Genomic DNA, 60,948 nt, shown 5'->3' with positions numbered 1-60,948 from the left:
GGGCTCAGCCATGTCCCTTAGAGATGCTGTAGAAGGTCACCAAAGGTTGGAAGGGCAGCTGAGATGCCCTCTCCTTTTGTATCCCCTGCCCTGCTTGCTATTATATACAAATAAATTTCCTTAGAGAAGGACTGTTTGACCTGTGTGGGTAACAGTGGTGGTGGAAAGCAATTTCTAAAGAGAACAAATAATAGTTTCTGCCTGGATTAAAACAAATACCTAATTTGCTTTCTTCCTTTTCGTGTATGAAGAGTCCTCGCTTTACAGTGCAAGTAGCTTGGATCAGATAGGAGGCAGGAATCGGGTCTGGGTGCTGTTCCTGGGTGCTCTGTGGTCTCACATTGGTCATTTGGTCTCTATGTACCTACTGAGCTCCCAAGCACCATGAGGCACAGTGACTTTCCTTTTGGTGTCCGAGCAGGACAGAGCCCCATAGGTGCCTGTACTTGGCCCTACCATACTCAACTATATTGCGCCTACGATGATTTAAGCATCAAAGACTCAGCTATATCTTTCTTGCGCAGTGCCTGACAGTGCTTGGTGAAGACATGAAATGGATAGTCAGAAGGGGATTGAACTTGTTTTAATTTCTGAAAATACAGTTTATATTCACGTCCATACTTACATTCAGAACCAATACATATACACAACAGCTTTCCAGGACTTCACAATCATCGTCACTTACATAATAATAAAGTGGTTACATTACATTTTATATGCAGTTTGGTTTAGAATGTGAAAGTATTATGAATACATTGAATCCTTTCAACAATGTTTTCCTACTCTTGTTTTTATTCTTTCTTATTGTGTTTGAAAGATTTCTGAATACTATGAATCTCTTCCATGGGTTAATGACAGTAAAACAATGTAAATGGACTACACAGCACTCTAGAACCATGGCTCATACACAATTTTAAGATCAGTGCTGTGGCCTCTTTTGTATGAGACTTCCTCTTAAGAAATAGTGTTTTTCTTTTAAGAGATCCCCTTGAAGACTTCCAAAGATATTATCTGAGCTGTTTTCTGCTTTGAGCTGATCCCAACAGTGCAAAGCAGCCATAAACTCAGCTTAACAAGGTAGTTAAAACAGGTTTAGTGTTGTTTTGCATCACTAGAGCAGTACAAAGCTGGCAGTGTGTACCAGTAAATCAGTTCTCTAGAGTACAGAAAGTGGTAACACACGTCTGACTCAGCTAAAACACTGTAAGAGCTTACACAGCCCAGTATAGCCCATAACACTTTTAGCTGGGAAAGGGAGGGGGGTGAAGAGAAGTCTATGTACATTTATTTGAGCTTGTGGGTCTCCAGATTTTAGCTTTACTATGAACCCCTCTCTCCTTTAAGTCCTCAAGTTCTCCAGGTCTACAAGTGCTTTGCAGTACCAAACCATGCCCTTAGACCTTGCTAGTTTGCATATGTCCATTGAATTCAATATTTCTCTGGGTTAGCATCGATTCCTGCAAGCGGCTGCTGTTCTCTTGCCTGTGTTCAATGGGGTCACCATCCTCTACACCATTGCCCTTTCGGAGGCAAAGGACTTTCTGAAAACTCTGCTTGAAGTTGTCAGAAAGAAATCCATAAAGAATGGGGTTGGCACAGCTGTTTGCATAGGACAGGACCACCACAAAGAAGTACACCCCTACCAACACAGGGTCTTCCGGCAGTATAAATATCAAATTCACAATGTTCATCATGTAAAACGGGAGCCAGCAAAACACAAAGACCACCACAATGATCACCACCATCCTGGTCACCTTCCTCTCTGATCTCCTGCGCCTCGTAGACCCAACTCGGATCCCTGAAGATTTGACTTTAATCACGATCAGCAAGTAGCAGAGACAGATCACCAACAAAGGACCAAAAAAACCAAGGACCGATGTGTAAATGATGAATGCTGCTGACCAGATGTTGACGGGCTCTGGCCAGTTCATGTTGCAGGTGTGAAAGTCTTCCTGCACATCTGAAAAGATGATGACTGGAAGCACCACCAAGAACGAGAATGTCCAGACAGTCACGCTGATGAGCTTGGCCACCCTGGGACGTCTCCACTTGGTTGATTTAATGGGATGAACTACTGCCAGGTAGCGGTCCATGCTCATCACAGTCAAACAAAAAATACTAGTGAATTGGTTAATACCGTCTACAGTCATAACCAGCCTGCACAAAAAGGAGCCAAAAGGCCAATAGGAGATGGCATTCTGGGTGGCCAGGAAGGGCAGGCCCAGCATGAAGAGTACATCGGCAACAGCTAAATTCAAGATGTATATGTTGGTGACGGTTTTCATCTTGGCATAGCGCAAAACCACATAAATGACCAATGTGTTGCCGCTGAGTCCAACCGCACATACAAGGAGGTAACAGATGGGAATCAGGACTTTGTGGATGTATTTGAATGAGGGCTGCTCTGAGAGCGTCCCATTCTCTGTCACATTTGTCAGCAGTGAGGAATTCACGTCGCTGGAACTAGCTTCTGTGCTAAATGTGTTGGAAAAGTATAAAGGATCCATAACTTTTACTCCTCAGTTTTTCTTTTAAGGCTAAGAGAAATTAAACTTCATGGGCATCTTGTTCCTAGAAAGAAAAAAGAAAAAAGGAAGAAAAAGAGAGAAAGAAAGAGTGAATTCAAAGTAGACTAATTTTTGCACATCATTTAATTTTCCACCTATAGTCAGAATTTGTGTTTGAATTATGCAGTTAGCACATGTGAGAAGATCAAGGCCTGACCAAAGGAATTGCACAATGACAGAGCGCAAGTGCTCACCCCAGTACATGGTGGTCTCTCTTTAATTTTCACAGGCTCCATGCAGTGGGGTCAGGGCTGGATGTAACTGTGAAGATGGGAGGCTGCACGGCAGTAACACGGCATGCATCCCACCGGGACATGCAAGCGAGAGGAGAGAGGGTGATGGCCATCACGCTTCATAGTCAGAGCAGAAGCTTTCCTGCAGCAAAGGAGTCTGAATGTCCCGATAATACCCTCTACTTCCCAACTTGCACAAAAATACACAAATCCAGAACCCACCCTTCCTCCTAGCTTTCTGCCTAAAAACTGATACGGAAAATGTTAAAAGATAATTTTGAAAGACTCTGACAGAACAGCGCGTACAAATCAGACTGAAAGCAGAGCCCTGGCATTAGTGCCGAAAGCTTTAAAGTCTAATTTGGGGCAATTCTGTGGTTGCTTAGCAGAGAGTGCCTGGAGAGGCTCAGGGACTGACTCAGCCCCACCTCACTCCCATACAAGCTCTGGATGCCTTCAGAATCCAGAACAAAAGATAGTTCCCGGCTCTTCGTATTGGGTTGTTTCACAGGTCTCCCTGTTTGCATAGAAACAGTCTCAGTTTGATGTATTCAAATGCCACTTACTCCCCGGCAGAACCAGTTGAGAACCCCCAGGGAGCATCGGCAGCTGTGTAGGTGGGGAAACACAACCATCCATAACAACCGACAAAACCCTAGAAAAATAATCAATGAACTCCAAGATGGAAAGGACCATGTCTGAGAACACTTTTCCATCGGCTCAGGTCATGTGCATGCAGATGTGAAGATTGCAATGGAAAGGAACAAGCTGTTTCTTTTCCATCTCTCAAGACTATTCTTCTGTTAGTGCTTCTGAATCCCTCTCTTCTCACCCTGAAGTGTGCTTTTTGTTTAAGAAACACCTTTCTTCTGCAAGAAATCCAAACTGCAGTGGGCACCTTCAGGACACAGGCAGCTGAATAGATTTGGTGATAGAATACATTTTATTAGACAATCTGAAAAGGGTTGAAAATTTCCAACCCTCTGTTTCTGCCACATGCTTGATTCACATGAATATTTTTTCGTTCTTTGTCTGAACATGGTCTAAGTGGGTGTTTATAAAGCTTTCCACTATAAAAAAGTTAAAGTATCTGCTATAAAAGAGTGGAGATTCAAAACCCCAATTTGGCCCAAGATCTCTCCCACGTCTGGCCAGCAGACAGTGGTGAAGGTGCTCAAGAAGGATGTGCCCAGCAACATTTGTTCCCATCACCTGATGGTTGGGTTTCCATAATAATCTGGGGGCATGAGCCTGGATTGCCCACATTGCACCCATGCCTTTCAAGCAAAAGCAAAATTCAGTATCATGTAAGGATGCAAGAGACTTCTCGTCTCCAAGAGGAATGCAAACACCTCCACAGACTGGTTACTGTGCTTTCACTTTGGGTGAGAAAAACTGCAGTGGGTGAGAGTAGAAGTCCCTCCAGCTACCAGTAGTAATCATAAATATGCTGTTCGGATTTGGAAATGTGCAGATGGGAAGTAGGTGTCTCACATGTAACTCTGCGGCTGGGAGGAGATGTACCAGAGAAATCAGAAATCCAGGGTGGCTGGGGTGGTAAAGCTGAGAGAACTGCCAAAGCTCAAACAAATGCTGGCTTGTAGCTGGAGATGAGAAAGGAGCAGGGAGGATCTGCAGGTTCTGAATAAGCTACCGTGGTGTTTGGGGTTTAGGTAGGTATTGCAGCCATGGGCTCCCTGCAAGAGTCACGGCAGTCCCTGACAGCACACTGGAGGGAGAGGTCAGCTGAGACCATGCTCCTCGTGAATTAAATAGGACTAAACTTACTGCTTACATAAGAAAAAGCAAACTCCAGTTCTGGCCACAGAATGGACTTTTGAATTCTGCTCTGACACTAATTTTAAATTAGCAACTTATATTAAAACTCAGATTATTTGTGGGAGAAATCTGGGAGAAGCCAAAGCAGCACCACGCTCCTCTTGGGCTGTGAGGGTTTTGATCTTTGGAAGACTGCATTTTCTTGCAACCCAAATGCTGTGCAACCCAGCTGGTTAGCCAGTATCTTTGAAGGGAAGAATATAAAGGAAATGGGTGGTGGGATAGGGCAGTTGGTGTTTATAAACTCATATTCATGGAACCACATCTTTGGGACTGAGTATGGTGCTGAGATTGGGAAGGCACTTCTGCCCAAGAGCAGTCCAGACTAGCTCAGCAACATCCAGTCTGGGCCAAAAAGCAAAATTTTTGTTCTGGGACTGCAGAAGTAGGAGGACAGTGGAAAGAACCAGTGCTGCCGCTCCGTAGGGGAAGGTCAGGAAATGCAGTCATGTGTAGCTCTCATCCTAGCGCTATAAAAAATGAGGATGGACATCTTTCTTCTTCTCCTGTAACGGTCTCCTCCTACTGCTATGCAGGAGTCAGTGACACCTCAGCAGCTTCTCAGTCTGCTTCTGTAGTATTTTGGGGCTTTTCTCTTGATTTTGTGTGAACGTTAATCTTTACTCTCAGGGTTTTTGTTCCGTTTGATGTATTTTGCACCTTTCCCTTCAACAGCAGGTGGATTCAGAAGGAAATGCATTTGCTAAGGCTCTCATGAAAAGTCTTTAGTCTCTTAATTTGGTGGCAGCCTGCAGGTTGGCAGCACCAGCAAGAAGCTGCCGTCACCTGAACATTCCCTATGCACTGGCTGGGGGTGTGATGTGCTTAGAGTCATCCAGATCTGAAAACTGAGCCCAGATCTCCAGAGTCCCCATTCAGTGCTTTATCCACTAAGCCATTGAAACCTTATTGCCTTTGCCGTGTAGCCACTGGTATTTGGGGATTCATTATGGCATGGCAACAACAAAAACCCCCGAACAGCTGCAAAAGCATGTTTTGCTGGCTGTCTTTGATGAGCATAGACGATTTTTCCCTCTGTCTAGCTGACAGCTTGCCCCTCAACAGCACAATTTTGCCACTACAGCAGTTAATGACCCTGAACCTTAACAAAGGATGACTAAATATAATTAAGGCATGCCAACTGATATCCTATACACTTGTTCTGGTATTCTTAATTAATGGATTAATAAAAAACCACACCTCTAGGGTACTTTCTCTCGTCCAGAGTTTTTCCCCTTCAGTATTTAATCTCCAAGACATCATACTGGTATACTCCATAAATTATGTGCTTTCTGCTTAAACCACACAAACCAGAAAGGACAAATAAGGAGCTAAGAACATAGATCCAGAGTAATCACTAGTACAATTCCAAGTTCTCCTTTTACAGAGCAGTACCCTGAAAAAAAATAGGCATCCACTGCAGCTGAACATACCTGACTGACTGCCTGTGTCCCTGCCCAAGAAAACTGAGAGAAGAAATAGCAGAGATGTTATGGCACAGACCATTCTGCTCAGAAGAAGGTGTTTAGCCTGTGTGAAAACTTCTCTAGCAGGTACCCTAAACAAACATGCTTTTGCTGGGCACAAGAGCAGGTATCCACCTAACAGCACAGAGCAGCCCATTCAGTGACTGAAGCATCATCACAACACAAGGAAAACCAAACCTTAAAACTGTCCAGGCAGATCAAGGTTGAAATTCTTCCTGGCTTTGGTTACAATAACAAAGCAAAAATAACTCTACGAAGTGCATTGCATCAGCGTATAGCTGGGTATAACTGGGATCAAGAAGGAATTCCACAAAGAAACCTAATTTTATGAGTCAAGATTTGATCTCGCTGCCTATTTACCACTGGAATCATAACTCTCTCATATGCAGCATCAAACATAATAGGTGCGAAGAGGATTATGACAACAGAATGGCAGATTACTGCGTCCAGGTGCAGAATAACTAGCAGGAACAGACAAAATGGTAATCCGGGCAGATATGCTTTTAAAACAGATGGCCTTGGTAGTAATGGGAAGCACCTGGGTAAGTATCCAAGAAGTATCTAATAGCAGCAGAACTTGCGGTTTTTTTCCCCTGTCCCATGGAGTTGGCTGCAACATGTCAGTGGAGCAATTTGCTGTAACAAAGGGAAGAAAAATTCTCCTGGTCCTCCAGTAAATTTGCCCTTTTGGGGATAAGTGTTCATCACATGCTTCTCCAGATACCACCCATGGGGCCTCATGCTTTGTATTTGTATGGATGGAGCAGGCAGAGCCAAGGGTTGCTGCTGCAGGAGGGAGAACGAGCTGCTGGTGGAAGGGGAAAGGAGGGAGGTGGTGGTGTGAGAGTTGGTGTTACCTGGCAGAGCAGCTCTGAAATAACACAAACACCCAGGCAAGGCTCTGCATGAGGAGGAGGGAAATGCAGCATCATGCCAAGACCCGCTTCAACTTCTTACAGTTATAATAATGTTCTTATACTAAACCAGTAGCTCCCTGGGAGCATAGAAATCTCATCATTTCTCGTACGAAATTCTTGGTTTTCCCCACTCCCTGCCCTGTTCCACCACCTGGGGCAAAAAAGCAAAAGGATTCAGTTCAGATGGGAACTTTCTCCTTGTTAAAATCTGACATTTGATATTTCTCAGGATGTGTTTCTCACCCCCAAAAACTGGAGCGATTGATTTTTCTCTACGGAAGACCTAACAAAACAACTTTCTTGCAGTAAATTGGTTTTCTGTTTTGACTAGCTGTATTGGTACTAAACACTGATCAACTGAAGTCAAAGTTAGATAATGTCTTGCCACTTTTAGCACTATCAAAATCTTTAAGAACTATATTTTCATGCTGGCAACACTTTGTTACCACCCTGCTCAGACCAGCCCAGTGTTTCCTAGAGCACTCTGCAGATACATGACCTGATAACTTGGTCCTATTTTTAGTTTGCAAACAAACAGTCCATAAAACACTTCTGCTTTTGCCAAATATTTGCTAAATTCTTTTTTCCCCAAACACACTTCAGGCTCTGTTATGCTCAGAGATTACTCACTTTGGCTGAGCCGGTCCTGTCACACAAACAGTCGTGTAAACCGCATGCTTCTGGTTTTGCTCCCAGATCAGTTAAGTAACTTCAGCCAGAGGAAAGTGTGGAGCCCGACATCTCCGTGCTCACACCCGGGCAGGTGTGGCTGGGGCTAAACTCCAACAACTGCACCGCCGCATCGCTGCAACCAGGGCTTTTAACAAAAATGTTTCTCTTCTGCCCCTCTCTCCTCTGCAATCCATTGACATCAAGCGATATCAGGGGTGTGACAGATTCAAAGACAAGTTCAGTTGAGGAGCATTTAACTATAGGTTGTGTCTGCTCCCAGGCTGAGGGAGACCTGAAACGCCCACAGATCCCTTTGGCTGAGGGAACCCTTCCAGGAGAGCCCCAGGTTGGAAGGAGCTCAGCTTCTCTTGCTGCAAGAAGTGGAGCAGCTCCAGGAGAGGAGCCTCGGAGAGGGGACAGGACCTCCCAAGGTGCGAGGTCTCTGGCTCGGGCGCACCCCACAAGCAGAGCAGATCCACTCTGGCCACCGAGCCCTGGTGACAGGGTCCCCCAGGAGCTGGGATTCCCAACACCAGGACTAACAGACTCATCCCAGCACCCTAAGTACTGGCTGCCTGGTGTAACCTGCATGTCTCCTCCCCCACGGAACTATAAAAAGTCTCTCATTTACTCCAGCGCAAGCCTGCAAGTTCAAAACACCTGAGCCGGGTTGTTCTTTCCCTGCTCTTCAGTGCAAAGGTCTGGGCAGAGGGAACAAGCTGTGCCCGGTTCTGCGGATACTGGGAGCTGCTTTAAACCAGCAAGGCCCACGGACACACGGGGCTAATCCCAGTCCAGCCTGACGGTGACTCCCAGGACTCCGCTTTGACCTTGACCATCCACTTCTTGCTGACCACCCGGGAGCACATTCCACCCCCCCCCCCGGCACATCCCTCCCGTGTTTTAGCAAAAAAGAGCATCGGGCGCTCAGCTCTGCCTCCCCCACGGCTTTCTGTGCCCCCCTCCACGGCTTTCTGTGCCCCCGTCCCACCACACTGGGCAGCACTGGGGGCTCTGCCCCCTTTTCGGTGGGACTCCAGCAGCTCGGGGCTGGTGGCGTGTCGGGCTGTGCCTGCGCATCCCTCCCGGGGGTGCCTTTCTCCTCCCTTTCAAGCGATGCTAAGGATTGTCCTGCTTTAAACACCGCATCCTCCGCGGGGGGGTCCTCTCCCCGTCACCCCCCCGGCCAGGACGGGGTCACTCCGCTTTCCAGCAGCAACCCCCCCCTAAGAAGGACAAACTCGGGGTAGCCGCTTGCTTCGGGGGACCCGCAAACGGGACCGAGCGTTCCGGTGCCTTCATTCAACCCAGACAGCCCCCCCTCCCCCCAAAAGCGGACTGCGCTTCGCCAAGCCCCAACCTGCCCCGTCCCCATCCCTCCTGCCTCCTCGCTCCATTTATCCCTTTAGGCTCCCCCAGCCCCGCTCGCTCTTCCCATCTCCCCCGACAACGCTTACCTCCAGCTCCAGGGACTCCTCTTCGTCGGATGAAGGCATGAACAACCCCGCTCCCCCCTGGGTTGCAGCGCTGCTCCGGCTTCAGCCCACGGACCCCCCCCCCCGTCCCCCGGTCCGCCCCGGAGCCGGGAGCGCACCCCGCCGCTTCCCTGCGGCTGCGGGCGGGGACGGCGGCCGTTCCCCCCCCCCCCGGGGGGAGGAGAGACGGGGCTCTCCCGGTCGGGGCTGCCTCCGGTGAGGGGATGGGGGGGGGGGGGGGATGCCGCAGCCCGGGGCCACCCATTCTGCAAAAAGTTGGGCTGGATGTCGGGAGCCGTCGGTGCCGGAGGAAGCAGCCCTCCGCCGGGATGCTCTGCTCTCCCCTCCCGCCCCCGGCATGCCTGTGCCCCCCCTCCCCAAGGTCAGGGACACCCTTACCTGGCTCTGTCACCCCGCTGTGCTGCCGGTCCCGCTGTCCTGCCCCGGCCCCCCCCCCCCCCCTCCCCGAGGAGGCGGCAGCCCCCTGCCACGGGTGCGGGGTCTGCGCCTTGCGAGGGGAGCGGCGGCTCCGGGGAGGGGCTGGGAGCACCCACTCTGTGCCCAGCGAGAAGAGAAAGGGCTATCAGAGGAGATCTGCATTTGCTCCCCTCGTCTAGCCCCCTTCCAGCTCCGAGAAGTCCTTTTAAAGACTCCCGCAGGCTCGGTTGGAGCGAGCCCCCTCCCCGAGGGCAGGGGACTCGCTGCTGCTGCTGCTGCTCCTCCGAAAGTGCAGGACCCAGCGTGCAGGCTCCTTCAGGGACGACGAGAAGGGACTGTCATCTCCATCACATTTATTTTACGCTCCTCTCCCTGGGCACTGAGCGTAAGGGAAGGCTGAGTGGCAGGGTCGCACTCGGCATCCTGCCTCTCCAGGGAGAATCCCATGTGGGCATGTTTTACTCCAGCTGGCTACGAATCAGGCCCTAAAATCACTAGCTAGTGGAAAGATGCAGGGCTTAATAGCCAGGCTGTCAGGCTAAAGGTGGTGTTCGATTTACTCCCTCCTAAACTCCCACTGACTTCACCGGGGTTCTGCTGGGCAGGAAAGGGCTGAAATATTTTGCCCTTTGAATGCAACAAGTGCAATAAAAGTCAGACATAGCTCTCCCCCCTCTGCCCTGCACCCTCCCTCTGCTCTTACATATATTAACATCCGTACCGGTGTCACCTAAGACCCTTTGCTCCGCCACTTGCCCCCGTGTACGCAGCGGGGGTGATGAGAGAGGCGGCTGGGGGGTTCGCCGAGAGCAGGGCTCCCCAACCCCTGCCAGGAGCTCCTGGTTTCATCAGCATGCACGGGGCATCGTGCTTCGTAATAACGTATATGATCTTAATCCACTGCTGAGGCTTTTCAATTAGAGATCTGTGATTGAGTCAGATGTGTGAATGCAAAAAAGCGAAGGAGAAAGCTGCTTTTGGCATGTCACTTTTTAACTCAATCTGCTGATGTATTTATGGTCATGTATTGCTAAATTGAACTAAGACTCCAGTCTGCTCTTGCCATGACAATGGGGAGAGTCATCTGATAAAAATAGAGTTGAGTTGATAAACAGAAAAGAAGAGGAGATTTTGATTACCTTCTTTGAAAACATGCCAGGCAAAATGTGATACAACAGCCCCACTGTGAATATCAGCTTGAATCAAAATAAGGCTAATTTAATGAATTTCCCTCATATATTTTATCAGCATTTTATTATCATTTGTGATATAAAAAAAGTTGCTGAGAAAACACAGTGGTCCCTAAGTTTCCCTGAAGAAAACACCACTCTTCTTCCAAATAAACACCTTGCCAAAAGTATTTTTACCAGGATCCGTGCTATGATAGAGGCAGGATTTTCAACAGCTCTCAAGGCTTGTCGAATTCTTTACCGACTCAAGTAAACAGCAACGCTCCGTTTCAGGGCTGAACGAAGGGAACACAAAGGCTATCTGCGAACGCTACCCGTTATCATGCTTTTAATGGCTAATGCCCCTGGTCAGAGACCAGAGATCAGTTACACCAACCACAGAATAAACATGGGAGGAAAAATAACTCCTGGCACACAAGCGTGGGCGCAGATACCCGGCAGCGCAGGCTGGGCACGCAGCCCTTCAGAGGCACGTGGGAAGGGTGATGGCCCAGATTTGTTGTGATGAGGGTCAATGTGCGAGGCAGATGAGATGTGTGGAGGACAAGCGCACAGCTGTGATGTGACAGTGGTCTTTTTTTAATTCTACTGGGTCTCTCCTTTGTTTTATAGCTGTATAGTCTATATATCTTTAACATTCTTGTGTTGGGGTTATAGAGAGGGGAGACATCTAATATTGAGCTAAAAGCCTTCAACTGCATTATTTTGTTTTGTTCTACTCTTTGTGTAAAAACACCTCTCAAATTGTCATAACTTGGATACAAGTCTATTTATTTTGCCATTCCTTGTCACATACAGAAATTTAGTGTCACAACACGATCCCTGAATGGTGCGTTTCCTACTGCAATATTGAACGATGCTGAAATTGCTGACAAATGTAATGGTAGTAATACATTTTTAAATGGTGCATATGTGTAACATGGGGGAGGTGACAGCTCCAAGGGAGCCGTAAAGACAGGTTGTATGGGAAACTCCTCCTGTGCTTTTGAAACTGCCTTGTCAAAATTCAGCTGAAGCAGAAAGGATGAGTGGTGATCAATATTTTTAGAAGGAAGAACTCCTGGGGAACTTAAGCCAGCAGCTTCTCCTGTTGAACCCAGCAGCAAGGAACAGAGACCGATTGCTGGCAAGGGAAGAATTATTAGTGTGTAAACCATCTCAGTGGTAGACTTGGGTCCAAGCCTCAAAGTCAGATGAACAGAGAAACTGAGAAGGAGCAGAAGATGTATGGTTTGCTCCCAGTTCATTTCTGAGTCCATTGCTCTAAAAATTGATTGTATGCTAAGGATTAGACCCAGACTTTTCACAACCATGAGAGGACTAAGGTCAAAACCACTGAAATCAGTATTGAAAAGCAGGCAAATCTGCATAACTTTGCCAGGCTGGAAGTTAACTCCTTGGTGCTTCAAAATCTTCCCAAGCGGTGAAGGAGTATCTTTATTTTTAAAAAATGGGAGTCTGAGGCACTGACAAAGAGGGAAGTATGTTCTTGGTTAAACAGCCAGCTGGGGCTGGGAGACATGTCCGTTGCTCATCCCCACAAGACTCCCAAAGAGCAGGATGGCCACGTTGTGAAATGCCCACCCCAGCAAGCTACAACACTGGCAGTCGCAGCAAGTGAAACTGTGGCTCTTGAGACTCAATTCCGGCCTCTGCCTGAAGGTTACAGTATGTTTTCCTCTACGGATTTTTAACATTTTTTTTTTTAACATTACCAGTTTTGAGAAAAAGGAAATATATGGGGTAAGAGCTCTAGTATATTACCCTGAGAGAAAATCATCGAGCTTGCTGGATGAGGGTGATTGTTCATCACTTGGAGTTTTCAAAATTTCTGAAATTTGGGGTATAATGTAGTCCTGAGTTATTCATGTTACCATAGAAATAAAGGGATCCATTTTCTGCCATTCACTGTTCAAGGCTTCAGACTACACTAGCTACAGGTATCTGTCACCCCTCCACCTCAAGAGCCCTGGGCATGGCCATGGGGTTGGGTTGCCAATCTTTGCTTCTCCCAGGAACTCCACATGCAGCAGGGACTTTTCTTTTTTTTTCTTTTTTTTTTTTCTTTTTCTTTTTTTTTCCCTTTTTTTTTTTTTAATGATTGGCTTGCATTCAGCTCAAACATTTTTGAAGCTCACAGAAAACATGCTTCAGCTCAGCTTCTAACTGGAAGACAGTTACTCCATTCAATTACATTCACAGTTTGGCTGGCTAAAGCCAAATGTTTTCACTTTGCCTGCAGAATATGCTGTGAAAAGCCAGGCAGCGGGAATCACAGCGAGGTTGAGGTGTTTTCGCTTCTCTTTGTTATTCTCCTTACGAGGAAGAAAAATCAATGCCTTTCAAATCAGTGCATTAAAAATCTCTCAAATGGACTGTAATTACAGGCCCATCTGTTGTCCAATTGTTGAATCGCCTGCAGCAGAGATGTGTGAAGATCTTCCCAGTTGGTCATTACTGAGCAGCCCTGGGTTTCTCCCCACCACAGTGATGCACCAACAGCCCTCTCTGCCTCTTGGAAGCCCTCTTGGAGGAGAAAGCATGGGCTGAGGGGCTAGGTTTGCTCATCACTACCTTGAGTGAACATTGCTCGGCTATTTGCAACTTGGGTGGGAAAGAAAACTGCTTTTCTTTCCATGACTTTCAAATCAGCTGTTCTCAATAGCCACGGAGCAAACTTATTGCTCCTTCAGCCCTAGATCTGGCAGACAAACTGTTATTAAAGCCTAGATTTTTGCCCAGTCCTCCTTAACCTTTCCAGCTATCTTCTAAGGAAAGTTCACCATAATTCTTCAGACTTTAGCTGTGCAAAATATATGTCCTACGTAAAGGTCCTCCTCCCCTAAGCATGTCGATGCTACTGAGATGCTCAAAAACTGAAATGGAGGTTGCACTGGTGCTGGCACTTTCAGAAATGTGCTCCGTGGGCTGAGGATTGGAGCTGGGGAAGTCGACAGGTCTCTTGTGACCTCTGTGGGTGGCTTTTTGTTGTACTGTTGTGACCAGGAAACAAAGTGACAAGGTGAGTTACTTAATGATTCATTATTCATTTTGTAGTTATTAATGTGAACAGCAGCCAGCATCTGAAACCTGCAAACTTGTTTGGTTTTCTGCTGGATTCCTCATTATGCACATGTAAACACAGGCAAATCATTTAATAGAACAGTGTTTATTAAATAAGGAGAGAAGCTTTATTACATAGAAAGCTCCTGAGCTCTAATGACAGACATTTACAAGCTTGGGGACTTGTTGCAGACTTGGAAGGGATAATAGCAGCAACTTGCTAAAATCAAGTATGTGGTAAAATACTGCATGTTTTAAGATTCAAATCCAGAATTTGCTGCTTTCTCCAAGGAGAAGAGTAGGAAGATGATCTTTGACTTACAAGTGCTCTCCAGCAAAAAGATACGGAGCGTAGAAGTAATAGCATTCCCTGGCATTGGATACAACCGTAAACAAGTGCTTCCTTCATGTTATCTGAGAAACTCTCAAAGCTGAATGATAATATTTCTGGTAAGCCAAACCATTTTTTAGAAATTGTTGGGTCAGAAACACTTGAAAGATTTGAGTTTTTCAGCACAGGCCAGGAAGGTTTTTGCACAGCCTGTACTACCTGTGACAGACAAATCCATGCCTCAACCAGCCCCATGGTGCAATCTCTTGTTTAGGGCATCACTCTCAGGGGAACAATGCTATAAGTTGTTTAGCACAAAACCCAAGTCAAGGGGGTTTTTTTAGTGCTTAACCTGTTGTCACTACCAAATAGAAGCAACAATAAAAGCTTTTCCAAAGAATGAAAGTAAGTTGGCAAGTAAGAGAAGTTGGAGATATTACAAAAACGTGTGAAGAATCCTGTATCTTTTGTGCTAGCGTTGCAACAAAGATACTTCAAATAGCTCAAATCTGCAGTGATGCACTGTATGCACTTCCACCACATGAAGATCTTGATGTGAGTTATCTCACGGAGAACAAGTGAGGAAAACAAATGAGATTTGTCAATGCTGATCACTATACACCTTGTCCAGCGTGTCGATAAAGAGGTGGCTGGGCTCTGGCAGAACTAGTCTCCTGCCTTAGGGACAAATACTGCCTGCAAGGATCAGCTGGTATTTTCAACTTTTCTCTCATCTTTGAAACAAGGTTCAATTCTTCTCAGGAGAGGCAGAGTGAAGGAATGTAACCTGCAACCTTGACCACATCAGCTCTGGGGTGTTAATGGTGTGAGCTGGTGCATTCCCTACAGTACTGCTTGCAAGTTCTTCTACCCACCTGCAGGTTCACAGGCATGAAGACCATGTAGACACACATTTAGATCTTATTCCTGTCCTAAAGCAGCATTTTAGAATAGAATAGAACAGAACAGAATAGGACAGAACAGAATATTTCAGAAGGGACCCACAACAATCACCTAGTCCCACTGCCTCAGCCCTTTAGGGCTGACCAAAAGTTAAAGCATGTTATTAAGGGCATTGTCCAAACGCCTCTTAAACACCGACAGGCTTGGAGCATTGAGCAGCTCTCTAGGAAGCCTGTTGCAGTGTTTGACCACCTCTCTGTAAATAAATGCTTCCTAATGTCAAGTTTGAACCTCAATTTTGAATAGTCCTTGTGGATCTTGGACCACAGAAGTCTGCCTATGTCCCCTGCATTTGTATCTCCTGCTCAGACAAGCTGGAAGCAGTCCTTCCCACACCTGTAATATCTGCAGTATAACATGTTTGAGGCTGTGTTTTCTGCATGTATTCTTTTTCATGGCCTCTGCTAGCACTTTAGCTGTCTTCTAATGGAAATAACTTGCAGACTTTGGTCCTGTTAGGAAATTAAGTCTGCAGACAAATTCATTTCAATTTATTGCTTTGCTTTTAATGAGAAGCAGATGCAAAAAAATGAAATATTAAAACCAATATCTATGTGCATGTGCCAATTTGTGGAACATAATAGCCTCATTATTAAATTCAACAGTGAAATTCGCTTTGGCGCTGAAGTGAGCCAGTCTCATTAGCAGGTTTGCTATTGCTAGTAAGCATTTGGTTAATGGGTAGAATACGTCTTCTTGGATTCTTCCTGGCACTTTGCATGTCTTGCTGTATGAAGAACAAACATTACACAGTTTTTTTTATCAGCTATAATGTCTCGCACTTAAAATATTTCAATTCACTCTTGTGAAATGCTCTATCAATACTTATTTAATTTCTGTCCCCAGGGAGTATTATGCCCATTTTGCTGGCACACTGTGTTCCGTGAAGCCTCGACTGTGAGTTGATAACAATGCCGAAAAAGAAGCACTGATATCTTTCCTCGCACTACATAGCAAAAGCCAGCTGTCTACTGAAAAAAGCTCTGTTACAGTGACTAGCAAGTTTCACTTTAATGTTTGTAGTTCTTATGAGACTATGATTTTTGAGACCAATATTTAGAAAACATTTATTTACTTTTTATTTACTTCTTTACAGTCAAAATGTTTCCTTTGCGTTAAATTGGAAACTCATATTGATTTCTGGTGAGGTTTTGTTTTGATGCTTGAAACCAAACCTCATTCCTGCAGCTCTAGTTTCACCTTTTTATTTTGTGCTTCAGGGAGTTGAAAATGCTCTCATCTGAGAGACTGGGAGATAAAACTTGGTAGAGATGGATATATTTGTGTTTCTAATGCCACATTTCAAACCATGACTCAGGTTCGTCAACTTTAAATGAAATTTCTTTGGAACAATGTACCCCCTAAAGTATCCAAAACTCTCACGTCTAAAAACACATGGCAGTGCATTAGCTGAGATTACTGCTGCTATAATGTACAAGCGACCAGGACTTAATCCTGCTTTCAAAAATATTTCTGATTTATACTTCAGCAGCCTGCAAACACATTTTCTGTCCTTCCATGTTGATAGCCTGCCTTTGCACGTGGGTTCCAGCATTTGTAAAACCAACTGGAGGAAAGAAAAAAACAGCCATGGAAAACAGAACATATACACACCAAAAAGACGGATGGTAGGTGAAAGACTGATCTTCAACTGACTGGTCATAATTTCTCCTGAAAAGCAACAGCCAGCGAGGTGCAATGCACTTATTTTGCCAGGATTGTGCCTGGTGTGAAGCATACACCCTGACAGTGTTTTGTAATTACTCCACCAACTAACCAAGTTTTGAAGTGATTACTAAAAACTGTTTAGTTAGTGACATTTGGCTGAAGTGCCTGGTCTCATCAGAAGCAGAAGGACATGACTATGTCATTTATCCTGTACCAAAATGGAAACAACTCGGAGCTTGTCACTTCAACAGGGTCCAGCTGGCAGCTGGACAAGCTGGGAGCTGGGAACACAGCTCATGGAAATGAATAGCTGGGTACGTACAAACGGGAAATGTTAGCTGGAGTTGGGATTTGATCATGACAGATTCATTGGATGTGAAGAATGTAACATACCTTCATTTTAAGACAGTCCACATGTGCTTCTTGGCCTGTCTTCCTTCGTCATACAAGCCCTACATGGCTTTGATTTCTGTACATTGGAAATGCTGTATACCTGCCAAATATCATGATTATTAAGGTCTTATGTACTGAAGAGAGTCTTAATGAAAACATGAAGAGCCATGACTTTAAGCCAAATTATCCAGGCTGCAGTAAGAAATAAGTTCAGGCAGAGACATCCCTCAGCCTTCATCCCAGCCGGGGTGTGAATGTAACACTTATTATTTCCCTGACAATGAATGAACAGGCAGCTGTGAGACTCCAACTCCTCCCAGCTCTTCCCTGGGTAATTAAATAGATTTTTAATCTGTATTTGCTCCCTATGGTGTCTCAGGAATATGCTTGAAGTCTAAGCCATGTGTAATTCCTGCTAACTTACGTAGTCACCCACTAAGGAGTCCTTTGAAAGTGAGCCACTTGCCCTCCAGTACTGAGGCTGGGCTGAAAGGAAGAAAGAGAGGGATGCAACCTGTGGAAACATGCAGGTTTTATGCTTAACACCTCTTTCATTTGCAGTCTCCCCTCCTGAGAAGTTTTGCTCTCAGCTTTCCATCAGAAAACATTGCAGCTGGTGGCAACAGGAGCTTTCGCTGCCCTTGGGTTAGCCAGCGGTGAGGATGCACTGCGCCAGCTCCTCGCTCCTGGGAGGAACTGGGATAGTCCACCGGGGGCTCCGCTGGGAACGATCCGGCACCACGGCAGACACGGGAAGGGGAGATGATGTCTCCATCAGGTCCTCGCCAATAAAAGGTTTAATAACTGGGCTTCTTCCTCCACCGCTAATCCTCTTCCAGCAGGTGCTGTGTCCTTGGTGAGGTCTGGGAAGCTTAGCCGCGGTCTGGATACAGGTATGATGCTCTATGATATAGTAGATATTTCATCCAGTTATAAGATGGGCAGCACAGCTTTAGTGCATAAGGTAGAATCTTAAACAAGCGTTAAATCGACTTTGTGATGGATGTGAACCTCTGGAGAAGGGCCTAGCTTGCCTACGACCTTTTTTAAGGCTTATCAGCTTTATTTTACTGTTTCTCTTCTTCAGCTTCATACTAGTTAAACTTCTCCCTGGCTGCTACGCTTGAGAAGTAAAGTAGCTTTTCCCTTTAATAGAAAAAAAATTGCTCTTGGCAAGTAGGACTTCTTGTCAAATAGGTTTAATTTGTGGCTGTAGCATCCTACATAAGAGCACGGGGATTCATAACTTACCTAAGAAGTCTGTCTTCTCCTCTGCCTTTGTTTCCTTCTTATTATAGCATTTTATTGAAGAATCCTGGGTTGGTAATTTTACCATTGCTTGTCTTTGTGCAGTTTTGAACAGATTTTTTTTCTTCCCTCTGCAGAACAAATGTCAGAAACAAGATGACAGATTTCCCAGTGAGATTCACATGCAGTCAAGGCAACAATTTCTTGTAAAATAGTGTTTTCTTCAAATACTTTGGTGTTTGCAACCTCTAGCAGAGTATTTCATCAGGTGACAGAGGATTTATTATAGTGATTTTACTTACCCACTTTAGACAACATTCCCACTTTACATTGATAATCTCTGTGGTTTCTCAAGAACATGTAGTCATGATAAACTTAGTGCTGCAACTTTTGTGAACAACCATTTTCTGTCACTGTTTGGAATTCAGGGTATGAATGAGTAGGGTATTGATTTCTGTCTCTTTTTCCAGACTTTACACCTAGCCAGTCCTTACCTTTCTTTATTTTCTGAAGTTGAAGACACGATCTAGAAGCTTTTGTGGCTCTCAGTGTGTCAGGATTTAAGCATCTTGCAGCCACTGGTGTTATTTACATGTGACTCCTGGGGCTTGGCAAAGTGTTCTTCTCTTTGACAGATGGGGAAACAAAGCACGGGGTAAATTAATTGATCTCCCCAAAGTCACACAAGATTTTTGTGACTTATCACTGCTTTCACTTCCTTCTTTGTTAGAAACTGGGGAGAAAATTCCCTGCTATTGCTGTTCATATATGCAGATGAAATGCAAAGTAAAACAGCGCTGAGAATTCTGGAATTATTTTAGCTCCAAAGATTTTACAGGAAGAAAGATGTTGTGATAGGAAAGAGATTTTTTTTACCAAAATGTTTTAAAAATAAAGCTGTTTTAGAGTTATTTCTACTTTACCACTCGTGACATTTTGCTTCTAATTTTTTGCTCATCTGGTTTTCAAGTAGCAGGAGCGACACCTCCACTTTCATAAGAACTGAAGTACAACCAGTGAGAAAGGGAAGTGTAGGATCAGATCCTGGAGTGGTCTGCAGTTCACCACAAAGGTACTTTGGCTTTCAAGCCTTCGCTGCCGGCCAGGAGGGAACGACGCAGCCTCTTGGGGTGCAGAGCTGCCAACGTCACTTCTTGCTTTCAGCATCAAGCCGTGTGGTTGAGCAAAGAGGAAGGGTAGGAGCAATCGTACTGCCAGCCTCTCCTGGCAGTTATTTTGGTCCCTTAGGATCTTCAGTGGATCCTAGGACTACCCGTGCAGCCTAATACAAGGAGGTGGGTTATCTGGCCAGCCTCCCCAGCCTCCTCTGAAGTTCTCCAGGGGCTGGTTTGGAGGACCTGACTTCACATCTTTCTCCTCAAGGAAGGGAATCTTTATCTTTGGCTAAAATGGTAGTCCAGCACAGGCATTTATTTTGTTCATGCGGAGGCCACGTTGCCTGGCAGCTTATCTGCGAAGTGCAGCTGGACAGAGAGTGGGCAAGAGATGTGTGCGGAAGGAGGCAACTGCAAGGGATGGAGGCTTGGGAAGCCACTAACGCATGCTTGCAAGATGAAAATTCACATCTCAGACTGCCAAAGAAAACATGTTGCAGGGGAAAAGCATTTCAGGGGAAGATCTTCAGAGCAGTTTTTAGCTCAATTGGCTTGAGCGCACCTCGTATCTGTCACTGTACAAACACCCCCCACTACCCTTCAAGGGAGGTTTTGGTGGCAGGTTGCTCTGAGGATCCTCCTACGAGGAGGAAGGGTGTCAGTGTTCCCATGCCAGGAAACATCAACGTGCTCCAGAGCTTCTTATTGCTCTTCTGTGCTCACCAAGCAGCAGGAACTTTAAGCCATCTGAGGATTTCAGAGTCTCTCCCCTGCTCTTTTGGCTCTGCCGTCCAAAGGATGGGATTTATTCTCCGCGAGGCACAACCTGCTCTTCCCAGGGACACAGGCACATGCTGCACAGCAGCGACCGCCGGCTGGTGATCCCACCATCTTCCACTGATGTCACGAGCTGTCAGTGCTGGGGTCTTCCTCTCAAGCATGAGGTCTCTTCAGAGCCAATAGTTTGTCTGGTTCGAAACTCACTAAAATGAAAGAATGGGAAAGTGGTTGAAAAAAAATCCAAAGGGAATAAAAATCAGGAGGGAATATAGATGAGCCTCAGGTGCCACATACAAGCTGGTGTGTTTGAAGATATGTTTTACAACAGCAAAACCTCCCTACGAATTTTTTTTCCTAAGTTTTTTTGAATATAGAAAGAAAAGGAGCTCTGAAAATATTTTTCAGTATTTTGAGTTCTTTCCAGTTCAAAAACAACCTCAGAATCTCCTAGCTACTACTTGTCTTACCTGCTCCCTCTATCTCCTTTGCTTTTAGGGGTCATACTGTTGATTTGGGATTTTTTCCTCTACACAACTAAAATAAGCCTACACCCAAGATCAAATGATGCCTGTGTTCCACCTGGAGTCCTTCATACTATGTGGGGCAGTGAGTGGAGTTCTTACTTGACACTGACTTTCTTCCTTCTATTCCATCTCAGGTGTATCTTCCTCCTTCACCATTTTAATTGTAGTCTGCATCGGGAGAGTTTCTGCATCACATCCACTAAGCTGGCAACACAATCTATTCTAATGTTAACTCAATTTACTTAATGTCAGGTTGCAGATAAACATGGAAATTCATCCCGAATTTCCAGCTTACTGGAGAACTGGCAGCGAATACCAGCTGATAGAAACAGGCTTGCATTCACTTTCTCTCCACTTCCAGCAACAACAGATGTTTGACAGCCACAATTATTATGTGTCTCATTTTCCTTTCTAGCTTTTATTTAGTGTATTGACAAGCTGGATTGGATTTGGAGAGGGGCAGGGAGCCAAGCCTGAGCCACCAGAAGAAATCGGCTTGATCACCTTCACGGCCGACCTTCGTTGCTCTCATGACTGTAACAGCTCAGCGCTGAGTCGACAGCAAAGCCGAAGGAAAGATTGAACCAAAGGATTCAGATCCAGGGAGCATTAGAAGTTTCAAGGTACAAAAGGCAGGTATGATTATCTGGACTGCAGCAACACAAAGCGAGGAGTTTCCCCAGGCAAGTCCGGTCATCCAGTCTCAATTTAAAGCTCTCTGGTGCTGGAGAATCCACCCTACCCTCTGGCAGTTGGTTTCAGCAGACAGGGATCACCATCACAGGAACCTGTGCCTTGTTCCTAGCCTGAACCTGACCTTCTCCAGCACCCAGCAAACATCTGGGTTTGATCTTCAGTGCAAAGCATTGTACTGGGATGAATGAAATCTTTGAGAATCACAAGCTATCCCCACACCGCAAAAACCAGACTGTGATATCCTGTGGACATTCCATTTATGATGGTTAATATTTAATTCATCCAATGTGGTCAGCAGCATAACAATATCCCCTTGGCCATTTTTATAAGCATTTTGTCCAATCTAAATTTAAAATTCCCAAGTGCTCAATATTTTCCAATACTTCCATCTCATTACCCCTAGTGATATCCTATTACATTATTTCATCTCAGTTCTTTCTCATTTGGGTCATTTTTTTGCATCATTCATTCACTATGAAAAGCATTTACCTGCAAATGTGCTAGATTTCAGTCGTACATCTTCCTCTTGGAGGCTGACCTCAAGGAGCTTGACAAGTATGAGTAAATGCTCCTCAGTATGAGTAAATGCTGGAGCATACATCAACTTCAAGAAATTTGTAGACCATTAGGTTCCTTTTTATCAAGCTTAGTCAGGGTGTGCTTTAATGATCTCTATTTCCTCCTAAATGAATTTCTTGAAACTCCAAGTCATGTTTGTGTTCCGAGTGTGAAACACCACTCTTATTTCCAAAACAAACCCAACAAAAGCACCCTCTTATGAACATGAAGAGCCCTTAACTCTGCTTTCTCAAACACTGCCATATGCATCTGTAAGATTTATCAAGACCTAATGAAGGATACTGTCTCAATTTTGTGGCTGGCAGCCATCTCTCAATACCGTAGATGTGAAATTAGATTATACTGAGACTAATGCACCACAACATACCTTATTAGGTGATTTATAGCTTTGGCTTGAGGGCCTTGATATGGGTATGTCTGCAAGGGGCACTTAATATAGAGGTATGTATTTAAGAGATTTTAGTTAAAGCCCATTAAACGCAGGATGGATGTTCTTATTCAAAAGCACAACATCTGCACCTGTGGGGAGGGAAGAGGGGGCAAACTCTTGACTGTAATTCTCTAAGTCTGTAACTCTTGTCTTCAGCTAATTCATGTCAATTTTTCTGTATATTCTCACAAAGACACACCGGAAATGTAAACCCAACACCACGTATTTAATTCCTTTTTGGGACAGAACTTCTGCTTTTTGAAAGGATTTTGGCTCCAAAGATTTTACCCAGATTTGTACAATCTTGGTTAACTGTAGGAAACTATGCTTGAATGCAAAGAATTTTAATGTCAGTATTTCTCTGCCAAGAGTGAAAAAAGCTGTCCTGTGCACTATTGCTCATCTTCTTTTAAAGCTCTGCTGTATTCAGGGTGCAGAGGTGCTTCATGGTTAGTGTTGAAGGGGCAGAGGCAGAAGATAAATGGAGTCATTGTCTGGATCATACCTCCAGACATATTAGCTGTTTGCATCTAGATAGGAATACAAGTCCTGTGAGACTGGAATTTACTCCCCTGGTTGCAGAGTCTGGAAGAGTTCAGAAAAGATATACAACAAAGGTTAGAGACTATTTCCTGATATTCAGTAGTAAATTTAAAGCCCATAGTAAAGACCAAAAGCTACAATATCAGTGCAATATAAATGAGAATCATGTGGACAACGCACGCATCTATACGCATCATCTTAGATCTCATCACGTTTCTACCAATGCGCTTTGGAGTCCACATAAATATGCTCATCTACACCTCTTCATGATGTTATTAATTAATATGATTGTTCAGATAACAGCCTTGGGCTAACAGGAGAATGACACCGTCTGAGCGTTACAGCACAAATGCAATGCGAAGACTGCTGGTATGGCAAGGTGGCTGTTTATGCAAGGTCCATGTGCTCTTCCTGCTCTACTAATAAAATGTCACACCAGGTAGCACTGTGGTATAATCAGTTACAATATAATTACTCTCTGTCTACATGCAAAGCTTCAGAAGGGTAAGGGAAGACTATTCCAATACGAGGCACCACTCACTGCTGCTTTTATCTGCCTTGCTCATAGTGTTGCAAAAGAAGATGAAACACATGGCATGTTCCTCCAGTTTCAGCCACTGCAGATGTCGTAATAAAGTAGGTTTTAAAAGGGATAGATGCTGCAGACCCACAACCGAGACGGTTCCTGTGTGCATACCAAACCAGGCAGACAAAACTTTCCTTCCTAAATAAATTGGAGATGATACGGACAATCTCAGTTGCACTTAGGGGAACTGATTTGTCAGGAAACATGGGCAGAGCCCTGAGCAGTTTTACTCTGCAGGAGATCTCCATGCCTGAATGTTTTTCCGCTCGTCCTGCCAACCACGTCTGTTGGTCTGATAAAAGATGTCGCTTCTCCCTGCCTGCTTTGCCTCCCTTTGGCTGATGGAGGGATGATATAAAAAGGACACTTTCCAGGTGACTAAAGGTTGTACCTGTCATTGTCAGTGCTGGTCTGGGAGGCAATTTAGACATGTTATGAACTAGATACACCAGCTCCAAATAGGAAAAGGAAGAAAATGAGGATGATGTAAACCCGGTGGACCAGACCTTTGATGGTGGCCGACAGTACAACTCCCATTCTGGGACTGCTACGCTGCCAGACAGTTTCTCTTCCATAAATTATGCAGGTTGAAAAAATAAGCTCCAAAACCAAACTATCCTAATCTTTTCTGCTTGTGTGCAACAAGCTCTGCTACCCTCTCTGTCAAACCTCTGGAGTATAACATGTATTAGACAGCAACAGAAGACCTTCTCCTAGGGTAAAAGAGAACGGTGATCCTCCCAGGAGAAGTTCAGCTTGCTCTTGTGTTCTATCTCTCAGCTGTAATGCTGCTGTTAATTGTTCAGGCAGGAGGCAGCCCTGACCAAGCCCTGCTTGGAGGGCTGTAGGACTTTGATGCCTGTCATTCTGAGCATCGATCTTGTTCTAATATGAGTGAGTGATTCTGGACAGATTAACTGATCCATGGCAAATGCTAATTGTATTCACGTAGAAGCTTCCTTTTCTCAAGGCTATCATGAAACCTGGGGAAAGAGGAAGATATAAATAATGGTGATGGAAGTTATGAGCTTGTCAGGAAGCCTCTGCCTGAAAATATCTCTGTGGTGGGGGCTGTCAGTGTCTGATTTGGAAAATGACAGGATGTCCTTTCCCAGCAAAAAGCCTCTCTGACTCTGTCATGCACTTGACCTTCCGTAGTCAGCCCCTGCACTAAATGTCCACAGTGTAGTACTGCATATTTGATAAACACGGTGCAATTCAGAACAGATAAGAAATAGAAAAAAAAAAATCAATAGATTTTATTTTTGAGTTCAGTAGGACTTCAGAAAAGTTCAGACCCAGTTCCTCAGCTGCAGTCTATTTGCCGTGGAGCAAAACTTCCAATAATATCCACTCCACTTATTTTCAGGAAAGGTTTTCTTAGGCTCTAACCTTGAATCACAGAGGCGTAAATCAGATTGCTGCATGTCAGCTGAGCTATTTGTGTGCACTCTCTTCAATTTGAAATCAACTTATTTTAGTCCTTACTGGCAAAGGGACAAATTGAGTTACCTTCTCCCACAAAATACTATGACTTTGAAAGTGTTTAACTGAGGAGATTTCCTGCAGAAAAAAACCCCCAAACCCAACATACAAGTCAGCAGTGCTAAGCTGTTATGAAAAAGCAAACCCCATCTCAACATAAAAGTATTATATAATGTCTGCATATGAAATTATGAAGGTATAATACAGCCTGTAAAACATAGGAAGAAAAGCCTTATCTGGAATAGTGAGTGTGGTTTGAATATTGCATTTCAAGGAAGATGTGAACTGGTTGGTGAAAATCCAAGAGAAAGACAGATGGGAGGTTCAGAAACAGGACCAGCAAGAGTAACTAGAATTAGTATAAAATTAAATGACTGAGGGAAGGCATCAGAGCAGTCTCCAAACTGTATACAAGGTGGCTGGTCAAAAGTGGTCTTTCAGAAGAAAGAGGGGAAAGAAATCAATCCCACCCACAAAACCTCCTAAATCTCTCTGGGCTCTCTTCCACATCAAGAGACACCAAAGAGCAAAGACTGCCCATGTCCCTGTGCCACGTAACAGCTCTCCAGCCATCCACGCTTTCAGTGCTTCCCCAGATTTACACCACTGCAGTTGCAGAATTGAACTTCACCCTCTCAAGGGTGAGAAAAGGATGACTGGGATGCCCCCAGTATGCACTTTTGCCAACATTGTTAAGAAGCCTTGGACTGATTTTAACAATATGGTCAAATGAAGATCTGGGGAATGTCTTAAAGAAATTTTATCCTATGACACCACCTGACCAACACAAATTGAGTTGTATTAGATAATGCAGAGATCTCTTTCACAAATCCATTCCTTTTTTTGAGAATATTTCTCAAAATAAGTGCAAGATGACCAACTGAGTACAGAAAGTCCTTCAGCAGTGCTGTATAAAACAACTCATAATTTCTCACTTTATTTTCTCCATTCTACATGGTTTTGGACCATCTGAGCTCCTTGGATGAAGACAATATTTTGTCCAGTAAGTCATATGAAAGGTTTCCCAAAAAATTTATTTTAAAAAAAGAAGCAGTAAAAGGACTGTACCTATCCCATCTGTTTCTTCTTATACACTTGCATCAGATTGTTCAGGATGTTTCTCGGTAAGAGCTATTGATGTCAAGAAACGTGATTGAGTGATGTTGCTTGAGTGCATGGCAGCTGACTCAAGAACCATATGTCTCATTCTGCTGCCACAACTGAAGCAAGGATGAGACGTACTCCATCAAATTCAGACATGAACACAGATCTTTTTTCCTAAGCTATGCAAAAAGTTCTTACACTCAGCCAAAACTCATTCACACAAGGGGAAATTCTTGGATCTACCAGATGAGCATAGCAAACTCAGCAAGCTTCCACAGGCTGAACTGTGCTTTTGCACTTGATTCGGAAAAATGCCGCAACACTTGTTCTATTTTTCTATTTCTATATCTTGATCTCACCAATAGCACAAAATGTAGGTCAAAGAACTCTTCCTAGGGTAAAAAAGCATCAAAGCATTATTTTTAGTATATAGGTGTCGATTTGGTTGAAGAATTCCATCCTTACTTATTTTCCACCTTCTCCTCTAAAACAGACTTCAGGAGTAGCTGATTGAAATTCACTACTTACAAGAATGGGAGAAGTGGTCACAGTCTTATCAGTGTTTTCAAAGTATTAACAGTATTCTTTATTGTGCTCTTGGGACTCAGTCTCCCTAAAGAAGCAGATGACATTTTGCTTCCGTTTTTATTTCTCCCAGCAGATCTCTCTTTCCCAAGTACATTTGAGATGCAATCTTATTGTTCTGAGAAACGTCACACAGGAGCTCACAGGGGGTAGTTAGAAAAAGGCCGGTGTACACCGATAGTCCTATAATTCAAAATCTGAGTGCTTTGGGTTCTTATGCCCTTGGATATATACATACATCTTGTCTTGCTTGCATAAGTGAGTGCCTGAGTGATATTGATAAGAGCCAGGGTATTGTTTTCTTTGCAAGGCAGAAACATTTAACTGATACATTGCAAGTGGCTCTGCAAACTTAAGATATCCCCAACAAGCAGCATTTGCTACTGCTGAAGATAAAAGCAAGAGTACAGAAGTCATTTGCAGCCATGCTCTGTGGAAGGGAAATCATTCTGTGAGACCATTTCACTTTCAAATGTTAATAGCCTTTCTTTAGTATTATTCAAAGAAGAGTTTTCCCCTGAATATGGCATGGGAGCCCACAAACTGGTGTTACCAAGCAAACCTTTCCCCTGCAGCAGCTGCTGAAAGGTGAAGGTACTCTTGACATTGACAGCCATGGGAATTAGGGGCAACAGGTCAGCGCATGGTGACTGAGGCCACCCAGTTTAAACCAGTTGGTGACTTCACCAGCTAAGGACCACAACGCTATTGGGAGGGGGTTGTGGACTTGTTAAATGATCCCCCACTGATCTGGGCTGACTGGCCCTCCAGCCAGTCTTCAGTCTGTGACGGCCACCCCTTCTCTAGCAGGGTTACACCTTGTATCCCAGCTTGTACTGACACTCCAGATCACTTTTTGTGGAAATAGAGCCACTATGTTCACCCTTCCACAGTGATTTTCAGGTGTCAGAAAACCTCACTGCAAATAATTTTTAATGTAAAGGTACAAAGGTAGCTCAGTCACCTAAATGTGTCAGTAGGGAATCATGTCTTAAATCTTGCTCCAGAGGCATCAAGAATAGTCAGTCTGAACTATTCCACTTCCTTTTGACCAACATGGAAGGAGGTGAAGCTATGGTCTATCTATTGTCCACCACACATTTCATCTACACTCTCTTAAATGCTTGGAACCAGGACCTGTCATTCTTCCTTATGTTCTCATCTAGTTACAGCAAGGCAAATGACTGAGTTGTCAGAACTGGCTTCAGGCTTCCTTTTTGCTGCATTTCTTTTCACATCAGTCTCCCCCTACCAGGATGTGTTTGGTGTGTTTATGCTCTAAGCTAAAAATATTATTACACTGTGGAACATGAAAGCAAATGTTCGTGGAAGGCCTGAGCTTTAAAATCTTATTCAACATCATGATTATATGTCACTACCTTTATCTATGTATGTTTGTAGTTTGAAGGAGAAAGTGAATAACATTTTGGCTCTTCTAACAATATTATTTCAGGTTTTAGAAACATGGCGACCTAAGTATTTTATAGATGTATGCTTTAGGGTCAAATAAACTTCAGAAGAAAACTGATTTTCCACTGAAAAGAAGCTAAGCTCAAGCCAAAATTTGAATAGCAAAATAACAAGCTGTTCTTTGCCAAAGGCAAACAAAAAACCCTATTGCTATGCCTACTGAACATCTATCCCTTCACAGGCCTTGCTTTTATCATTTATTGATACTTCCACCTCCAGTGTAATTTAGTAATACTTCAACCAGTCTGCTGGATAATAAACATTAAAAATTATGGTATTGGCTTAATTTAGATATTAGAGACTATAACTGACCCTATGAAGAAATCTACCATAAAGCAGATGAGTCATTTAAAACTCTAACATTGTCATTGTGAGCATCTGAATTTATTCCCTTCCCTGCAAGCTAGGACAGAATGAAACCTCATGGGGTTGTTTCCCAGCACAGACACAGCGAGACGGCTTTCCTAACAAGTATTCGTTGAGCTCACCAAACTCCAGGCTGTCCTAACAATAGGATTTTTAAAGCACTAATCTTACCTATTTGTTTGCCAGTCGACGCATTAAATGTTCCTAAGTCAATCCCTATTATTTTCCTCAACTAACTCTAGAGGTGATCCAGGACCCAGGTAACTCACTGGGAGGGCGGGGAGGGTGGCGGTGGTGGTTTCAGGTGGGACTGGGAGCACAGAGGCCCTGTCCATGGTGCTGCCGCGGCTCTGCTTTTTGCCCAAAGCTGTCTTTTGCCCAAAGCTGCCTTTTTTGGCCTCATTTGGACCCCAGCTCCAGCAACCAGCAGTCGTTTATCTCGAGTCTGACATCCATGTTTTCCCATCACCAGCACTTTGCAGGACAAGATGAGCTTAAAGCACAGCAGTATATTCCTGCTCTATTCTCACACCATATCAGCTTTAAACCTCATCAAACTGTTTACTATTTTTAAACTTAAAATATGCTTCCAGCAAGTAAAGGTAAATTCCTAGATGGAACTGTTCTTTAAAAAATGTGTTTTGTGGCTGAGGTGCTTACCACCAACATTGAACTTTTGTTCACACAGGATTTGAATAAAGCTATTTGTACCTGAAAATAGCTGCTATTCAACGTCTCACAGATCATACTTCCAAACACAGCAAAACTGAGACTCATTCAAAAACCCATGGTTTTTTAAACATGGTGACACTTCTGGAAACATATCTGCTACTGTGCCAGAGACTTAAAAAAATAAACAAAATTGCGGTTATACACTTAACATACCATGCTCAATTTTTTTTTTCCCCTCTGAATTTTAAATAATGGCTATTTGCATTCAAATCCAATCATTAATATCTGCAACACCATAGCCTCATGAGACTGTTTATTCTTAAACAGCATCAAGTTTGGAATGAAGCTTTAATTGGAGGATTAGTATTTTTCAATGAAATTCAAGATGATTCAATTAGGTTTAGGTTTCATTGATGAAATTGTTAAAAAGATTGCAGTGAATTTTCACAAGGACTTTTTTTTTAATACAGTAAAAATTTTAAATTAGCAAATTTACTATTTCTGACTCATTTGGTGATTTATAAAACTCCTCTTTTAAATGAAACAGATTAGTTCACTTCTGTGTGAAAGCTGGGGTTTGGGCACTTCTTTCTGCGTATGATCCTGTGAATAGACCATGTTTTCACCCACCATTTCTACTGCTTGAGTTGGTTTGGGGAGAACAGGGCAGTGTCTTTTCCTTCACCTTAATCTGTAGTTCTGCTTTAAACCTTCCTTACAAAAGACCTTAAATCAATAAGTAAATCTTTGAAATAAAGCCACAATTCAATTACATACTCACTCATGCAAGTAACTATACTATGACTTTGGTGGGGTTATGCACATGTAGATGGTGACCATTTAGTCATGTGGACCTATTTATTGCATATTGTGGTAGGGTATGACTGTGGCCTGATTATCAAAAGCAGTAAATAATTTCTGTAGATTTTCCAGAGTGGAAGTTGATAGACCTGATGCCCTGAGGGTTTCTTTAGGAGCCCACTTACAGGTTCAGTAGTCTACTTCTTAAAATCACAGCAGTGGAAAACCTCTATCTTCTAACATGTTTAAGAGGTCTTCTAGGTGACCCTCCCAGATTCTGGGAAATCCTTACACTTAGGATTTCATCATCACTCCCTGCAGCAGGAATTATACTTGAATATGCCTACAAGCTGTACTAACATGCATCTGTACCTGCTTAAAATCCAGGTGCATGTCACACCAAGGTTTGCAAAGGCTCTTAGAGCACTTGAACACCCAGGTCTGTGTGTCTGCCCCACTAAGGAATGAATAAGCCCAGACATTGGTAACTAAGTTCTCACTTGAGAAATTTACTATATACAAATCTCTCAGCGTCAAATGGAAAACCCAGTGCTATTTTGAGCTAGTATAGTCACTCAGATTATTGAAAACAAGTGTGTGGGCATCTTTGAGAAAGAAAAACAGGAGTCTATGAAAACGCTCTCTGATAAATGTTTTTCCTCACTGGAATTTTTAATTAATTTGTTGGCCTGAGGCAGGTTAGATTTTCTGGCTTGTGATAAGAACAGCAAATGATGGAGTAGTTTTTGTCTCAAGTTTGTTACCATTTGTGCAGTGCCCAAGGGGCAGTTGTAAATTAACTACTCTGAGGACCAACAAGAGTGTAGTGTCTTAGCAGATGTATTATTACAGGACTTTCGTCTGATGCTTATTTTCTTTTTGTCTCTGATGATACCAGAGATGAATACAGGCAGTGCTGAGGTGCCAATATTAACTTGCAATCATAAAAAATGTACATAAAATTAAGAATGATCCAAAATGAGCAATTGACTGGCACAGGGGAACCTGTTCTGAAGCAAGATCTTCTTTTTACCCTGAGAACTACTTAGTGTCTTCCATCAAGCTGCGTTTAATCAGGATGCCTCATGCACTTGCACTTTGCAATACAAGAGTCACATCCTGAACACAAGTTCCTTAGAGTATCTGTGTTCGTCGCGGGAGCTGACACAAAGCCACAGGCACACATATCACCCTGTGCACAGAGGACATGAGCCATGCAAATCCATGGAAATGTTTATTTTGGTGTGATAGGCTTAGGGATGTTCTAAATGAGGGCCTTCAAGGTATACTAAGCTCCCATTATTTCTCATGGGAATTTATATCCTGGGAAACCTTGTTAAAACATGACATTCCTGGTATTCATTGGTGCACGTTCAGGTGGTAAAAGAAAAAAATATTTTTGGTGCAGAACTTCTGAAAAAAAGAAAGGGCACAAAGAGACTAGATCCAGATAGGTCAATAGTCAGACGTAAGTATTGTATCAAAACATGTTAAACTTACCAGCACCTTGGGAGCCAGGATGGACCTCATCATTTGTGGTAAGGGCAGAGATTATGTCACTCTATGGCTGATAAATCAGATGATAGATAGTTATGCACATGGTCCCTCTCTTCATGACAGCATAACACAGAGGTCTCTGGAATATGAGTTGGTCTGAAATTTGCTGCTATTAATGACAGTTATTTTCAAAGTAAAAAAATTGCTTTGAGAATTCATTCTATGTTGTCCCCAAAAGACAAAATGCATCTCATCACTTGTATGCTAAACATGAAGATTTACTTAGCAACATCTTTACGTAATCAAGAAGTGTTTGACCTGAATAATAGGGTGAAATTTAGTATCATGCAGAAGGACTATTCTACCAATACAGTCGTTCAAGACTGTTATGGTGTCAAAACAGGACTGAGGGATTTAAATGGTCTGTATATTGTCCTGTAGACCTTTGCACAAAAATAACTTTGATCCATAGAGATTTATTGTGTTTTACATCTTACCAATTGTCTACACAAGGTGAATTTCAAACAGAACAAAAGTGACTGTGTACGTGCATAGACTTTGAGGAAATACGTCCCCAGTATTTGTACTAATGCCTCTTGTTGCTTCATCGCACAATTCAACACTTTACCCCTCAGAATAGTGCTCTGATGTAGTGTTTTGACTGAATTTTCTTCTGATATTTATATGAAGGAATTAACATAACTGATAAATCAAACTTTCTCCATCATTGTTGTTTTAAGCTAGTTTACAACGAAAATAGCAAAGCTGACAACGTCTCAGATTTGGGTGGAATCTATTTTAGGATCAAGCCAGTCCATATGTTCTGCTGTTGTCCACAGATAATCTGAAATAGATCTTCACAAAATTGTTAATTTCATCCTCTTCTCCTGTTTTCAGCCCTAATTCATTCTGGGATGGTCTGATGCCCTCAACTACATGAAGTCATCCTCTAATGCTTTTCTAATGTCATTAAAATTGGTGCAGGTAGATGTGAAGGGTTTGTAGTTAACATGAATATGAAAGGCAGAATAGAAGATGTGATGATGCAATTCCACTCAAAAAAACTTTTGAGGTCTGTTTGGAAAAGTAAAATGGAGCAATGAACAAATCTATTTTACAACTCTTTTCTTGATACCAGTCTTTGAAAATGTCATGGTCCCTTCTGGAACAAAATTCAGGCTAGTCTTACCAGACTAGCTCATTGTCTAGTCTCATGTTTGATAGGAAAATTAGTGGCTGATTCAGAACATTCTTTTAAAACCTTAACAGGTTAAAAACTGAGAATCACTGCCAAAATTCATGAAATCTCATTCATTAAGGACCTAAAAAGAGCTTTAAAATTCCCCCTGCCCTCCTTGGAGGGGATTCCAGCCTTGCAAAGTAAATGTCATTGAAACAGTTTGAGCTCATGGAAAAATAAATTCTCTCTGACAGAAGAGAAAATTTGAGGGCCCCAAGAGTGCAAGAACATAAAGTCTAGCAAAGGCGAACCAGATCTGCAATATATTAAGCCTGAATCATAGTACTGAGTCATTCTTCACACTGAAGGAAACCAGCTATTTAGAGTTAGATCATGAGTTCCCCGTGCTCAGATTTTACTCCAGTAATACTCTCATTGAGGATTACATGTAATAGGTTTACACATTTGTTTAAACTTACTCACTTGCTGGTCATAACCCCCCGTCTGAGTCAGCAAGAGTAGAGATTAATGCTATTAGATATCAAAGGCTTCTCAGAGAGAATGAAATGGAGGTGAATGGAGAGATCCACATTTTACCCCAGCCTGGGGTGTGTAAGTGTCTCAGGCCCTCAATCACAGGAGAGGGAAATAGGAAGATAAGTGAATCCAGGAGAACTCTGTATTTCTGTGCTTTATCTGCCCACAGAGATTGTGCTATTATGTCTTTATTTTCTAGATTTTTTTTTTTCCCCTCCTCCCTACTCTTAAGCTATGAATTGTGTTTTTACAAAAGGATCTTGGCAGGCTAAAATTCAGCTTGCCAGCATAGTTTCCTTTGACAACAGCACAATGCTTGAACTAAATACCAGATGTAGTCTCAGTTCAGTCATTCTCCTAAGCAGACTGAAGACCCAAATTTGAAGTGTTTTTGGAGGTGGATTGCTTTATGCCACTTTTCCATACCTACTGTTTTTATAGCTATCTCTATTTGTTAGACTGAGTGGTTTTAGCCTTACAGAACTCATATATATAAAATGTATAGGGATATATGTTTGTGTGTATACATGCATATCATTATATATAATTGTGTATGCACATGTGTAAATGTATTTAGACAGGTTGGCTTGTGAGGAGCTGGAAAACTCAAGTTTGTTTTATGACGTCTTTCCCCCCTGTGTGTTTTCTGATATCTAACAAAAGTTAAACCTTCTAACCCTTCTTCCATTCTTTCTTGCTTCTGTTTTCTGCAAGTTTCTTGAAAATAAGGGACTGAATTGATGTGGGTCCTCTCTTGTTCTCCTGGGTGTGATGTAGATTAAACAACCAGCCCAAGAGTTACTGGAATCAGAGCCACTTTTCACTCATAAACTCAACAGGCACTGTCTTACCCCCATGTAGGACAGCACTGGTACATGCCACTCTGTACACCTGAAGAGTTATTGCACAAATTTTTCGTCATTTCTCACTAAATAGACACTTCAGAAAGGGAAAGTGTGGCTTAGGAAGCATCTTTCTAATGTCCTTAAAAAATATCCTGGCTTTGTTTAGATAGTCCAAGGAGCTATTATATAAATTGGTAATGCAGCATACATTGCAACCTAATCACCATCATTAAAAGTTTGATCTCCACTTACTTACACTGGATTTGATTTGCTCCTTATAGGCAGTAAAACCATGAAAGAGGCATGGGGCTGCCTTAGAGCTCTGGCTCCAACTCTGATTTCAGGCAGGTTAAAGAGCTCTCAGCTGTCTCCAAGTGTCAGTATTTACCTCTTTTCTTGGTCAAGAAACGGAATTTTAAATTCTTTGCAGCTTTCCCATTTGCCAATGCTACAACATTTATAGCAGGCTAATTACTGGGCTCTTTAAAGCAGAGTAATTAAACTGCAATTAAACTGACACCCAGAATATAGTCCTGGTCAAACGCAAACAGCAATTCATACAGGTTACCTTGTCTAAATCAGAATCTCAGCACACATCAGCCTTAGCAAAAAAGGATAAAGGCAGTCACGGTGGTTGATTGGCATGAGGAAGCAGAGGAGACTCACCAACATCCAGCATGTAAATCCGAGCTCTGCGATACCGGCCACCTCCCAGCAATGTGTGAATCCTTGGATTAGCATTCTCTGCTTCAGCTGTCAAGTGACATTCAAGGAAGCACCACACAGGTTTATTAAAAATCATTTCCCAGAGTGTAACACGCATTGGAGTCACTCTGCCAAGTACAGATAGTCGTAGCTATTTGTGGCGTGTTGTACGGATGCGCTGAGCTGTCTCCTTCTCAGAGTTTCAGAGATTCCCACTTCTGTCCCTCATCGAAGACAGCGGAGACCTGCTTGTCACCTAATGGATTGTTCTGGTGTTTGAGTCAAGTGCCATAATGAGAAGTGTAATTGGACTGTTCCACAGCAGCCCCACTGCCTGGCAAATGACCATCCCATTACAATAATATTCATGGAGGAGAGGCATGAATAAAAAGCCATTAATTAATTGAGGGGACAGTAAGGGGCAGATCCACAATTCTTTCTCTCGTTAATGGAGATTAACTCACAAAAGTAGCATCTGATGCCACCTGGAGAGACAAACAAGAAGTGGACCTAACCATTCTCCATCCTGCTGGTCTGACTCCCCCGTGTGCTGAGAATCAGGATTAAAGCCTTTTGGCCAAATTAATTTGATTAAGTAGACAAGAACTCTGCTTGCACAGCACTTCTTTTGGCTATTTAAGGGCCTGATTGAGTTGGCATTGGGATTGAATCACTGAGAGTTGAAATCTAATTCCAAGGAACAGTTCCTATAAATTGACCCTTCATTTAAATCAGTGATTAACCAAATGTGGCTTAGAAAGTGCCACGAGGAAGCAGTCCAGAGCTGAGCCATGGGAATAATTTCAACAGGGAATAGGTTCAAAGAAAAGAAATAACCCAGGAAAAATCACTGTGATTTATGAGCAAATCTCAGATCTATGAAGGAGAGCTATGCCAGTGAAGTCCAAGAAACAATTCCATAAACAGTGTGTCAGTTCTAAGGACTAAGCAATAAACCCAAAATAATTAGCCTCTGTGTCTCTGCAAAACTCAGTATGTGCCAAAGTGAAAGCAATGAACATTTTCTGTGATTGGACTGCAAGAAATCTGCATAGCAGGATTAAATTGTCAAAAAGAAAAGGAATGTGCCCAGAAGAGAGGTCAAATACAGCTAACCACAGGTTGGGCTGAAAACAGCATGGAAACAAAAGTAAATTTGGATGAGAAATAGACTTTACATCCTGAGTTTAAGCATGAATATAAGATCTGTTGACTTCAGGGCTTGATTACTTTCAGAGACTTTTAAAAATAATTTGTTGAGTTTTGGTCATAGCTCCTATACCTTTAATAACTGTGCTCCTTTGGCAAGCCATTTATAAACATATAATTGCTCTTGCAGTAAACCACAATCAAGATTCCCTTGTTAAAATGGGTCTATATTCCAGAGGAAGAGAGGACAAGAAAACATTCCCTGACTGACTGGTTAGCAAGTCCTTTGCTCCGCCAGGTTTTGCTGCTTGTTTCCTTCTGCCTTGAGGTATCAGCATTTATTTTGTGCTTTAAACTCATCGTTCCCTTCTGGAGAAGTTGTGTCTTCAGCCTTTTATGCTCTGTGATCTTCCCAAAGGCAGGACCTGGAGCCAGGCTTGGCCGCGGGAAGCCCCGGTGGAGATGCTGAGCATGCAAAGCGCGCAGAGCGAGCATGCGGAGCACAGGGAGCTTGCAGAACATGCAGAGCATGTAGAGCGTGCATGTCTACCACCGAGCTGCAGCACCCGGGTTGCTACTCATCCAACAGAGGAGCCAGAGGCACTTCCAAAGCCAAGAGAAGCCCCACCACAGCTCCACTGAGGGGTTTGGGAACCATCCCTCGCTGCAGCCACTGGGCTCCTCTGCCAGAGCCTCTTTGCTTCAGAAAATTTCAGATGTTTCAGAAAATCCATCTTCAAGATAAGAAAGCATGGTAAGCTGGCTACATTAGCTGGGATTTCCAGAGAAATTAAGGGATCAAGTGATCAGAATCCCTTAGGCTCCAGTGCAAACAAGAGTCTTTGTACCTTGCATTTAACAGCATTACCACTTTTTTTCCCTTCACCAGAAAATACCAGGTCTTATAAAGAAAACAGATATAACAGGGAACAATGTGTTTACCACCTTTGCAGACTTTTGCCATTAAATTTTTATTCATACTGGGTTAGATAAATGTAGCCCACATCATCCTAGATTAGGTTTCATTTATTCCCAAACAACTGTGTTTATTTAATTCTCTCCTTTTTCCACATGTGGAATATCTCCATCCCACTACCTCTCAGCAGCAGATGTTCACTGAAACCTGATAATACAGTTGCAGCAAGGATAGCTACTACCTCACATGTCACCGTTCAAAGAAAAGGCTTGGGTTTAGTTTGCTCAGGTTTCATCTTATTTAACTTTCCCTTTTTGTATTAGACACATAGTAAGAGACCTTTACTCAAGCAAGCCTGAAAGAAGCTGGTCTTTTTTTGTTCAGCTAGTAAAGGAGGTAAAGGAAAGGCAGCAGCACTGTGTGTGGCTAAGACTTGATACAGGAACCAAACTGGAAGAGATTAAATGCCCTGGGACCCCTACTCTACCAGGGGTGTTTATGCTTCTAACTGATTCCGAGGAAGCCACGCGTCCTGGATGAATGGCCTGTCGTGATGGCTCTGTTCCTGGCCTGGTTATTGCAGGGCCCGCGGGGATCACGGCTGCATCCTCTGGACCATCTCCTTCCCCTTGGGAAGGTACTCCTCGCTGCAGCATGGAGCTGCGTAAAGCCTGCACCACCTTCTCCAGGGATTTTGCAGCCCTCCTTGAGCTCTGCGTGTGCCTGCAAGTCTGCAGCAAACCAGAGGTTCAGCAAGAAGCTTTGCAGAGCCGTGCTCTGCTTCTCCTTCCTCCCCTCCCCTCCTCCTCTGCCTTGCCTTCCCTCCCTCGCAGACCTCCCCATCCCACCGCTCCTGCTATTTAACTGTCCATTACCGAACACAGCCACTGCTTTCCTTTATCACCTTGATAAAACTGCTTAATCTCTGATTTCGGCTGCTGATTTTGCTTTGCTCCGTGATGCCACTTCAGATTAGGAGAGGGGAGACAGCTTGCTAGAAAGAAAGAACATAAAGCCCAGTTTGTCACACTTGTACTGCTCCTGAGCAGCACACAAGCTGCATCTCTAGGGACAATTTTACCAAGCTGTTCAAGCTTCATTCTTGCTTAGAGGCAAACAGATTCAAAAGGACACAGCAAAACCAGCCTTTTTAATCATTGATGCCCAGATTTGGACACCCTTCCTCATGGTTTAAAGTAGCCAAACAGCCTCTTTGATTTCCCACACGAGCTAAAACAGGCAGGTTTAGAAGCAGCTGGTCCAAACTGTCCCCCACTGAGTCCCCCACACACATGCAGATCATTTCTGCTGTGGCTCTGCAGCCAGCCCATGGCATCCGAGCTGCATTTGAGCCCCACTTTGCAGGTGCTGCTGCTCGGCTTGAGGACAAGATTTCTTCACCCAGGATTTCTTATCATTCTTCAATCCGTGTTCTTGTCACCTGGAAACCTGGCAGATCACAGCCAAAAGCAGCAGGGTAGGAGTTTACTGGGCAGTTTGTTGAAATCCTGAGATCTCTCATGTCTCAGGATGAGGAAGGTGCACGGTGGTCCCGGGGGCTCGCAAAGCCCTTGCGTACTACACGCACAGGAAAGGGCAACACGTTTCTCCGACGTCTGGTCCTGTAGCGGCTGATCCTTGCTCTGTGGAGGATGCTCAGCCCAGGACTGACAAGCTTCACGTGAGGCCTGACATTTAAACTTGTCTTGACATTTTGCTCCTCTAAGCAAGAACAAGACAGACATACAGTAACAAGAAGTCAACAAGAATCTGCCTGAACTTCTAGCTCTCTCAGGGAGATGCTTGCCCTGAGTGCTTAAGGCTCAGTTGTTTGCGATGCAGAGAGTGTAGCACGCTCCCTGAGCAGAACAACCCGTGCTGTAAAAGGACAGAAGGACATACGGATCCTGCTCCTGCAAGGAGTTGGCTCGGAGACAGAGATGTGTAGATGACACCCAGTTTGCTGGACCTGAGCAGCGACTTTCTTGTTTGACAGGACTGTAGGTGATAATAAGATGTCTGTGTCAAGAAATGCTGAGAGGGTGCAATGAGCATCAGCTGAGCCAGCTATGTTTAAAAAATGAAGGGTTTCTAGCAAGCTGGCACATGCCGCAGGTTAGACTCTTTATACCGATGTGACTGGGATGCTGTCACTCCCGTGGAGCGATGTGCTGTGCCAGGTTTCCCTCTCCTGCACTTCTGTTGACTAAGTTCACTTCACCCACTTCTGGTTTAATCCTACATGGGAGGTCTCAGCAGGCAGACAGAAGAGGAAAACCACAACCCTGGTGGCCTGTGAAAGTTTTGAAGATCCCTCAAATGAACAAATAATTTGCTTCTGTAGTGGTCAGCTCTCCAGTCAGCTAGGCACTAATACAGCTGCACAGAGATTTGCATGCAGGTAGGAGTCTCTGTGTCATGCATTTGTTTTCTGGTTTATAAAAGAAGATGATGGCGTGCTGGGTCTGTGTACACGAGTGTGCAGCCCTGTGTAACACACGATCTGTGGGTACACTCTTGTGCACCCAGGGAAAACCCCTTCAGCTCCCTGTGCCTCACTTCATCTATACATGGCAGTGCTGCCCGACTTCACAGAGGCAATGTGAGGATAAAAGGGATTAAAAAAAATAAAGATTTATGCTGCACACATTCATCATAGAAATAGGAGATGACAAAAGAATTCTTTTTTTTTTTTGTGCATACAAAGTGTAGATGTGATGGACTTGTTAGGACTTCCCATTGGAGTAAGGCTTCATCCAGTTGTTTGCTAATGATTAGCAACCTTATTTTAGAGTGGTCCAAATGGCAACATTCCCAGGCTGCTCAATGCAATCAGTGTAATGGGACGGAGCTCTTCAAAAGCGCACTGGCAGACTGGCAGACCTGGCCCATTAGTCTCTCCCCAAGAGGTGAAAATGGATGGGCGACACGGGTGTTTGCACTGCAGCTGTATTGTGCCTCTTACTGATGGTCCATCTGCAAATACTCGTGTGCATCACAAGGTTGCTTTTCTCTCTCTTTGGTGATATTGGCTGTAGCCAATTTTTGTAGCCTTTCTGTGGTTTCTTTTCCCATTTGAATACCAGGAAGGATCATTCTCTTCTACCCTGCCAAAAGGAGTCTTTACTGACAGCGTGAAGTGCTTATAGCAAAAAGGACCATTTAAGTGCCTAAGACAGACAGCGTATTGCATCAGAAAAATCATTTTGGCATGTACATTTTGTAGCCAGGTGTCCTACGTGCCAGTCTAGCCTGTGATATGCACTGTAAGTGCTATTAAAATGCTATCGTTTACCTTTTCCCAGCTGTTCTTGTGCTTTAGAAGGAATTCCCTGAGCTCCACGCTGAATAAAGAGGATTTCTGCAGCACCACAGTAACACTCTCATCCCCAAATGGTAAGCCTAATCATTTGGTTTGTGGCTAAAAACCCATTTTAAAGACAGCATTTGATTTCAGTGGAGTGATGTTAAAATGTCATGCACTATAATTCATGTCCAATTTTCCCCAATTACTGATTACAACTAACTCCGCTTCAAAGATCAGCACCTGCTCCATCTACCTCTGTTACTAATGCTTAGTGTTTATGGCAGTGTCTTTAGCCCAAGATCCTCAAAATGCAGCTCCGCATTATTAGTTTTCCCATTTTTATGCGTCAGGATGGCATGAGCTGAGGCTTACCCTCTTATTAGCATCCACTAGGTCAGAGCTACCAGAGCCCTGATACCTGCATTGACTGACATTAGGATCGCTCAGAGCTTGCCTGTATTCATCACGCTGGAGACTGCCTGTAGGGAGAGCAGCAAAGTCCTGCACAGACTAGATGGGCTCAACCTACAGCATGGGGTCACAAGAAGGAGAAGGCTCAGCTACAGCAAGAAGGAGGCTTGATAATCCTCACCTTGATTTTTGTTACCTTCAGTGGCCAAAGGTCACTGCGGCTGTGATCTTTCTCTTCCCAACTCGCCAGAACATGTGGTAGGATGCAGATAGTTTCATTTTATTCATCTGAAAGCCCTCTTTGCTTCTCTGCTGTGATGCTAAAAGTTCAACTGTGTATTTAAAAATTGGGCTGCACCTGAGACGGAATGAGCTCTGCTGACATCAGCTCTGTGTTTCAGTCAATTCAATCAATGTGGTTGTTATTAACTTGCTCGGTCCTTTGCTTCACCATCCAGGATTGCCTGTATTTTTCCTCCCAGCATGAAATTAAAAAACAATTAGTAATAAATTATCCACTGGCTGCAGTAGTTGCTTGTAAAATCCAGGCATGGAGACCCTGGAATTCACTCCTGACTTTCTTGCCAGGCTGAGGTTTAAAAAGCTGAATTTCCTGGAAGTTTTCCTTTCCCACGCTCCCTGCACCTAAAAAAAGGTGACGCAGCAGGCCAGGCCTGTGAAGGGAGTGAGGATAGGTCTAAAGGACATTATTGATGCTGCAATGTACCATGTACAAGCATAAGGGGTTGGACTGGAAAAAATATCAAGGAGTTGCTCTACTCTTTCAGCTCTTAATGAAGGGGCATTCCCGTGTGCATCTGTAGAGATGCTCTGGCTTCCCTAAAGCAGTTCTGCCATGGGTGACCTGCACCCTAATGAACTCGGCAGAAGGGACTTTGTAGGTGCAGATCAGGTTGAGGAGACCTTGCTCAGCTTCTCTGATGTTTTCGTCCTTGTCTTCCAAGTATCTGAATCATCTCTGGCATGTATCATGTATATTAATGAATTTATCCTTTATCTTGTGAGTTACAGGAATAAAATTACCATTATTTTGAAGACAGATGATATTATTTGCTTGACATCCAACAGGGAACTGAACTTTGATCTTCTGCCTTCCAGCTCCATGCCTGACCTATAAAACCCGCCCGTCTCCTCTCTCATTATTTTCTGTACTTTGTAGCAGGTAGAGTCCAAGCTAGTAAACACAAAGCCTAGGTATAACCAAGACAGGGTCTTCTCCCAAAGAGGTTACGGTCTAAGTTTCTAACAACAGCAAGCAGATGGCTACAGCAGACAGATGGGTAGCACAGGGCTTGCTGTTGTTGCTTGTAATGTTTTATTCAGTCCGTGTCAGTTATCATCTGATCTGAGCCTTATCCTGAATCTTGGGCACAGTCAATTGTGCTTCAGATTGATTTGCACCAAACAGGAAAGCTCCTAGCTCACAGGAATCTGCCTAAAATGGCAAGCATGCGATGGGAAACTGGTTATAGCCAAGGACAGAGAGAAAAACCCAAAGTCCTTGGCTAGTCATGTATTTCAGGGCAAGCACACACCTGGGTCTGCAAAAGTCTGAAGTGTCCTCAGGGGTCTGTGCCTTTCTGGTCCTTTGAGTCAAACCGCATCCCTGAACACGGAAGGCAAAGTGCATTAACGCTCTCCCCGTGCCCCCGTAGCACCCCACAGCAGCAGTGGTACACAGCACAAAGCATTTTCATGCTCTCACTCTCCCGGGCTGGTACTTACCGTGTTTTTACCACCTCCATACAAGTCGAAAAAACACAACATGCTTAAAATACGTAAAGCCCAGCTCTTTCTCTCTCCCCACCCCAGCAAAATACCATGCAATAATGAAGGCTGACTATATCTCTCTTTGCAAGAGCCTTGAATCAGAATTAATTCCCGCGAGCTGCATCTATTAAGAGAACACTATTTCAGATGGGGAAACAACGCTTGCAATTATTTAATTAGAAACCCAGTGCCAGACAGCAGAACAGGATGTGCCCTCGGCTAATAACTGCAGGTTTCACAGCTCCCCGTTTGCATCGTGTCCCCTCCTTTAATGTGCCTCCAGCCAGACGCACTGAGGGCAGGACCAGATGACACACAGCTACAACTGCATCCCGATGTATTTTATTCCCCAGCGAGCTACATTCACTTCCAGCCACTTGTGTCTTCGGTCATATATTGTGATTGAATTTTACATGACCTCACCATCTCCAAGGGAGAAATGAGGGTGTGAAATGGGACAGGCTATTGTGGCACAAATCCTGTTCGCTTTCATTGACAAACCAAAAGATCCTCAGGTCCTATATTTTAATTTTTGATGTTTTTAAATCCCCAAGAGGACTGAGGGAGACCCTGCAGACTCAGACTGAGTTGCTCCAGAGCTCATGAAGAAGCTTTTTCTGGGCAAGTTTCCTAGACCAACTGCAACGCTCAGTGCAAAAGTGACTTTGTGGAATAGCTAGAGCTCCTCTTTTGCGGGAACAGCTTGTGTGCCAGAAGGTCAGGGGAAGATCATTGTGCACCTGAGGAAAATGGAGGTGGGTCATGCGTGGTGAAGCACAGTCTGGGGACAGATTTCCCTGCTACGAGTGAGTGGTGGAGAATGGGCAGAGCTTCGGTGCTTTCCTCCTTCGCTTCTGTTCATCGCTGTCTGCGGAGAGCGAAGGTGACCTTTCTCCTGCAGCCATCAGCTCTTCCTCCCCAAGCCCCAGACCTCCTAAAATGGGCCTGTTGTGCTTTCTTAGGGGAAATTACTCTTCTAGTCTTGTCCAGAGCAGAGCTTGGGCACAAAAGCCTGCTCTTCCTCCCACAGCCCCACCAGTTAAGGTAGGGCTCTCACCATCGTTCATGGGATGCTCCCGCAGAGGGTTGGGCTGGTTTTGCGACCTGACATAGGCACTGGGTCACGCTTCATGTGGATTCATTGCCAGGGCAAAAAGTGTCAATTTTCAGCCCCCAAAGCCAGATCCAAACATGTCCATAAATCCAGGAACTTGGGGAAAGATTGCTATACAACTTCTCTTTCCACTTTTTTCCCTTTGATTGAAGGACTCGCACTAGAAATAAGTGATACTTTTTGTGAGATGTCTATTTCTGATAAGTTCTTGCCAGCCTGCCAGGGAACACCCAGCCTCACACAGCCTGTCTTTCATTTTTGAAAGGGATAATGCGTGATTTACTGCTTTGCCCAAATGTCCAGAGCGGCTCTTGTCATTGTCTTCTTTGGCATCATTATTTATCATCATTTCAGTTCTTGCTGAACCTGAGAAAGAGAACACCGTAGTGAATTGCCAGGCAATTGCACAAAGCAGGGGGGTGAAGTTGGCAGCAAAAAAAGGGAAATAAAACAGGAATAATCAAAATCATCACCTGGAGTGATTAACACAGCTTTTGAGAGAGCCGATGCAGATCGCCATCCCCAAAGCTTGTTTCTCAATGCTTTAAGACAATTTAATCAGGCCGCCGGAGTTTGTCTTACCAGGCGGAAATCAAAGCCTGCTTTTGGATAAATGGGACTCCAGCTCAGACGTTTTAGAGTGTTCCTCCTTCTTGCGAGGCTGAGGTGACAGGCAGAGGTATGGTGTGAAGATTTAGTCTGCAACACGGTGACTTTACAACGTCCTCTGCAAAGTGCTGAGGTGACAACTCTTCAGCTGGCCCCTGGAGACGGGACCAAACCAGGCACATGGCATTTGCTACCTACCCTTCAATGCTGAGGTATTAAAAAAGGATGCTCACAGCTGGGAAAAAGGGGTTACTTTTAAAGTCCCCGAACGCACAGCTTTCCTGGACTGCTCTGCCCATACTGCTCCGTGGCAGGTTAATCTGTTCCCCTTCCCAGCTAGGCTCCTAGAAATAAGGTGCAATAAACTCTCTTTCAAAACAGGATGATAGTTGCTAGCTAGGTCTTGGGTAATGTTTTTCCCAAATGCTCTGATCTACTCTTATCCATATCAGGGCTTTTTTCCCCTTTGCCACATGAGTGTAGTAGTTTTTCTTTTACATTAATAGCAGGAGAAGGTCTCCAGAGGGACCAGGTGAAAGGGGGGATGACTGTCTGATTGCCCAGTGGAGAGGGGGATGAGGAATATGGGAAATGATGGAGTAACAGAGGAAATCATAACTATATTTTTTTAATAAAACCTTGTTCTAAGGCTTAATTTATTAAAAAAAAAAAAAGATTATTGAGAATTAACTTCATCTCCCATTTTAACAGTAGCTGGCAAGTGTTTGTTAACAGCATCAAATATCCCAAACGATACCAACTTACAATTTCCCTGATTTTTAGTGTAAAGTTAGCTTGGAAAGCTCAGGACTGGTAAGGAGCAGAAAAGGTGTTGGGCAAAGATGTACAAGAGGTCTGTGTTCCCAGAAGAGTTCTTCAAGTTCTTAAATTGTCTTCTAATTATGTTTTATTACTCACTAGTAAGGCTGGGCCCCTGCTTCGTGTATCGTTCCCGTTTACCTGGGGGAGGGACCATCCCGCAGCCGACACCACTAGAGGCCAGTGTTGTAATTTAGCAAGAGACTTCGGAGTGAAATACTGCTGTTCGCTCCACCGCTTATTCATTTTTTAATGACATATTCAGTAGCTGCAGACCGTGGAGCCAAGAAAAGGGATTTTATTTGTTTGTCTTTCTTCCCCTCAGCTCCAAAGACTCAGTTTGCATAATCAGCTGGAGGATTTGCAAGGAGGGTTAAACAAATTTTGTTGGTTTGAATGTTCAATAAAAATATAAATGTCCTGAAGACCCAGTGTTGAATTGCTCCTGGTTATCACTAAGGACCAAGGGCTGAGCCGAATGGTAGTGGCAGAGGACATGTCCCCGGTTGCACACATGCCAGCGCTCACACTTTCCCGAGGAAAAGCCAGCCGGTGACACCAGGACACGGTGGCACCAGGACACGGTGGCACCAGCTCGCAGTGACACTGGCACACGCAGGAGCACAGGCAAGGGCAAAGGCTGCCTCAAGCCCAGGAAGAAAAGGTGCCATGGGCTTTTCTCTGCTTCAGTTTTGCTGGTGGAGTCAAAGCCAAAGCTGGTATTTGGGGAACTCTGGAGTCAGCTTAACCAAAATTGCCACAAAAACTCAAAAAGAGAGAAATATTTTACATTTTACACGTCAGGATTTTTTCCCCCAATGTTATCCCCTCTCTCCCATCCCTGCTGGGTTTCAACATCTCTCTTTTTTGCTAGGCTTGCTTTAGAGGGCAAACCCATCAAAATCGGCCCAGCCAGACATTGCAGAGAGAGTGGGTGCTGCATCACCCAGGGCAGTCCCCTCTCCCCAGGCCCGTGAAGGGGACACTGAGGGATTAGGTAGGCTCAGCTGCCTTCTCTCGCAGGACAAAAAGTCACATCAATCTCAGAAGAGTTTCCCTCAAGCAAATTGCTCTCCAGGAGCCCCTCAAGGCCATTCTCCCACGCAGGGGAGGAGGGTCTTACTGTGTTGTACCCAGTTACCCTCCCAGCACCACTTCAAGGCAGGTGATGCTGATTCTGGTAAGCTGCTCCTCTTCCCCATTGATAACTCTTCTTCGTTGACTCCAAATGACTTCTAATTTCATGCTACAGTGAGTGACAGGCAAATCTCATCCACAACAGCGTGTCGTGACGCCCATGCTCATCCTGGCTGAACTGGCAGCTGGAAATGCCTCCTACACCCACAGCAGTGTGCGGGTATGTCACCTCGATACGCGAACTGAGAGCCCGCAGAAGCAAAGCAAGAGCCTTGCCCATGCAGGAAAAAGGCTCTGACCCCTGAGGAAGAAGTAGTTTGGACTCTGAGATGTTTTTTGTGCATATGCCACTAGAGGGGAACAAAGATCTATAATATTTCCTACATTTGCAATGAGCACTGAAAAGCCTCCTGCAATCTGGGGACCACAATGCCCGCCTGGAGATGACTTCTGTGCCAGCACCATGTGAATGCTTTTCCTTATCTCTGACAAGAAAAAACTCAATCAATTTTCTTAGTTGCATTTATCACAAGCAAAGAAGAGCAAAAGCAATTGTTCCTGAGGATCTGTGAATTTTACTAAACACTGACACATGCACCAGGTGAAAAATGAAGCAAACAGTATAGCCTTTGGCAATACTTTTTCTGATAACACTATCTCTAAATTGGGTGTTTGTAACATGCATGGGAGGTACATGTGTAAAAAATAAAGAAATTAGTTCCCAACCATTCATACTTTATGTTGAGAGCTTCATAAATGAAGTACATGATCACTTCTTTGCAGTTTGTCTTGAAATAATGAAGGTTGATAACGTGATTATTAGGTTATTCATTATGGAGGAATCATTCATTTGCAATAATCTGGAGGCGTTAAAGCTGAAGATCTCTAATTATGATGCTTTTAGAGGAAACATACATAAAAGAAAAGTAGGGGGTAGCTTGTAATTCTCTCCATAAAATTAGTTCCTAGATGAAAAGGAAAGGGTCAGAAAATTAGTTGGTGACTTAATTAGTTTAGGGAAAAACTGTAAATCATCTGAAAAAGTAATGTTGGAAAGCCTTAATGCACCAAAAGGGCTTGCAGTATGCAGAATCACAGTAGAAATTTGAATTTGGCAGTGATTTTATTAGTGTGATGGAAACACGTTGGACATGAAGAGGGGACAACTGCCATCGATTTCTCTTAGGGTCCATTTGAAGTTGACCGTGTGGCAGAGGAGCACGTCCCATCAGACAGAACAGACTCAGTCCTCGAGGCCGCCAGGAGACTTCTTCTACTCTGGCTGCATGTGGAGGAAAGCTCGGGAGCAGTATTCCCCCCCAAGTCCTGCCATAGGACTTGGCCGGTGTTCCTCCTCCAGGTGCTTTCCTACCCTCCGCCCCAGCTGCTCCCAGAGCTCGCTGGTGATGCCTCGGTTCTTTCAGCCGCCGCAAAGGGAAGGTGCGAAGGCGACACGTGCACACATGTAAAACCTCTCTCGTGCACATATAGTCCCCATGCTGGGTTAAGGCACCGGTCTCAGAGGAAACGTGGATTTCTCGCTCACTTGAGCTTACTGCAAACTGTAATGTCAGGTTCAGGAGGGAGGAGGCTGGGTGTCCTTGCTGGATTAGCACAAAAAGGAAGTATATGGGCCTGTTTGGACATAAAAGGTATGCAAAAACCCAAAGGGATACTCACTTACGGTCCACCTGATTTCTTCAGCAAAATGTAAACTTCTTTCCTGCTGTGTGTCACAGGAAATCTCTGTTCCTGGTGGCACAGCTGCAGGACCGCAGGACTGTTAGGAAGCTAACTGAAAGACCTAAAAGCAAGAACAGGTACAGCCTACTGCTGGACCCGGGTTATGTCTACTATACAAGAGGAACTTGAACCTGAATTTATCTCTATTTGGTGTGTGATAAAGCAGCACATCGCCACTTTGAATCACGAGTTCCCCAAACGGTTCCAGTGTGGCAGCCTCATGTCTAGGTTGGAGTTTGGACCTACATCCCAAATCCCTAATGGCTCACAACCCAAAGAGCAGGGAGATTCCTAGACTAGATAAGGTATGGTTCATCTCAGTCCAATGTCAGGTGTCACCTCTAAACTGAACAGTCACACACCAAAGGTCTTCTCCATTTGTTCAAAAAAAGGGTCTACCTCTTCTCCAAAACCAGAGAGCTTTGGTCCTCCCAAAGCATTTAAGTGGCTTAATCTAAACCTCCAGAGCTGGAAAACACCCACAGGTGAATACAGTGAGGTTTTCATCTGTGCTGCAAACATATCTTAAAATTCTCACAAAAATACAACCCCGTGGCCATGATGAGCTTTTTTCAGTCTAAATTCTCTCCCCAACATTTGTATCACAATTGCCAAAAAGCAATAAACAAAATGACCCATCAGAAGTGACATTTATTCCTTCCACCTTGTTCAAAATGGTCCCTGCCCTCCTGCCAAAAAGGCGCGACCTCCTCTGGGATCACCCTGATGGGTGAGGACACGACCCGTCTCCTCCCCAACCGTGCTGGACATGTTTGCTTGGGACACTGAAAGTGAGTCACCATGGAATTATGTTTCCCCACAGGACTGAAAAATAGCTGGACACTAAATCTCAATATAAATCAGCCAAGAGTTAATGTTTATTTTTTATCAGAGTAATGGGAAAAGTTCGAGCAAGCTGGCTAGATTCAGGGTGAAGTCGAACTCCCAAACTTTCTCTTAAATTAGGCCCAGCGGGGGCGTAAAAGCATCCTTAGGGACCACAGAGCTCTGCAGAAAATTATGCCAGCTCCACCAACTCGTGTTCATTATCAGTGTCGCTCACTCATGTCACCTCCACAATTATTTTAGGACCTGTCACCAGTAACATTCTCCCACCAGCAAATGTTTCCAGCTCGCTCTAACGGGGAGGCTGAAGTTCGAAGCAGAAGTTACCTCTGTGCCTACTCCTTCGCACTGACTGCCTTTTCGCACTCCTGCTGAGCAGAAAGCAGCCGAAGGCTCCTGCAATCCCATCTGATGGGAGGCACTTTGGAGCAAGGGGGCTGTGCAAATTACTGCGCTCTAATAAAGGAGTGGAGTCGGGGGAGGTGGGATGGATGGGCAGTGTCAGACTCTGGGAATCGGACCCAGGGCTAAGCTGGGGTCTGTAATGCAAAAACTTAAACACAGACTCCATAATTTGAGGGAAATTAATGTCAGGCTCCTGTGGAGGTGTTAATGATGTAGGGAGAGGACAAAGAGGAGATAAGCAAAGTCGACCCTGTTATAGGGCTGTCATCCAGATCCTGACAGCTCATCAGCTTGGGTACACATTTATTAGCTTTCAGAAGATTTGGGGAATATTGTGGAAGATGGAAGAAAAGACCGATGTCACGCAAGCACACCATAATACAGGTTTGAAGAGACCCCACACGTCTCTCATCCAGCCCCCTTGCTCAAAACAGGTATGACCTCAGGGCGAGATGACAGTGCCCAGGGCTTTGCCTGGATGAGCGTCCAACAGCTCTGAGGATGGAGTCTCCACACCTTTCCTCTGCCCCTGTGCCGGGACTTAACCCCTCTCACTGGAACCGTTTTCCCTTGCATTTACTTCATATCTAGCTGCAAGCTCTGCCTGTTGCCTCCATCCTGGGAAGGATCTGGCTCCATCTCTCCTGGAAGCCCCCCCGTCCCCCCACCAGCTCTCGGCTACCGGCAGTTCCCCCCTCTCTGCCAGTGCAGGCACCGTCCCTGCACAGTGGCAGTTTGTCCCACGCTGCTTCTTGGCTACTTCTGCTCTGAAATAGTGGAGGTTGTGAAAGGTGCTGGCTGCAGCTTGAGTTCAAATGTGAATATGCCAGATGAGCCACCGTCGGAGGCTCTAGGGATGAGCCGTGTGCTGGAAGGGAGCAGCTTTGATTAAGTGGATTATGCTGGAAATAAGCACCAGACAAAGCACTGAAATGTTGACATGAGCTATAGCAATGAGAAACGGCAGTGATTAATAAGCTGCAGTACTGTAACTAATCAGTGTTTGCAAGCACTTTGGACCTGGAAAGCATCTGCTGAGAACCGTTCGCTGTGAACATTTCCTATACGATGTTGACAAATCATATTGATATCTTCACAACGGGGAAAGGGGCCGATGACTCCTTTGGTGGAAGGGATGTTTTAATGATGTTTGCTTCACGTAGGCACACCACGTCCTCATCATGGGCTGCAGGATGTTACCCACCCCTTGGCCCGCGGCTCCATGGCTCTCTGCACGTCGGGGTTTCGGGCTCCTGCCATGCCTTCGGTCCTCAGCGTGCTTCCAGCACACCCAAACCTGCACGGGATCACAGGCTCGGGTGCGGGCAGGACGGCTGTGAGGTACGTTGGCCCACAGGAACCTCCATGGACGTCAGCTGGAGCCAGGATTTCTGTTACTTCTCTTCCAGCTCCATCATCTCCCTCCTGTCCCGTTCTCCAGCCAGCAGACAGTTTCCCTGGGTTAGCATGAGCAGCGCATACGGATCAGAGCCCATTATCAAATTTTTTTTCATGCCAAGTTGAGCTGGAATGAGATTTTCTAAAGAAGAACATACAATTTCATTACTCTATAAGCCAGCAAACAAAAAGCCGCTTGCTTGTGAGAAATCTCTATCCTTCTTGGAAATATTTCTGGGGAAAAGAGTCCTTGGAGTTGAACTGATGGCCCCCTCTTGCCGCTGTCGGCGCAAACATCCCACCTCCTTCCCCTGTCACCCTGTCCTGAGACAACAGGTGAAAAGCAAGAATTTTTTCTTCCTCCAGTTTCCCTTTTCTTTTTCCCCCTGTCTCACCCGCCTGCCTTTTATAGTGTAACACATGTCAGGGTTCATGTAACAAAAAGAATTTCCAATGTCAGGCAAATAATTTTTCCATCTGTGGTTTTTTTTTTTCTCCCCATTTTATATTTTTTAACGGAAGTGGCATCTGCGAGGTGCTGGCTGTAACCGATACGTCCAGGAGTTGCGCAGTTCATTACCAGCAGCCCGCTGTCGGCATGCCATTTTTGGCTGCTCCAGCTGTTGTTATGGAGAGGGCATGCATCAGTTCAGCTGACAGCTGCAGGCTCGCAGAGAAAATGAAAGTTGTTTTTTCCTGTTCAGCAGTTGTCTTATCCTTCCCAGCACACCCTGGTGGGGTTTTCTAGTAATAGGCTAAGGTTAGAAATCATGAAAAATATGCACAAATGTCTTCTCGACATGGGCCGGGTCTTGCTTTTCCTCCTGTCCGTTTCCAGAGCGGCATATCCCCAAAGGTGGGTGCGTACGAGCCTGATTTACCTGGTTGGGAAATGCTCGGGACCCTGAGAAGGTATGAGCTGCTCTGGGTTGTAATAATTCACATCAGATGCTGAAGGAGTGTGATGAGAAATAGAAGTGAGCGCTGGGGGAAGAAGGTCCTCCAGGTCCAGTGTTTGAAATGTTTCTGTCAAAACGAGCTCTGAGCACCAAGAATTAAGGAATTGGTGTTGCTTCCCTGGAAAGCCATTAGAGACAGACTTCACTAGACAGCCCCTGCCCTTCTTCCTGCTGATGCTGAACCATCCAACGGGTGTGTAGGAGAGGTGGTGGTAACCCTGACAGTCCCATGGCCATGCCATTGGTCACCCACACACCCTTCGTTCCCCTATCCCCATCCCTGGGAAATGCCCTCCAGGTGTGTAGGACCAGGCGGGGCTTTGACCCATTGACAAACCTGAGGAATACAGAGGACGACTGGCACAGGTACGGGCTCACCCGCCCGCGTGAGCCAGCGCTCGCTGAAGGGAAGGAAAGGCTTTGTCAGACCTCGAGCAACATGTGTGTGCTATTAAAGGCACGTTAATGAAGACAAATCTTTTGGAATGTACTGAAACCCTACCTGCACAATATAACAGCAACAGCAGCCATAGTCTGACAACCCTTCTGCTTGCACTGCTGTAATGTAAGCAGATCTTATAATCTAGCTGGCTGGGATGCTATAACCCTCATGGTTCAGCATCAGAGACATGAGGATCCCAACCCAGAGCCCTGTGTGGGAGAAGGGGGGTGACAGCATCCAGCATCCCACCCCGCATTGCAATCACAGCTCTGCCCTCGGTGCGGGCGCCCGTGGGTGCCACCCCGGTTACACAACCCCAAGCCTTGACAGCGGGTCCTTCGCCTCCAAAGGAGGGCCTGATATCTCGTTAAATGCCTTGTGGAGGTGGAAATGCTCTTTCCATTGCTTCCCTGCCCACACTCCTCCTGTGAGATCCCACACATGTGGCAATCAAAGCTGGGAAGCCAGCCTGACTTTCCGAGCATTTCTCACCGCTTTCTCGTCCGTGGGGGGACGCGGCAGGGGGAGAGCACGAGGGGATTTACAGCTCTCCGTGCCCTCCTCTGCAGTGCTCTGTGGTGTCCAGGGGCTCGCACCTACGATGGGAATGGCAGATTGGGTGGTATCGCTTGCCGCACACTGCTGTCGAACCTGCGACAAGGATGCAGGAGGAATATTTCTCCCCAGCAGAGTATCATAAGGCAAAAATCAGGAATATTTGTTTATCTTTCCAGTAAAGGCATCATGGAAGGATAATTTCCTACATGCTAAAATACAGACTGTATCACACTGAGAAAATGGAAGGAAATATTGCTCATCTATTCCCCTTTAACTGCCAAGGCATTTTCAAGCATCCTTCTTTTATTAAATGCCACATGAGACCTTTTTTCAATACTACATGAAAGAAAGGTACTTTATTAGGTAAATATAATGAAATAACCATGTGTTGTTTCTCACTTCATGGCAAATGTTTCTACTTCCTGACGGTATTGATTCCAGATCGAAAAATGCTGCTTTATCCCAGTACCACTTACCTTTCACACAATCTGTTAAACTCAGCCTAAGAGCTGTGTAAAATTTCCTTTTCCATCAAGTTTCCCTGACTTTTTTAGTACAATACTTGTGGAGTCAAAAGATATTGCTCAAACTCAAATATTCGTTCCAGTGCAATGTATTTTCTCTTCATATTTTCTTTTTCTGTGTCCTACCATTTGCACACCCATGAAAAGAGAATTTCTAGACTCAATTGTGGAAAACAAATGACAAAGTACATTTGATGGTAACTTTATTAAAAATTTGCAAGGTGCTGGTGCTAACCATGCATCACCCAATAGTAAAAGATGGAAACCATAAAAACCTTAAGTGTGGAGTGCTTGCAAAGGGCTCTTCTTGCAGGCTGAAATACTAAGAAGCTGTGGCTCGATGGATACCCTGGACCAGCAAAAGAGACGAGATTTCCTCTATAGAGACTGTTTGAATTCATTACCTGAAATTACCACATCCGTGCCACATTTAATGAACTACATTATTTTGAGGGTACATTCTATCAAGATCGCATTAACAATTTCCCATGGAAACCATGTTGATCATGTTGCTGATAGAAATGAAGCTGAACATTAAAACCTTTGTCACATCTATTGAAAATGTGAATTTCAAATGATGTGGGATTTTATTTTCCTCCAGATAACCATCCAGAAAGCCAAATGTTCATACGGACTTGCACAGATCTGATTAAGCCATCAGGAAGGAAATCTTGTGATGGTGAAATCAGGTGCCTTCCCCAGGGAATCTCAGTGCTTCATGATGATTTCTGATAAAGAAAAACTGCCAAGACCTTTTTTTTTTTTTTTTTGAGACACTCTGACCACAGAAGCAATAGTTTTGGATGGCTCTGCACACTCACACACTCCGAAGTCATTGGGAAAACCCGAGTGTGCCCAATACCTTCCAAATCCAGAGTACAACCCCGAGGAGCTTGGGCTCGTGAGGTCTCTTTGGTGCTGCAGCACCTGCACTCAGCAGAGGATTGATGGACTAAGGGAAGGACTCATCCTTTTCTGTTTGGCCCCTGGTGCACAGTGGTGTTTTGCAGAGCCGGGGGCAGGCATCTCCCCAGTTGCAGTAAGAGCTAGTCACAGCCCTCTGCCGTGACCTGACGTCTCAAACCTCTCATGTGCCTGCTTTCGTATTGTGTGGGGAGACCCAGAGCCAACTCCAGGTGAAGCTGATGATGACTTAGGATACAAAAAGACGTGGAAAAACAGCTGCTACCCCTCTCCGTCCTGGACAGCACAGCCCCAGGCTGCGTGGCTGGCTCCTGCAGCTGAAGGTAAGGTTAAGGTGTGGAAGGAGGTGGCTGCTCCGCGTGACAGGGGGACAAAAGCCCCAAAGCATCTGTCGCTTCCCTCACCTCTCCCAGCTCCCATCTGGCCAGGAGCAGCAAGCTCATCTGTGTGGATTGCTCATCCCAGATGGCCACCTACTGCGGCACTTCTGGATCTTCTCCCCGACCTTCAAGATTAGTTGGCAAACTCCAGGCATAGAAGCAAGATTGAGAAGAGCCAAGTTAGACTGGGAAAGGTTGGAGGACCCTGGGATTAGTGCACTGAATAGCTCTCATACCTTGCATGCCCTTAGGGTTTTCCCCAGCTCTTGGGTTTTCTGCCAGGCACAAGGAGACCAGCCACCCCTGCCTCTGCATGGAGTGGGTCTCCTCACAGCTGGTCTGGGTCATCCTGTTCATGCTGGACATCCCTCAGCCTTCCTTGGCAATTACTGCTCACGTGTGCAACCAAACATACTCTGATCCATACCCTGTGCTGCATGACATAATCTCGTATCAGTTACTGCTTATTTCCTTCTTTTTGTCCCTTCTAGCCTCGTTCAGACACATACAAATTCTTCGCCTCCTACATCAAATGCGTAGCGACCCACTTCCTCCAGACACTGACTGGGGAAAACTTGGCACCAAGAGCCCACTGCATATGAGATGATTTTTTTGTTTTTTTAAGCCGTTTTAAGCTGTTGATTTATTTAAGGCTCCACATCTTCTCAGCATCACCAAACATCTGATGATTTTATTTCGATTGCCTGGTTATTCATGGCCAGCCTGCTTTTCCACTCACCCAAGCCCCTTTCAGTTATGAAAAAAATGAAATGGTGGATGTTTATTTTATCTCTTTTCCCCAGAGAAGGAGTTTAATAATTTAGCAGCAGATATGAAACTGCTCCATGAGGAGTAATTTGTTTTAGGGGGGAAAAAATGAGATGATTTTTTTTCTCTCTCTCCCAGATCCCCATATATAAAGGTATGGTTTGCTTTGGATCATATTCACTCTCTGAAGACTTGGTTTTGCTATTAAAATCTTTATTTCACTACAGATTATTCTACCATTCCTTTGTCTCTCTGCTATTAGTCTGCTTTTGGTATGCAGCTGTCACCATGGCTTTTAGTAACCTGCTTTCTATTGGTTCCCAGAAATGGTTTATATCCCCTTAGAACAAGCCAATAAAGGATTTCAGGTGCTTTTTAACCTGCCAAATGCAGCTCATCAAGAGATGCATGGAAAGGAAGGGCAGGAAGCAACAGATTTTTTGTCACAACTTATTTACTCACCCTGTATTTTGAGTTTATTGCTTGCTTGGTCTCTTCAAGAACTTTTTTCCCTTATGAAACAGTACCTTTATGCTTGTAGTGACCAACACAGGGATGGACAAGTCCAGTGTCACCAAGTGAAGGTTGCCTGTGCCTGCTGCCACGTGCATCCAGAAAATGAGCCCTGCGCTCCCTTCCACGGTGATTGCAAGAGCGGAGCTCAATAAACTGCATTTCTAGACTGGGGACTGTCAAAGGCCCTTATACATATTTCCCAGAAATTTTAAAGGTTTAATGGCCTCTGAAATCACCAAGATCTTCCAAAGATCTATTCTCAGAAGACCTGTAAGAGCTCAGTATCTTGCCAGCCTTGGCGTCTCTGTCAAAGGGGGCTGAAGTTGACTGAATTATTGCCGGAGAGGCAGACAGACGGGCGCATTCACAGCAGCCACACAGGGCTCCTTTCACCAACCAGGTGAAAAAAAAAAAAAAATCCAAACCCTGCAAGTCCACGCTCTGCTTTTCCCCAGGATCCTGAGCCCAGCCCTGATACGCGGGTTCCCCTTGTTCCCAAACGTGGGACCCCCCTTCCTGAGGACACCCCCACTGCCATGGATCGCCACGAGCTGCTCGCATCCTCCTGATGGGAAAAGCGGGATTAAATAAATAGCAGGTTCTGTAACTGCTAACTCCTAAATAGTATCACTTTTGGCAAAGCTGTTTCGCATTCTGACCAAATGGAAATTCTTCTTTATAGCAGAGGGTTGGATTTTTTTTTTTTAATTTGCTGCTTTTTTTTTAATAGTTCTTGCGGGTTCCCCCCCTCAGTCATTTTTAATGTGCGGCACATAATAATATGAAGCTAAGGACACTGTTCTGATAATTCCTTGAGCAGCCCTAGCGAAACACTATCCAGATGTGTTGCTGTTTTTCTGCAGGGGGAATGTATTGTGCATGTCAAAAAAAAAAAAAAGAAAAAAAAAGGCAATTTTCCCCTCCGCTTGGCCTTCAGTTTTAAATGAAGTGAGGTAGGCCACCATTTTGGGGCCAGAAGATGAAAACCAGCACACCCAACCCTTCCAATAACCTAATGAGGAAGGATCCAGAAGAGTTCATTTGAGGAAGAAAAAGCGGGAGAGAGAAAGAGAAGGGGAAAAAAAAAAATCCAGGCTTAGGAATCAGGAGCAGAAATACGAGCCTTGTTCCTTGTAAGCTTGGATAATCTAAGTCAAAAACCACATGAATCAATTCAAGCTGAGTCCGGACTGCTGTTCTGTACACACACTCACACACACTGCATTTGCTCTCTTTTATAACATTTTGGTGGCTGCTGCTTTGTTGGGAACTGTTGGGAAACACATTTGCTCTGTTCCCACTCACGAGGAGGGCTGAAAATGTTTTGATTTTATAATAATTGGAGTTTCACACCCTGAGTGTTTTCAAAGCACTGCATGAGCATTATCTAATAATCCTCAAGGCAGCTCAGTGAGGTAGGTAAAAGTCAGCATCATTATCCTCATTTTACAAACCCGGGCAAAACCAAGACAGGAGTGATATATGCCTTGCCCAAGGCCACACAACACGTCGATGGCAGAGATGGGATTAGTGCTAAGGAGCTGCTGGCTCACGGCCCAGGATCGGGGCTCCGTCCACTGGCCCGGGCTTCCCCTGGGATGGAAATGCATTTGTGCGTGAGCGAAAGAGGGGAGAAAGGGAGGGGAGGGCAAGATGTGCAGGAAATATGCACCGTAATGAGTAGCACAGGGGTATTTTTTGCTCCAAAAGGATGGGCTCAGAGAACTCAATGGTGTTTCAGGTGTCCCGTCTTGCAGGCAGAGCTGATGCTGATGCTCGGCTGGAAGGAATGCGTTTTCCCAAGGCAGAGGTTGGTTGGTTGGCTCCTTTCTGACGGCCCTCCTTCAGACAAAAATGAGTCGAACTCAGAAAGGGAGTGAGCAGCAGGTCTCTGCTAACGGGGCTTCTCCGGACAGAGATGGATGAGGGAGCGCTGACCCCAGCGGCTCTGCTGGCAGGGGAGCAGTGACAAGCAGCTGGTAGTTGCAACTACCTCCCCCGAAACAGCTGGATCTGAGGGAGGACATCTGGATGCAGTCTGGGTGGTTTGCGAGAAACGAAGTCCACTGAGTCACCGAAGAGAGGGAAACCTGGCTCTTCGGGATGCAGAACACCCTGCGCTACGGGGACGGGGCTGCAGGGCGGTTGCGGAGATGGACTGGGCCTCCCGCGGCGCGGAGGTGGGAGGAATAACTGTGTTAGAGGGTTACGGACTCTGAACCCTGCCCCGATGTCCGGGGACTGTGGCGGATCAGAGCTGCATGTGAACCGCCAAAATCCTATAAATCCAAAGGCGAGCACAGACACTCCGCAACCTACGAATGCACTGGGGCCAAAAAGCCAAACAGCGATGTAACAGGTGGGGGAAAACTATTAAATCTCTCCAAATCTTCCCTGTGGCTGCCAGTCCCAGCTTGGCTAAGCGGCTGAAGGCTTCTGAAGCTCCAAGAGGGCTTTTTTTTTCCATGCAGGGGTGGGTCTGCCAAACCCGCATCCCACTGCCAGCCATGGCTGTGCCCAGAGCCTCGTGGGTGATGGGACCCTCCAGCAAAACACCTGAGGACCCTGATTTCAGGAGTTTTCTAACCCCTCTCTCTGGCTTTCAGCAGCAGGCAAAGGTGAAGCTCCACACACGGTAGTGTGATCGTCCCTTTAGTTTCTCGATTGCAGTCTTATTGAACACCTATGCCAAGCAGTGCTGCATTTAGCCAATTCACGGTCGCTTCTGTTGAGCTTTCGCTACTTCAGAGCTACTGCCTGACTTCCCAGAGCAATATCACAAAGTAGTAGTGTTCATGAAAAATCTCCCGTAATATCAGACACCAGAAAATCCAATTAGTGACCACCTCTGTGGATGCTTCGTCAGGGAGGAAAATTAAGTCAGAGCTTGCACCTTCTTAGACATCAAAGCCTCAGAAGAGCAAGAAATCAGCATAGGAAACCAAGTTTTACTAGTTCTGGTACTCAGGGTTTTTTCTTACCAAGATCATAGAAAATACCCTTGGGGTGTCCTTCTCCACACTAGGAAGAATACTGGTTACAGGATTAAGTCCAGCTCTGTTTCCTTCAAAATTTTACTGTCTGCAAAGTGGTTACATGGTTTGCATCAAATCACTGTGTTTGCTCTGCAAGAAACCAAATGTTCCTTGTTTTAAGGCGCCTTTTACCTTCGATCCCAGGAGACAGCCTGCAGATGACTAACTTTTTGCCAGCCAGTTTCCAGACCCAAGAGACACATCTGCATTTCTGAAGTCAGCCACGGGACCATAACGTCAGATCCACCACCTTCTCCCAAACTGGCACCAGAGCCCACCCTTAGGGCAGGTATTTATTAACTACAAATGCCCATAAAGCCTGTGCTGGCTGGGTACACACCGTGTGAGGTGTCTGGACCTGTGGCCACTGCACCGTGCATCTCCTGAGAGTCGGAGTCCCTTCTCCTGACTTTGGCTGGAAGTTCATCTCAGTTCATAACAGTTGTGTTTTACCTTTGTTCTGCTTCCCTACGCATAAGCCCGTGGCCTAGAGGGAGAAATGCTGCTTGAATGTGCAGGAAACCTGGGCTAGATTCCCATTCTCTTGCTCCCTCAACTTCTTTAAAAGGAAAAGGAGTGGGGTTTTCCAGCCACATGCGTGTCACATTCATGCATCTCGTTAATTCAGCATCGCAGGGAACTTGCTCTCCAAGCCTCATTACCTTTTGTCTCCAGTTCCAGGAACAGAGCAGACGGTTGCCAGACCGTGGTATGCAACACTTACCCCTTGAAAAATCTTTAAAGAATTTAAACTTTGCACAGACGTTTTAAGCAACCCCAGCTGCCAATTCCACATGAGACAATCTTAAGATAAATGGATGTTTGTAATCATCCAGGCGCTGGCGAAGGAGAGAACCACCATTCAGGTAAGCAGCTTATTAAATTTACCGGTGTGCCCTGGGTGATTGCGCTACAGGGTTCACCCATGTCTGTCCACACTTTCTTACAGTGCCACTTCTACTGTGCTCAACACTGCAATTAGCTTGATTTATATTGAACATTGTTACCGCTCCCTTTCCCTGTGTTCCCCTCTTTGGGAAGCCTGGAGAGTTTTGACAGGAGTAAACCATAACTAATAGGAGCGGAAAATGGTCCAGCGACTGGGGATCTGGGCTCTGCTCCTCGTGATGCCACAGACCTTGTGAGGGGGAGCGGATAGCCTGAAAAAAAAATCAAAAAACAGTTTGGCTTGAGAAAACCCACAGCAGCTGTCTGTGGGTGCTCCTGGGTCCCGCAGAGGGGAGGGAGTGACCCTCTCCGGTTGCCCTCCCGGCAGCAGAACACTTGGAGCAAGACTTCAAGCAGGTAGAAATCACCTGGCGTGGGGATTTCATGGCAAACCCACCTCTCAGGGGAAAAGTTTGCTGTGTGGGGTAAATCTTTCTGAAGTGGGATTTGCTGTCGGGCAGAGGGCCAGCCCCGAACTGCCAGAGCCCTCGGGGCTCACTTAACCCCCGCCTGGCACCCCGAGTGCCAAGCCCACGCTGCCGCTTGGCTTTGATACGGCCTCGCACCCCTCAGACAGCACACGGGGGCATCAAACGAAAGCCCCCGAGCCCGCAGCGCTCAGCCCTGCCTGCGCTGCCGGCACCGGAGCCCACGTAGCACGTTTCTCCATCCTCGCCCGGCAAGTGTTTTGCCAAGAGCCATGGGCAGATTTGGGGACAGAGCATCCCCCTGCCCTTGCTGAGCATCCTGCAAGGTCCCTTCGCTGCCGCTGGTGCAGCAGGAGCTGCCGCCGGTGGGCTGATTCGGTAGGATATTTGCAGAAACCAAGGACACCGGGGCAGCCGAATGAAGTGAATCCAGTTAAAAAGGAATTTAAGGAAAGGCTGGTGGAAAACGGGCTGCCACTGTCACCCAGCTGCAGCCATGACCTCACTTAACCGCACTTGGCCTCCTCTGAGCTGACACCTCATGGCACTTCTCCCATACGCGCTTGTGCTCAACTAAACCGACTAAGCGATAATGCAAATTTACTGCAGCCAGGCGAGCAAGAGATGAGAAAAAGATCTTGGGTGTTTGCCGTAGGGCAGGACCGAGGGGGCTGCAGAAGTCACTGCTCTTGTGTTAGGACCTTGTGCTAACCGTGGACGAGCTCCGGAGGGTGGCATTGACCCTGTGGACAGGACAGCTAGCCTGCAAGGCTTGGGTCGCTCTCCTTGCCCTAATCCACACTGGATCAGCTGATTTCATTTCTAATTTCCTCACAC

At 45.0% G+C, this 60,948-nt stretch overlaps 1 protein-coding gene across 4 annotated transcripts; it reads right to left on the bottom strand.

Moving 5' to 3' along the window:
• Positions 1 to 568: 568 nt before the first annotated feature.
• Positions 569 to 10,148, bottom strand: SSTR5 (somatostatin receptor 5). 4 transcript variants are annotated; one of them, XM_052773402.1, is made up of 3 exons: positions 9,173 to 9,258; positions 7,674 to 7,898; positions 569 to 2,571 (listed from the first exon to the last, which is right to left on the bottom strand). In XM_052773402.1, exon 3 carries the CDS (start codon positions 2,505 to 2,507, stop codon positions 1,395 to 1,397), a length of 1,113 nt encoding a protein of 370 aa, XP_052629362.1. In that variant the 5' UTR covers positions 2,508 to 2,571; positions 7,674 to 7,898; positions 9,173 to 9,258; the 3' UTR covers positions 569 to 1,394. The 4 variants fall into 4 exon arrangements, with proteins under 4 accessions (XP_052629362.1, XP_052629363.1, XP_052629364.1 ...); XM_052773403.1 differs by lacking the exons at positions 7,674 to 7,898; positions 9,173 to 9,258 and adding an exon at positions 9,590 to 10,148; XM_052773404.1 differs by lacking the exon at positions 7,674 to 7,898 and having other exon boundaries at positions 9,173 to 9,272.
• Positions 10,149 to 60,948: the final 50,800 nt, after the last annotated feature.

The sequence above is a fragment of the Harpia harpyja genome, chromosome 21 (assembly GCF_026419915.1).
Source record: "Harpia harpyja isolate bHarHar1 chromosome 21, bHarHar1 primary haplotype, whole genome shotgun sequence".
Classification (NCBI taxonomy): domain Eukaryota; kingdom Metazoa; phylum Chordata; class Aves; order Accipitriformes; family Accipitridae; genus Harpia; species Harpia harpyja.
This window is presented reverse-complemented; position numbering and strand designations above follow the sequence as displayed.

Bases quoted from the DNA above. Each gene is read 5' to 3' on its own strand.
- SSTR5 (XM_052773403.1), bottom strand. From the start codon at position 2,507: ATGGATCCTTTATACTTTTCCAACACATTTAGCACAGAAGCTAGTTCC.